Source organism: Cucumis melo, chromosome 1 (assembly GCF_025177605.1).
Source record: "Cucumis melo cultivar AY chromosome 1, USDA_Cmelo_AY_1.0, whole genome shotgun sequence".
In the NCBI taxonomy this organism is placed as follows: Eukaryota; Viridiplantae; Streptophyta; class Magnoliopsida; order Cucurbitales; family Cucurbitaceae; genus Cucumis; species Cucumis melo.
Window position 1 is genome coordinate 12,108,590 of NC_066857.1, and position 72,089 is coordinate 12,180,678.

The 72,089-nt window shown below is 33.4% G+C and overlaps 1 protein-coding gene across 3 annotated transcripts; it reads right to left on the bottom strand.

Moving 5' to 3' along the window:
* Nucleotides 1-18,917: 18,917 nt before the first annotated feature.
* On the bottom strand, nucleotides 18,918-23,495 carry LOC103490111 (uncharacterized). Of its 3 annotated transcripts, XR_001762761.2 has the most exons (7): nucleotides 22,892-23,488; nucleotides 21,547-21,658; nucleotides 21,287-21,458; nucleotides 21,017-21,210; nucleotides 20,571-20,715; nucleotides 20,355-20,425; nucleotides 18,918-19,285 (listed from the first exon to the last, which is right to left on the bottom strand). XR_001762761.2 is itself a non-coding variant. In XM_008449475.3 (6 exons), exons 1-5 carry the CDS (start codon nucleotides 23,317-23,319, stop codon nucleotides 20,590-20,592), a joined length of 1,032 nt encoding a protein of 343 aa, XP_008447697.1. In that variant the 5' UTR covers nucleotides 23,320-23,495; the 3' UTR covers nucleotides 18,918-19,285; nucleotides 20,571-20,589. The 3 variants fall into 3 exon arrangements, 2 of the variants coding, with proteins under 2 accessions (XP_008447697.1, XP_008447700.1); XM_008449475.3 differs by lacking the exon at nucleotides 20,355-20,425 and having other exon boundaries at nucleotides 22,892-23,495; XM_008449478.3 differs by lacking the exon at nucleotides 20,355-20,425 and having other exon boundaries at nucleotides 18,918-19,342.
* Nucleotides 23,496-72,089: the final 48,594 nt, after the last annotated feature.

Below are 72,089 nucleotides of genomic sequence, written 5' to 3' on the forward strand. Positions count from 1 at the left end.
AGGGGATTTACAGGCAACCACAATATTCATGTGATCGATTTCAAGACTACTTATAAAATGTTATTAGGACGTCCATGGATACATGAAAATGGAATAGTAACCTCCACACTCCATCAATGTTTTAAATTTTATAAACAGGAAATTAGAAAGGTTGATGTTGACACTAAGCTATTTACAAAGGCTAAGTCTCACTTTGTTGATGCAAAATTTTACACAAAAAGTGATGCGTGAGTGAAGTCATATCAATTGAAGTTCCAGTGGTTAAAGGCACTTATAAGCACGAGCAAGAAACAATCACAAAAAAGAAATCAAATAGAGGGGATGCACCCAATGATCAACAAAATGATGAACCAACGACCCAAACTAAGCCGGGGGCACTAGAGAGTGAAAAGATAGCAATCCCACAAAAGGAAGTCTCAAATCCCCCTATTTTACGCTATATTCCTCTATCCCGACGTAAGAAGGAAGAATCTATAACGCCTCAAAGTTTCGAGGTACGTTCTCAACATAGTTACTTTATGTTGTTGAGAATTTAATATGTTGGGTGCTAAGTCATTTAAGTTTGATGAGGAAAAGAAAAGAAAAAGGAGAATATAATTTTTATAGTAATATAAAATAATTATATTATTATTATTATTATTATTATTATTATTATTATTATTATTATTATTATTATTATTATTATTATTATTATTATTATTATTATTATTATTATTATTATTATTATTATTATTATTATTATTATTATTATATATTTCTTTATTTTTAAAACCCTTGCATGCAGCACCATCCATCATCTTCTCCTTTTCCTTCACCGACTAGCGCCATCCCCCACCTTCTTCTTCTTTCTGTGTTCCTTCCCCGTTGCACGTCTAGACCCGTCGTCGCTTATAGATCCACCGGTCGTCATGTTAATCCTTTCCCGTGTCCTAAGTCGCGCGTCTATTCTCCCAGTAGTGCGTGAAAGCCGAATTCGCCTCTCCAAGCTTGCCGTCAAATCTGTTTTTTTTTCACGCCGTCATTGGCTCAGTTTGTGAGCAATTGCCTCTGCCTTGCCGTGAACCATCGAGGTTTGTGATAAAGGTGAAACTTGTGGAATGATGGTCGTTTTCATAGCCATTCTTTATGTTATGATGTTGTATTAATTAGTTTAATTATGATTTCATCCTTGAAGGTGTCGTTGGGTTATAGCGCTCGAATTCCTTAAGTTTCTATCAAGTTTTGTTGGAATTCGACTTTCAACTACTTAGGTAAGTTGTGGACGTCCCTTCGGAGTGATTTAGATGAAGGGAATTGTTTGTGAAAGTAATTGATTTATTTTTCTGTTTCATTATGTTTAGATTGTATTGTTTGGATTTTGTGCGAATAAGGATTTTAGCTAAGTTTTAAGTAAGGGAATTTCCTACTATTGGACTCATACATTGACTATACTAGATTGAATGTTATCTGTTAAATAGAAATTACTAGTATACACTTTGACTGATTTCAGACGATCCGACTGTCATGTATAGTTTATATTGTGTTTGAGCTGTTATGTGTAGTCTATGCATATTGATGGGTTGTGCTATTGATGGAGTATGGGTGTCTGGATGTTATGTGTAGTTGGTATGTGCTAATGAACCGTGCTGCAGACTAAATATGGGTACTATGTATTATCTAGATTTACTTGTGGTTGTGCTGTTGGTTGGGTTTAGGTGATGAAATTGTCCGGTGTAATTACATAGCGATGGTTTAATCTGTTGATTGGGCTTAGGTAGCGTGATTGTAATGGGTGTTGTGGATTTAGGCATGGCGACTGATAATACTTTTAACTGAACCTAGACTATTGGACTGATTATACTTAGAGACTGAGCTGTTAATTTGAGTTATGCTTGTACTATGACTGTTGTAGACTGTTTAAATTGGGCCAAGGGGTAATTGTTAGCTTTATCTATGGGGTAGTGTACCTTGCAGGCACGGTGTCCCATGGGATCACCACATGTCGTGTATCCTTCGAGATCACCATACTGATATGTGTATCCTTCGGGATCACTAGACTGATATGTATATCATTCGGGATCATTAGATGAATATGTGTATTCTATCGGATCACTAGACTGATTTGTGTATCCCACAGGATCACTAGACTGATATGTGTATCCGATGGGAGCACTAGACTGATTGAAGTGTGAATCCTATGGGATCACTAGACTGTTATGTTGCAGGGTACCCTTTAATAGGAAACTAACTGTTATTACCTCTAACGGGACCAGTAGTGGGTCTCTTACTGGGTATATTTTATACTCACCTTTTCATGTTTAACTTTTTTAGGTAGAGGTAACGTGCGAGACAGACCGACGAGGGACAAGAAGGATTCGTGAATGCCATATAGGGACATCGTTTTTTTTATTGCTTCCGTTAAACGTTTCCTTTTATTTTAGTTTGTTTTGAGGATTTGAAATGTGTCAAGTTTAAGACCTTTAATTGTTTTGCTTTGTTTTGATGGTTTCCTAGACAAGTACGTGAATGTTTGAAATTTGTTTTAAATAGGGTCCGAAGACAGTTTTCTATCGTTTTTATATTATTACAACTTAAACAGGGTTTATGAACTCATTTTCGTTTTGATGATGTGTCTTGATAGTAAAGTAATGACCTAAGCTTATTCAAAAAGTTGGGTCGTTACAGAATCATTGTTTGCAGAATGTTCGAAAAACCTGACGGTCGGAGGCATCAAGATATTAAAGAAAATTTTTACCACACCACTTACCAAGGTAGATAAAGGAGAAGCAAAAAGACTTGAGAAAAAGGGCTTAGAGGCATGCCTTCCAGAAAAACGAATAGTGACGGGATTCGACCCAAAGGCATAGAAGTTGGTGGCAAAGGCAGGTTATGACTTTACAACTCATACTGACTTAAAAACGTGAAAATATTTAATGAAAGGCTTGGGCTTTCCCTTACACAAAAGAAGCTTCAGAATCAAGGATATGCTATACCTAATTCCAGAGTTGCAGTTGGATATCAGTCTTCCGAACCAGTTCAAATAGCTGGTAAAGGAAAAGTAAAAGTTACTAATACATGCCATATTACAGGGTAAGAAAGCAAAGATTCTGAAGAAGGCAAAAAAGATAGAAGTCAAAGAAGTTCCATTTTTTATCGCATTACTTCTTCTGCTCATGCCCTTTAGTCTTCCAGAGGTTGAGTACATCGACAGCGGATAACAAAAATCAAGGTTTAACTTTCGGCTCTACTCGTCTTTTTGCCTTTCAAAGGCTAAACACAACTGTAAAGAAAGTACAATCTACAAGCCTAACTCCGATCATAAGAGAATCTGCCTTTAAAAAATTAAGCGTGTCAGTAACAAGAGACCAAAAGAAACCTCCCATATCCGTTTCAAGCAAACCTGGCTTAGTGACAGAGGACGAGGAAATTCGAAGTGCAGTCCCGTCAAGAATGAAAAGAAATATGTTCATCTCAGTAAATACAGAGGGTTCATTGAAAGTAAAGCAACATGATGTTATTTTTACTCGACCTAAAAATAATGAACCAGAAGATGAAGTAGATGTGGCAGGTTGGGACCATGTTACAATAGAAGATGCATTCGACCATGAGACATTTGAAGAAGATGTCGAAGTCGCTCTGTTATCACTTGAGGATGGGGGTCAATCAACAGATGAGTTAAAAGAAATCAATCTTGGTACGATAGAAGAGCCTCGTCTCATATTCATAAGTGCCCAATTTTGGGATGATGATGAAAATGAGTATGTGAGCTTACTCAAAGCATATAAAGATGTCTTTGTGTGGTCATATAAGGAAGTGTCTGGACTCAATCCAAAGATGGTCATTCATCGTTTAACAATCAAACTAGAGCATCGACCACTCAAGCAAGACCGACGACGATTTCGATCGAAACTTATTTCTCAAATTGAGGAAGAGGTAAATAAGCTCATTGAGGCTGGATTTGTTCGTGAAGTCAAGTACCCAACATGGATAGCTAATATTGTTCCTGTAAGGAAGAAGAATGGCCAACCACATGTTTGTGTCGATTTTTACGACCTAAATAACGCATGCCAAAAAGATGACTTTCCTTTGCCTATCATGGAAATCATGATAGATGTAACCGCAGGGTATGAAGCTTTATCTTTCATGGATGGGCCATCAGGATATAATCAGATTCGAATGGCTCTAGATGATGAGGAGAAAACAGCATTTCGAACTCCAAAAGGTATATATTGCTATAAAGTAATGCCTTTTGGATTGAAAAATACAGGTGCCACATACCAGCGAGATATGCGAAGGATCTTCGATGATATGTTGATATTCTTGTAGTGAAGTCCAAGAAGAAATGTGATCACCTGAAAGAAAAATCTTCACACTTTCTCTCTTCATTTCAAACCCATCAAATCCCCTTTTTAATTCAAACCTTCCTCTCTCTCCAATCAAATCACCTTTAACTAACCAAATAAAATCTTTATCCTTACAAAGTTATATCATTTTCGTAATATCATTATTTCAACTTCAAAATCAATTAATTATATAATCATATATATAATTAACCAAATTTCTCCCAAATACCAAATCATTTAACACAACCAATTCAATCATAAATTTCAAACATTAAAACAATTAGATATTTTCCAAAATATCTAATAAATTCCAATCTCCATAAATCAAATAATTCAACCATTGAACCAAATAACACCCTAAAATTTCAAAATTTTCAAAATTAAACTTAGAATACTTAAATTTAAAATTACTTACTTTGGGGCGTTACAGATATCTTTTGCTGAAAAATGTATTACTTATTCATCGGATGAAAAGTAATCTTGCATCTATCTCGTATTTAATGGAGCAATATTATAAAGTTACTTTCAATATGAATTGAGTGTTCGTTGGTAAAAAAATGTGTTTAAATTTATTCTGGTAAACAACAAAATAATTTATATATGTTATGACCAACTAAAGCAAATGTTGTTTTGAATGTAGAAATGCTTATAACAACTAAAACTCAAAACAAACAACAACAATTAAATCTCAATAGGATTGAGAGATTAATTAAAAGTGGTTATCTAAACCAGTTGGAAGATAACTCTTTACTGTCGTGTAAGTCATGTCGGGAGGGCAAAGTCATAAAGAGATCTTTTATTGGAAAAGGTAGGGGTGTACATAAGCCGGCTTGGCAAAATTTGAACTCTATCAATTCAATATTCAGGGACAACCCAACTCAATCCAATCCAAAAAATTCGGGTTAGGCCGGGTTGGGTTGGCGGGTTGGCCTTTTTTTTAATTAAATTATTTTTCGAATTTTTATATTGGTTATATAAGTGTAAGAATCCAATTTTTATCATTTTCATATTACCAATTTTTATCATTTTCATATTGTCTTTCAACCCAAAATTTCATATTCTTTTCAAATTCTAAGTCTACAATAATGTCCATAAAAAAATGTTCAAATTCTTACAAAAATTAATAATTACAGAAGGTAGGAATGTCCATTAAAATTTAAAAATACATTCAAAAATTAAAATTCATACAACAAATTAATAATCACACAGTATAGAAATGTCAATTAAAATTAAAAACTACATTCAAAAGTTCAAAGTTAAATAATGTCCATTGAAAATACATTAAAAAGTTCAAAGTTCACTAAAAAAACATTCCAACTTGGCATCCAAAGTGCGCCACGATGATGATGATTTTAGGTCATTGTTCTTCTTGCAATCTTAGCCATACGTTTTAATGCCTAAAAAAAATATAAACATATAAGAATTGCATATAATGTAAGTAATGACATATTATTTTATGCTCGAAAAACTCACACTAATAATAATCAATATGCTCTTCCTCCAAATCTCATTTATTAGTTCAAAACAATAGAAGATTACAGGTTTCCTACAAAACAAATCATACAAAAGTTATAAAAAAATATTTAGCATAATACATGTTAGTCGAGATATGTACAATAAAGAAACCAATCAATTATTTGTCTCAATATTCTTATAAGTCTCTAACTCTTCAAGTTGTGGATGAAGATCTAATAACACCGAGCTGCCTCGAATCCAATTTTGCGTACATATCAAGGTCTCGACTGTTTTAGGAGTCAAAGAACTACGAAAGGAATCATCCTCCCCCTATACTAAATGCAGATTCACAAGCCACCGTAGATATTAGAACTGCCAAAACATCTCAAACAATTGTTGATACAATGGGATATTTGTACTCATTCATTTTTCACCAATACATAATATGAAATTTGTCTTTATCTTCTACATCCTTGTCAGGCAAATAAAAAGTCAAGTCATTCTCCACTTCCATTGGTGCTATGACCATCTTGAGTAGAAGGGTTACATTGTGATTTGTAAAAGTCATATAGACGATGCAAATATATCTTCACGCTCTCAACTATATTCTTAACAACATCATTATCATAAACATTGGAAAGACAATAATTCAAGTACTTTAACTTGTACCGAGGATCAATCATCATAGCCACAAACATCAACTTATTCATCTTCTCTCAAGCGAATCCCAATACTTATCGAACTTCGTTTTCATATTCGTAGCTATCAAACTAAGAACGGAGTTATTGTTGTTGCTCCATTTGTTCAAAACAAAGTGAATTTTATTACTCTCCTTATAACCAACATGAGAAGTCGTATATGAAGATCTACTTATCTTTGTAGTGGTTTCATAGAACTCTTTCAAAAACTTTACAAACACATTTACAGTCAACCAATCGACACACTTGGAGGCCAATATCTTATTTTCACGATCATCTTCTTCAAAATACTCAACAAAATCTGAGTCATCTTTCTCTTCCTTTCAAATTTTGAAAGCTTTTTCAAATTTAACTGCATGTTCAAGCATTAAATATGTAGAATTCCACCTAATAGCTACATCTTAATTTTATTCCAAACGGGATCTCTCTTATTTTTTTCCACATTTTTCAACAAAACAATATGGGAATTTTGATTTCTTTAACGAGTACTAATTGATGGGAGAAAGACATATGTGCCATATGTGAATTGCCACAATTATTGGTAGCATCATATTCAGGATTCGAAGGCGTACTAGGTCTAGTTGATTACGCCTGATTTTTCTAATGAAATAGAGTACTATACGTTTCCAGAAAGCACATACATAAAGGGAATTTGGACGATACAAAATAAAGTTTACATAGTAAACTTTGATTTAATTTTTCGTTTAAAAGCAAAATATATCCGTTCTGGCTCGGATTTTTTGTAACCTCAATTAGTAAATTCAATTACTAATTTGAATTTGAAATAATCTATCTTATTAAAATTTAACACTTAACTTTTGATATATACATCCCACTACTAATTCAAGGAAAGAGGATATTAATACAAACAAGGATCCCATCTATCTCTCTTAGTGAGGTAATTAAGAATTTTTGAAAGTTTAAGTTTCGTACAAACAAAAGCCTTACGCTGGATCTTTTATTGCTTTACACATGCTTTAAATTTTTTCATTCTTTTAGGTGATGATCTTACATATCTCATAGCATTCCAAACACTAGCAATAGAATCATGCATATCTCTTAGCTCATTATTTACATTACGATTAATTATATGAGCACAACACCTCATATGCAATAGCTCTCCATCTAAAGCAATGGATTTCCAACTTTTAAATCTTCTCTTAACATATGAAATAGCCACATCGTTGGAACTTGCATTATCAATAATGATCGAAGATTTTGTCAGTCCCCCACTCCAACAAACAACTTTCAATTGCCCTCTCAATAGTCCCCCCTTTATACTTGACAAAAACTCAAAATCTTCTTATGTAAATCTCATTCAAAGTCAATGAAATGTGTCTTGATGACCATGTAGTTCACATTTTGTAATGAAGTCTAAGTGTCTGTAGTAAGACAAATTCTTTTAGAGCTTTTAAGTAAAATTGATTTTAATTTTTGCTTCTCTTCAAGATATAGTTGATATATATCTCTAGCAATTGTTACTCTCAGTGGAACTCAAAATCTTCTTATGTAAAACCCTCAGTCTCAACAAATCTGAATGACAACTCATTAATAATTATCATCTTAGCACATGCTAGTCTACATGTTAGTTGGCTAAACAATTTAGTCACAAAATTACTAGGCATTGGCTTCCTTCCCATCACTTGTAGGTATAAGAGTTAAGGTGATTTGTCCTTTATCTTTTTCTCTATATAGATACTTTTTACATTGATTTCTTAAATGCTTCCACAAAGTGCTAGTTCCACAACTATTACTATCACATGCATAATCTTTACCACTATAGTTACACTTGCACCTAGCTCCATCATTAGCACTCGCTTCCATTTTTTGTGAAATGGTCCCACACGGAAGAAGTTTGTTTATTAGGTCTCTTTTTTTTGGACTTGGGAGGTAGAGGTGGTACATGTGTGTTGTAGTTTGGCTTGTATTGGAAGGAGGAGGAGGAAGGAGTGGAGGCATTTCATTATTACCAGTAGCACTCGCATTCTCACTACTGCTATCCATCTATAAAATAAAAGAAACTAACATCTAATTAACATCTAATTAAACTTTTAACACCAACATTTAACTAAAGTTTATAAAGCAACATCTAATTAAACTTCTAACACCAACATATATCAATTAAACTTCCAACACCAACATCCACTAATTAAACATATACATATCTACTTCCAACACCAACATACACCAGTTAAACATATACATATCTAATTAAAATTTCACCAACATACACCAATACAACATATACATATCTAATTTCAACACCAACTAAAATTTAGATTTCAAACAATGCATCAAATTATTAAACACAAAAAAAAAAAAAGTTAACCATCAAAATATTTAACTTACCATAAAGTTAAATAATGGTGATTCGACCATATCTGACACTGTGTCCATGGTGACGAGTTTTAAAGAAACCCAAATATTTGAGGCAATGTGGTATTGAATGTGAGATACTGTAAAGTGTTAAGAAATTTAGAATGAGACTTAATTTAATTTATGCTAAATACAAAAGTAAAATAACAAAAGTAAAGTAGGCTTGCTGAAGTACGAACTGCGATTGTGAAGGATATAGAGCGAAGTCTGTGAACTTGCAAATGACTTGCAAAAATGGGTTGAGTATGGAAAATGGATGGGTGGATTTGAAACGTGAAAAATGGGCCAGAATGTGAGGTCTGTGTTGAACTGGGGTGGATTCGGAACGTGAGGTCGTCGGAATGGGTGGGGTCGGATTGCGGTCTGAAGATTGCAAACGTGAAGGGGATGAAAGGATTACGAACGACCAAATACAAATGTGTTGGGATGGGGAAAAACACAAAATGAAAATAGGGGTGTTATTTAGGGTCTTTATATATATATATATATATATATATATATTAAACCAGGTCAGATTGAGTTGATCAGCCCTTAATTCCCCAATCCGGTAACCCAACCCATTTCTTTTTCAATTCTCTAACCCAACCCAACCCTTACAGTTTGGGTTGGTAATCCGGATTGGTCGGGGTACTGAATTTTTTGAACATCCCTAAGAAAAGGTCTTAGAGCCGAAGAGCCTTAAAATTCGTGTATACAGACTTTATGGACCGTTGAATGTCAAAGCATTAGGAAGGGGCGAATACTTTATCGGTTTAATAGACGATTATTCAAGATATGGTTATGTTTACCTAATGCATCACAAGTCTGAAGCCCTTGAAAAGTTCAAGGAGTATAAGGCAAAGGTTAAGAACAAGTTAAGGAAAACTATAATAGCACTTTGATCAGATCAAGGTGGTGAGCGTATGAATTTAAGATTATAATACTATTTGATAGAATATGGAACCAAATCACAACTCACTTCACCAAACATACTTCAGCAAAATAATGTATTAAAAAGGAAAAATTGAACCTTGCTAAACATAGTTAGCTTAATAATGAGCTTTGGCGATTTGCCTAATTATTTTTAGAGATATGGGTTCGAAATTGTTGTCTATACTTTGAACAACGTTCCCTCTAAGAGTGTTTTAGAAACATCCTATGAGTTGTAGAGAAGGTGTAAATGTAGTTTACTTTACTTTAGGATCTGGAGATCCCTCACACATGTGTTGGTGCAAAATCCTAAGAAATTAAAACGTCGTTAAAAAATATGCCTATTCGTAAGCTACCAAAAGAAACTAAAGCTTGTTTATTCTATGATCCTCCGAAGAATAGAGTATTTGTATCGATAAATGTCACATTCTTAGAGGAAGATCATATCAGGAATTATCAACCTCGTAATAAACTAATATTGAATGAGATTTCTGAAGAAACTACAAATAAATCAACAAAAGTTATTGATAAGGTTGTTTCATCTTTTGAAGTAACGTATGAAACTAGCACATTTGATCAGTCACATCCATCTCAAAAGTTGAGAGTGCCTCGATGCAATGGAAGGATTACCCATCAACTTGACCATTACCTAAGTTTAACTCAAACTCAACTTGTCATACTAGATGAAGGGGTGAAGATCCATTGATTTTTAAGCAAGCAATTAATGATGTAGATAAAGATCAGTTGATTAAAACCATGGACCTCAAAATGGAGTAAATGTACTTTAATTTAGTTTAAGAGCTTGTAGGTCAACCATATAAGCTAAAATTTATTGATTGCAAATGGATCTACAAAAGAAAATGAGATGTTGCTAGTAAGGTAGCCTATAAAACAAGACTAGTAGCAAAGGGTTTTACCTAGAGAGGGGAATAGACTATGACAAAACTCTCTCTTGTTATTATGCTTAAGTCTTTCAGAATACTTTTATCCATCACAAGGAATTATGACACTACGAAATATGGTAAATGGATGTTAAGATTGCTTTTAAATGAATATTTTAAAGAAAGTATCTACATGTCTCAACCAAAAAAGTTTATAAAACAAGGTCAAGAGCATAAAGTTTGTAAACCTTGACGATCCATGTATGGATTAAAACAAGTCTTTTAATTTTGGAATATTATATTTGATACTGTGATTTGGTTTTATACAAAATGTTAACGAGCATAGTGTGTACAAAAAGATTGTCAACTCTTTTGTAGCTTTCTTAGTATCATATGTTGATGATATCTTACTCATTGAGAATGATGTAGTAGACTTTATTGACATTAAAAAATGGCTAACGACTAGTTTCATATGAAAGATTTGGGTGAAGCTCAGTATATTCTTGAGATCCAAATTGTTCAGAATTGCAAGAACAAGACACTAGTTATTTTTCAAGCAACTTATATAGACAAGATGTTGTCTAGATATAAGATTTAGAATTCCAAAAGAGGTGCATTATACGTTAGGCAAGGAATTCATTTGTCTCGGGAATAGTGTCCTAAGACACCTAAAAAAGTTGAGGATATGAGACCTATACTCTATGCTATCATCTATTTAAAGCTTGATGCATGTTATGTTATGTACAAGACATGACATATGCTAGGTCGTAGGGATAATGAACATGTATCTGTCCAATCTTAGATATGATCATTGGATTGTAATTAAGAATATTCTTAAGCATCTTCAGAGAACGAGGGACTATATACTTGTGTATAGAGGTGGAAATTTGATCCTTACAGAATATATTGATTTTGATTTTTAGTCTGACAAGGATTCTGTAAAACCAATGGCAAGGTTAGTGTTCGCTCTAAACAAATGAGCTATAGTATGGAGGAGCATCAAACAAAGTTGCATTGTTGACTCCACTATGGAAGCTGAATATGTAGCTACTTGTGAAGTAGTCAAAGAAGCAATATGGCTAAGAAAGTTCTTGACAGATCTAGAAGTTGTTCCAAATATGCATCTACCATTAACACTATATTATGATAACAATGCGCAGTTGCAAATTCCAAAGAACCTTGAAGTCGTATGCGAGGAAAGTATATTGAGTGAAAGTACCATCTCAATAGGTAGAATGTACTTTGAGAAGATGTGATAGTCACACAGATTGCCTCAGCAAACAATATGGTTGATCCATTTACAAGGGCCTCACGACGAAAGTGTTTAAGGGTCACCTAGTTAGTCTAGGATTATGAGTTTTGTAAACTAGGAAAGGTAGGAGAAATATCGGGTATGTACCAGATGTATGCTCTAATTTATTGTACTATACTTTTCTCACTTAAAACTTGACATTTTATATTATCGCTAGGAATTTTAGTCTAGGTGGGAGTATGTTGGATTTTATGTCCTGAAACTTGTGATCTGTGAAAGTTAAACTATTATATTATTCATTGAAGTTGTTGTTGAAGTATTGTTTTGATGGAAAATTAAGACATGCGCAAAGGAAGAACGGATCGAAAAATACTCTAGATGCATCTAAATTAATTTAGAGGTTAATATATTTAATTACTACCATAAATACATTAATTAGGGTTAAGAGAAATACTTACCTTTCAAGCTCCCTAATCTTCGAAATCTCCTTATGATCATGAACCGGGACAATCACTAGAGTTGGTCTGCTATTTTACGGACTTAGAACTGGGTTGTAGGACCCGTTAAGTTTATAGAGAACTAGATGGAATTAGAAGGAATTTTGGTTGAGATTTTTGGGAGAGAAAAAAGTTGGAAATATTTTTTGTAATTCATAAAAACATAAATTTTCCAAAAGTTCTCAAGAAAATGAAAAAATTTCTTTAAATAGACTAATTACATGCAAAATTGTATGTAATTAGTTTATGAAATAACAACACCTAATAATCCACTAACCATTAGCGGAACTTAGTGGGCTAGGTGTCTATATCTCATGTAGCCACTTATCCCACTAAGTATTAGTTGGATTATCCAACAAAATGTTGGATTTTCCTACTAACTTAGTCCAATGGCATTTTGGTCATTTGACAATTAAAGTCAAAGTCAAATTTTGACTTTTTCAAGTCAAAAGTCAACATTTTGAATTTTTGTTTTTGTTTATCTTGACTAATTTCGACCTCTCGAGCATGAATTCGCATTCATTTTTTCAAAATTCAAATCACATTTGAATATAAAGCCGATCAAAGTTTGACTTTTTCAAAGTCAAAAATCAACATTTTGACTTTTCACAACTTTGACCATTTTCATCAGTTCCAATCTTTCGAATATGAATCCGTATTCATATCTTTAATATTTAAATCACATTTAAACTTAAAGCTCTATAACTGACGGCTATATCACACGGACTTTTTACCATTTTGTCTGTCTTGACTATTTTGACGAATATATATGATATACCGTCAGTTTCTCTCTCTCTACCTAATTCGAACAATTCAATTTCATCATATTGTTCTAAGTTAATTTCATATGAGCTAATAGGGAAACCCAATGGACCTATAGATCATGGGCTCCAATGATTTGAGATTAACTGGCTAAACTCTTTTAGACCGAGTTAATCAACATTTGTTAACTAACAGGTCATTCTACTAAAGTCCCGTAGTTGCACTCTCCTCACTATAGATATATCTGTGTACATCTTATATAATCATGATCAGTAAGTTAATCTTTCACAGGTTGTTCCTCAACTGGGTCAAAATATCGTTTTACCCTCGAGATTACATCTTGTTCCTTAAGTCCCATTGATCCACTATTGAACATTTAGTTTAAGGTCTAACCAATAAACCAAATCCCTCTCGGGCCAATGGGAGGGTTGGATCTCTTGTTCAAGACTTGAATTCAATCCTTAAGGGAACAACCTATCTACTAATCCTAAAGCGGGTAGGAGTGAATTCCCTCTTGCACCCTATGTCCCTAACCATCCACCCAATTTTACCCCTGAAATGAGAGGCTTATTGAATCAGCACTGTTGAGCTACCCTCACCTATGCAGATATAAGGATTATACCATTTGAACAAAGTTCATAGTTAGCTCAAGATTAAGATTAAGTTACCTAGGTCATCACAATCGAACTAATCAGTTTGTATAGTCAACGGTATTATAACTTAAAAGTGATTATTTCATGGTTCCAGTCTTACGATAAACTCTTTACATAAGATGCCCCTACTCCCATGTCTCTACATGAACGATTCCGAATCACATCATTTGTACTAACTACAGAGCGGGCCGCATCCATAGTGTTCTCGAAATAAGACGTCCAACCTTATTCATACACTATAGATTATTTCGGCTATAAACTCGAACTTGATCCACATTTATGTCTCTACATAAAGTTCAACTCTACACGAGATAGCCTCAAAACCTTAGGTAATTGGACTCAAGATTATAGTATTCTATTTTCACTAATATGTCATCAATAACCACTTTATTGAATAGAATATAATTTTAACTACAAACTAGGTTTTAGTACATAAATTCCAACATGTTCAATAATTCATTATTGAATAAAGAGATTTGGTTATAATAAAACTCAAACTCCAAAAGGTCTTTTCTACTATAGTACGAGTACTTGAATTTTATGTAGAGACATAAACATGAATCAAGTTCGAGTAATAGTTTAAATGGTCTATAGTACAGAAATAAGGTTGGACGCCTTATTTTTGGGGTATTATGGATGTGACTAACTTTGTATTTAGTAGATACATGTGAGTAGGGGCATCCTATAAAATGAGATTGTGTAAAATCGAAACATGAAATACACTTTTATTTTATACCATCGTGTTTAAAACTGACTATTTCTACTTTCTGATGGTCTAGGTAGCTTAACCTTAACCATAAGCTAACTATGAACTCCTGTCCACACGAGACTATCCTTAGGTTTGCATAAGTGAGGGTAGCTCATCAACCTGGCTCAATAGACCTTCCATTTCAAGGGTAAGATTAGTTGGATAGTTAGGGATGTAAAGGTGTAAGACAGAATAGGCTCTTGTCCGCTTTGAGAGTTAGTAAATAGATTGTTCCCTTAAGTACTGACTCCAAGTTTTGAAAAAAGGTCCCCGTCCTCTCATAGGCCCGAGAAGGATTCAGTTTAATTGTAGGACTATAAACTAATTGTTCATTAACGGATCAACGTAGGCCAAAAAAACAAGATGTAATCTTGGGGGTAAAATGATAAATTGACTCAGTTGAGATTACCAACAACTTGTGAAAGGTTGACTTACTAATCATGTAATATCATGTGGACATAAATATAATCTATAGTGAGGAGAGTACAGTTATGCATTATAGTGGACTGTCTTGATTAGTTAACAAATGTTAATTAACTCGATTAGAAGAGTTAGCCAGATAATTTTGGATTGTTGGAGCTCTTGATTTGTAGGACTTAGGTCACTATACTAGCTCGTTACAGATATAAGCTTAGAATCGTGTCATCAAAAAATTCTAATTGTTCGAATTAGTCGAGCAATATGAGTCATTATTAATATTTGATATAATTAATGATTACAAAAATTAAAGAGATGGTGTTTAAATGAGATTTAAAATATTGAAAATTAGACTAGGGATTCGAATTAAATCAATTGGATTGATCAGGATTCACAGTGGAAAATAATAATATAATATTATTTAACTAGATTAATTAATATAATTATTTAATTATATAAATAAGTAATAGAATTTCAAAATTTGTATTTAGAAATTCATTTTTACGAAGTCAAAACTGTTGACTTTATGGGTTAGTGGATTTTTCCCACCTTTAGTGCAAGGATGAACAAGGTACTTCAACCATGAAGCAGTGTTCTCTAAGTTTGACCACAAATCTCACTTTATTGCATGAGTTAAGAGCCAAATTAAATACTAAATTGTTAGTTTGCTTGTGTTTTGATTATAAAATGCACATCGATGTGAAGATTAAGAAGATGGTGGATATTGAGATTTTGGAAAAATATGTCTAATGGTTCGTAACTCTTGTTTCCCTTGAAAACTCACAAAATCGGTCATAAATTTGATTTCTCAATCAAGTTCTAAGCATTGAGAATAGTATGGAATATCTTTGTGGTTGTCTACAACTTGATTTCATTGAATTTCATCGACTATATAGAAAGAATTTTGAGCTACAAAAGTATGTGTCCTAAATTTTCATTTTCTTCTAATTTCTCGTACATGTATAATCCTAAATTCATGAAATCTAGAATTTATTTGTTTGATCCGTTTCCGTTAGCATGTTAATTTAACTTTCATGCACCTAGTATTTAAAATAAAAAAATAAAAATAAAAATAAAAATAAAAAGAGACAATGCCAAAACTACATAAACCATTCAAATTGAAGTTGTTTAAGAAATTTCCGAAAATAGACCAATTTTGAAGGTAGTTGAGATCTAGGGACAAATTGGGTGTTAAAAGACAATTTTGCCCTCAACGAAAACTTTTCCTCCTTAACTTAAAACATAACGTAAAATTTAAAAAGAAAGAAAACCATTCGATATTCAATTCTTGATCTCCTGCCTGCGAACCCTTGTCAACAATGAGGCAACGACAGCAACAGTGAGACAATTTCTCATTTTACCCATTCTAATTAATTTATCATTTGCTCTTGTTATTGTTTCCCCATCTCCGGTAACCTCCATCTTAAACTTCTAAATACAAAAATCATCTTACACGATTGTTTTAGCTTTCTAATACGATGGCTTAGCTTTAACCTTCAAATGATCGTTTATTTTCCAACTCAATTGCTTAGCTTCTTGACCGATCGCTTAGATAATCACCTAATCACTTACCTCCTAATCGATCACTTACTTTTAACTCGATCGCTTAGTATTCTATTCCTTGACACTTACCCAAACTTCCTCTTTTCCAATAATCATGACATATCTTCAATGACACTTTTGAACCCTTTTTCTATTCTTAACCCTAAACAACACTTAACCTTTCAAGTTCTTCAAAAAGATTAAGTTTCTTTAGAGTTCGGGGTTTACAGTAAATATGATCAAACACAATATTTCTCATTCCAATATATTATGGCATTGCCAATTCAAGTAAATTGTTGCTAGTTTTTAGTACAAGTAGCAAAAGAAAGCTTGATTTTCATCTCATACATATTTTTCTCATCTCAAAAGGCAAAAATATGGCCAACTAGCATATAGAAAATAGAAAAATTGTTATAATCAACAAACAATAATTTAGTAAGTCATCTCAGTCATCACAAACCAGCATTCGTTGACAAGCAAAAGAAGTAAAATCTCACACAAATAAAGAGCGACAGCGCAGCTCTATAACCACATGAATAGCCTGCCAAGACTTCAACGATCACCGAGCCTAAACTACTGAAGCCATAAATGAAAATTTTACACATAACACATGTGCTTCTTTTGAGACTTTTAACAAACACATGGTGTCCACAACAAATTATTCTATAACCAAATAGTACCACCACAACCTATCAACATAACTTCCAAACTTCATAATAAACAGATGAAAATGGTGGAAAAAGGAAATGAAGAGATGAGGAAAAGGGTAGGTGAAAATGGTGGATTTTTGTATCTAGAAGTTTTAAATGGAAGTCACCAGAGAGGGAGAAAAACGACAAGAACAAAGGATAAATTAATTAAAATGCATAAAATGAAAAATTCTCACTATGACTGACATTGCCTCACCATTGACAAGGGTTTGTAGGCGGAAGAGCAAAAATAGAATATCGAATGGTTTTTTTTTTTTTTTTTTTACATTGTATTTTAGGTTAAGGAGAAGGGAAATTTTTCATTAAGGGCAAAATTGAACTTTCACCCCCAATTTGTCCTAAATCTCTAACTTTTTCCAAACTCAATTTTACCCCTCCAAAATTGGCATATTTTTGGCAATTTCCCAAATTCTTTCTCCTTTTTAAACATCCATTTTACTTCGGATATCCATACTTCACGATTCTGAATTTGCACGGAATAAGAATAATTCATTCCAAAGTTCTTAATTAATTGTTTATGGTTGTATATCAAACTTTAGTTTTTCATTTTTGTCTACAGATTCCCTATAGAATCCTTAAATTTAGTAATCTTACGGGGGAAATCTTTTAGTCTTTTGTCAAAAAAATAAATACATAAATATAAAATAAAACAACAAATAGTATACGACATGTTTAGATTGACTTTCTATATGTTTAAATAAGTGTTTATAAATACAAAATAGTGTTTATAAACACCAAAGGCATTTTTACAACCATAAAATAATGAGCTTGTATTGTTGTAAATACAATTCGAAACTCATGTTTTAATTAAGTGTTTTGAGTTCAATTTGTAATACCAAACTCATTTCGTTCCTACAATTTTCAATCACTCTCTTTTTCAATCACTTTTATGTTTCAAAATTACGGTTCCCATTCCAACTTCAATTTTTCACCCATTACAAGACCTTCATATTCTAAAAAACCTTGATTGTATTCTAGCTTCCCAAACGAATCCTTTGGAACAAACTCTTAAAATAGTCATTTCTCTTTTCTTTTCTTTTTTTCCTTATTAGTCTGTTGTGTAAAAGACAGCAAACATTACTAAGATAAATTTAAGTTTAATTTGTTAAAATAGAAAAAGAGGACAAAGTAGAGAGAATTTATCTCCTACTGCCCTTTATAATCAATCAATCAATGGACATTGGCACCATTTCATTTCAATTTTATTCCATAGTGTTACATGTTCAGACATTGTGTAATAATAATAATGAAGAAAGAGCTCCATTTCTAGTGTTTCAAATTTTGCTGAGTTTTTTAAAAAATATTACAACTTACTCCAAAAATAATAAAAGAAACACAACTTTTAATCTAAAAGATGATTGAAAATAGACCAACTTTTTAAAATAAAGAAAATGAAAAACCAAAAACAAAATTCAAATTTTGTTATATTTTGAAATCATTTTGAATAGGCAGATTCTATATATTTACAAACCATCAGATTTAGAAGCCAAATAATACATGAAACCTATTTTACAAACCAGTTAAGAACAATCACATCTTCAAGATATAATTAGATGGAGAGAAAGAAGCAATTTGAAAAGATTCATGAAAAAGCAAAAACAAAACTGAACACAATATCCCAACACTAACACTGAAATGAATCAAATAAACTGTAGCCAAGAATATGAAGAAATGATTTAGCAAAGAAGGCTAAACTTTTTACTAAATAAAAACATCATAAATATATATATATAACAAACTAGTGAGTAGATAACATGATTTTACTTTACCCATCATCATCTGTAGTGTATGATGGATGTTAGAAACTCCCAGGGGTTACTCTAAACCTAAACACCAAGTCAGACAAATGAAAACCCAAGGACTTGGCAGACAATTACAAAATAAACTCTGCCATAAGCCCCCATTCTTACATCCCCAAGTTCACACCTTACCTTAGCATAAGATCCAAAAGTAAAATATTATCATCACTGATTACAACATTAAGAGAAGGGGGAGAAAAAACCATATAGACTTTTCCAAACACTGTCCCGATATGTAAGTCGCTAACACCATTCGATCTGCAACTGCAATCAAGGATCAGCACTCATTAGTTTCGTCCTGGCTAATCCATTCTTTGATGCCTTTGAAAAAGAAAAAGAAGATGAAACAAAATTTTCAACCAAAGGTAAAGTAAGTATGCAGCACAGCTGGCACTGCTGGAAAAAGCAGTCAGAAAGAAGCTATTCCTTCGGTTCTTTTCTTTTCTTTTCTTTTCTTTTCTTTCTTTCTTTTTTTTTTTTTTTTGAAAAGGAAAAAAAGGAAAACAACCGTCAATTGAAATTCAAATAACCAAGGGCCCATTTGATTATGATTTTAGTTTTAGTTTTTGGATTTTGAAAATTGGACTTCTATCTCTCTTAAACAAATAAGCTAAAGACCAAATTCTAAAAACAAAAACAAATTTTGTAAAATTTGGTTTTGATTTGAAAATATTTGAAGAAGTAAATAACAAAATAATGGAACTCATCGGTGGGAATAACATTTAAAAGCTTAATTTATAAACTTAATTTAAAAAAAAAAAAACCAAATTATTATCCAAAGGGGCCTTAAGGGTGAAAAGCTATGATTGCACAAAATAAAGCTTCAAATCATTGTGTCTTCATTTACAGATAATCAAATAAGGCATCTATGAACTCAAAAAGAAAACTTTGTACAAGAATACATTCAGGAGTAGCAGTAGTTACCATATTTCATATATTGAAGATTTTAAATTTGATCTGTGGAGACCAAAATAAATAAGAGACCTCCAAAGCCCTAATTTTTAACTTGATTTTCTATTTCTATATGAATTTCCAAGTCCTATTTTAATACCTTAGGTTTTTTATCCTTTCCACATGGCACAGTAAAAACCTGAATAATCAGTTTCAATTAAACATTTTCCATTCCAGGGCTTGTGTTTTAACTTCAGAGTTATGAGGTAACAATCAATTCGACAGTTTTTCCTTTCATTTTTTCTTCATCCCGCCATCAATCCCAGCAAACGGTACAAGCAGAATCCAATTGAAGGTTCCCACAGACCCGTCATAAAACTAAGACAAAATCCCAAAAACTCTCATATATTTAATCCTAAGAGGATATCATTAATTTTCTTACAGCTGTCCTGCATGCTGCATCATAAATTTCCAACTAGGACAAGTGATAACAGGTATCAGCAGCCTCCAACACTAGAAGAAATTTCAATCAATCAAATAATATGCTTTTGGAAGATGTGCATGATGATGAGGTCAAATTGCAACAATGGGGAAACTCAAACTTACCCATCAACTCTAACATCGGTTTTAATATATAAGAAAGTTAGAATGCACTAACCATCCTAGAAGAATAGCTATCATGATCTCCTAAATATATGGTGGCGGCCTAAAACTTCTGGGATTCCCAGTGCAGAAATGCTTTCACAACCAAACAGTTCTCGAAGTTTTGCGTCGCACAACACTGCCATCGGGTTCAGAGGGTCCTGTTTTTAAGATCCAAAACATGTGAGTACAAGACCATTTCAATGTTAGTGAATGATATGAAGAAAAAAGAGTTATTATGACTTATAAGAACAATGCCCCATGTTTTATGATCCAAAACAGAGGGTCCTGTATGCAGAAATTTTACAAAGAAATGATCTCTCTAGTTTAAAAGATGGTATTACAGTTCAAAAAGTATGATGGAAATCATGAAAAGTATTTTTTATATTACGATGGATAGACTAAATAAATAGTGAATGGCTAGCATGCAGCAAAGTGAGTTTCCAGAGTTTATTTGCCAACCTCAAGATGATTCACTTTTATGTATTCCCAGATGCGTCTCAGAACTTCTGATTGGAGCATCTCCCTACCATCGACGCCAAAAAAATTTGCTAGTGCTTCAGATATAATCACAGAAGGACAAATACTGGGTTCTGCACTTTTAACACTAACTGCAGATTCATTCTCCACTCGTGCCTTCTTAGAACTTGATGGTTCTGACAGGATTAGGAAACAAACTATTGATTTCTTCCAGAACTAGGGGGATGGGGAAGCATCAAACTGAATACTTACTTGTAGGTTCAAGAGGAATGATGTGTTTGGCTAGCAACTTATTCATTTTGAACATGTCAGTGCAGTCTGTTTCAAATACCAACCGCAACTCATCATTGCATATTATTTTCCTCTTGTTACTTGGATCCTGTAGGTTGTTTTTTCTGATGTATGCCCATAGCTGTTTCACTATCTGAAACAAACACAGACGCATCATATGAACCTCATAAAGTGCTAACATTGAGAATCAAACAACTACGAAATAAGAAAGAGAGAGAGACCTCAGTTCGCGGTAATTCTGGTTGGCCAACAATAGCCTGAAGTTCAGGAGAAACACCACAAAGCTTGTTTAGACCCCCGGGGCCTCCTCTTCTCTTAGTTTTGGTTTGGGTACTGAATTCAAGTTTTAAAGGTGAGATTTTATCAGTCGAAACATATATCTTTGGGATCTAAGAACTAGAGAAACGTGTATTATTTTAATCTTTGAATAAAACAGTAAATGATACATTTCACCCTTCCATGGAATGAGAACTAATTGAAAGATTCTACTTCGTAGCTCTATAGTACATGACAAAATGTTCCGTACTTATGGCTACCAGCTGGTAATTGATACTTCGAAAGGTATCACTAGTAAGGCCATTGAAATCGTGTGATTACAAGCTCTAAGCTACATACATTACTAGATTGCAAAATAAAAGTAAGCCCATACTGGGAAGGAGCTAGCTGTTCACTCGCAAAAGTGTGCTGAGAGGTCAAAGCTACAGTGATATTTATAGAAAAATGCATACATACGATAAAGACTCCTCACATGTAGATGTCATACATTAATATCCATTTCCAGCAAACTAGGGTAGCTTCCATCTCTCATCTTATTAACTCCCTACCAATCCACTACCATGCTGATGGACAAATCCAAAGTTACAAATTCCCAAGAATTTTTTTTCCGTATATGGTATATGCCTGTGCTGACCAGACTAGAACCAAGAATGCAAAAATAATACGAATTAAAGGAAACAAACAGAAAATAAATGAAAACTCAGCATGCTCGTAGTAGATACCTATGCACACACATTTGACAAGGCATCATTAAGAGAAAAACAAGGCATCATTAAGAGAAAATTTACTTTTCCAACAGCCATGACAAAAGCAGAAAGTCACATTTCTGACCAGAAATCCTGAATAAACTTCTGAACCCAGAGGAAAACGAAGCAGAAGCTAGCGAACATTCAATGGAAAATTAACAATACTGAACCCTCGAGTAAAACTAATACCAATCCAAATGCCACTAATCAGTGGACTATACACTCCAAAATCCTCCAAACAAAGTCCACAGCAAATGAAGGAACAACTTCACGGCCTTTTCCGCCCTAATTCTAAACTAATGAAGTAACCGTTGCAAAAGGGAAAAGGAATAAACAAAGAAATCAAGAAGCCATTGCACTAATTTAGTAGAATTGAAATCAAAACAGAACGAAATCAACTTCACTCCAGAATTGAAACAGATTTACACAAACACACACACCCAAAACGAACAAGTAAATCAAAGGGGGAAAGTAAAAAAAAAAAAGAAAAAAGAAAAGAAAAGAAACCCAAAACCCCAAAATGAAAAAACTTAAAGAACCCCACCTTTCCTTTGGCGGGTCAGAGCCCGGAACAGTGGGAGCAACGACGGAATCCGCCTTAGCCGTCGGAGGCTGAGCAGTGAAAGTGTGAAATGCAGAGGAAGTGGGGGAAGGCGCAGATTGAAAATTAGGGCTTTGATGAAGGGCAAAGAGGTCTTTCTGCGAAGAGGGTAGTTGTTGTTGCTGCTGCTGCTGCTGATGGTGGTGGTGGTGGTGATGTTGGTGATGATGGGGTTGTTGAGGATGAGAACGAAGGATAAATTGGATCTGGGCATGGATGAAATCGAGTTTATGAGAGAGGTCAAGACCAAGCTTGGTCTGCAACTCCTGAACAACAGCGTTTAAAGAAGAAAAAGGGTTAGGGTTTGTAGGAGAAGCAGAGTCGCGAAGAAGACATTGTATAGCTTGAGAAAGCTCTTGGTCTGTAACCATTTTAGCTTCTTGTAGCTCTCAAAATTGCTTCATATATTAACGGAAATTAACGGTCCTTCTCTCTCTCTCTCTCTCTCAAGAACTCTCTCTGTCTTCTCTTTCTCTCTCCCTTTATGTCTCTCTGCTTCTTCCTTTCTCTCTCTTTCTGTGAGAGTAGAAAGACAAAATGACAAAGCGGTCCATTCATGAAGAAAATGGATTTTGTGAGTAACCGCAAGGGGCTCGGTGGGTGGATGTGGGTGAGGTGACAGACCAATCATATATTGCCACGTTTCTTCTCTCCTCTTTGTTTTTGGGGCTTTCACTCCCATTTTGGTTTCTTTTCCTTTTATTATCGTATTGTGTATTCATTTATCCAATGTGTCTCGTCTTGCCCTATCCTATCCTATGTGTATTCTTATGTTTGAATTTTGTGTTCAGTTTCAAAGGTTTCGGAATTTATTAGCGTTTTCCAAGACTACTCTACTTTCAAATCATGATGGATGTGTGATTGTGAGTTCAAAAATATCTGACAAATGTTATAACTTTTATTTCTGGTATTTAGTTTCAATGGTTGTTTAATTGTTAGATGTATAATGTAAGAAGTTAATAACTTATGGATTTGGTATCTTTTAATCGCGAGCTTCACGATCTACTTGGATTAAACAATGAGTATAAGTTAATTTCATTTTTTCCTAATCTTACTCTTTTGTGCAAAAATGTCATTAAATGATTAAAGCAAAGAGTTCATTGGTCATCCATACCGACACCAGCAGGACTCAAGGTAACCCTTCAACTTTATATTTTTTATACAATATCCATATATAAAAAGACTAATTTATAGAAACTCGTAAATAGTATATTTAATTCATTGATCGTTATTAATAAATTGTTATTATTGTAATTTCATAGAGTATTATTGATTATTTTATTAGTTGTGTCTTAATAACCTAAATCCAATAAATTAACATCCTACGTTGTTTTATTATTCTTGAACTGTACGTAGAGACATATAAGAGATTAAAGTTCAAGATTTAGCTTAGAGAGTCTATAGTATAAATATAAGGTTGGGTATCTTATTTTGGTAATATTATGGATATAACCCACTTTGTATTTGATACAAACTCAATGATCCAACACGTTCATGTAGGTGACATGCGAGTGGGTGTATCCTATACAATGAGTTTGCACACAATTGGATCACAAAACAGTAACCACTAGATGTAACTTCATTCACTACTTAGGTTTCTATTTAATAAGATGACCTAGATTGCCGACTAGATGTAATTAACCACCAGATGTGTAACATCCCGAAAATTAAGATATTTTTTAGGGTTAATTATCTTAATTTTGTTTAATTAATTTTAACTTATTGGGCGTTATTTAATTTTCATTTTTCATTTAATGAAAACTATGTGGTTTTGTGGAAGTCAAAAGTAATTAGATAATTTTTTATGTTTATTTAATTAAATTGGAGTGAAAATTTTTGTAGAGATTTGAAAATTATATGTATATATAATTATTATGAAAAAGGAAAAGATAATTATATTTGTTAAAATATAATTATTTAAGGAAAGAGATTGTTTTTTGGAAAGAGAATAAAGATGAATAAATTGTTGTAGGATAATTTATTTGAAGAAGGATATTTGTGGAGAACGAGAAATTTAAAATAATAATTATATTTTTTTCCTAATATAATTTGGGGTAAGTTATTGGTTAGTTTTGATTGGGTTTTAGTATACCCATCAAACCTTAATTTTTGCTCAAAAAATAAATTAATTTTGGATTAAGTTGGCGTACTTTCCTACATTTTGATTTTTTTTCCCTTCAATGTTCATTTGGCTAATACTTTGCATAAGTAATTTGTGGAAATTTTCCAACAAAGTTGAATTGGTTCCAACATCAACTTTGGGTAAATTGATTTAAAAGAATTTTGGAGTCGGTAGGCAATAAATTTTATGAATTAGATAATTTATTTTTCCCTACTGTTTAAGATTTGTTCGTTGGAAAATCTTTAACTGTCAACTAGCGATTAATTCTTTTGGCTACTCTCGAGGTAAGAGATTCTCCTACGAACTGAAGTTAAAAAGCTTGCATGTAATTGTTCTATTATGAATTGATGTAGCTAAGATGCATTATGTGTTGATGTAAATGACTTATGTTAATGACTGATATTATGTTGATGATGATAATTGATTTACATAATGTGATTAAGGACGTTATGATTAATATTCATGTCATGTTTATGATGTGCTACATGCTATGGATGGGTGTTTTGTTAACTTTATCTATTAGGGTCGTATCCATATGAGTGTTCTTTGGGATCACCACCTTTTTATGACTGTGTGGTTCGACGGGACCACCAGTCTGTCATGATATGTTTATGTATATAAGTGGTTTGACGGGATCATTTATAGCTCGATTGTCTTAAGTATTCCTTCGGGTTCACTGAAGATCAAATTTTTCCTCCTTTGGATTCACCAAAGATCAGATGTATTCATTCCTACGGGATCATTAGATTGCATGTATTTGGGAGCACGCTAGTTTAGGGGTACTTCTTTACAGGACCTTAATAGAAAGTTAACAGATACCTAACAAGACTAGTAGTAGGTCCCTTACTGAGTATATGTTTATACTCACTCTTTTTATATTTAATTTTTCAAACAGAGGTAGAGTTAGAAGGAAGCTGGCGAATGACAAGAAGTGACCACGACTTGTCATAGGAAAACTTTTTGTTGCTTCCGCTTTTACTTTACAGTTTCGATTTTTTTGTATTTTTTTTGTATTATTCCATTTATCAAACTCATTAGTTATTTCTGTGATTATTTTTCTTTAAAAACTAAATAGGATTCGAACTAGGATTTTATTTTTTTAGATTTTATTTGTATGTATTTTTATTTATGATTTATAAATGAGTATTTGAGGTTTTCAATACAAGTTTAGTGTTATCTTTCATTTTGTTAAGAAAGTCTTTATGTATTTTTAATAGTAATGACTTCAGCATAGTATAAAGAGTGGAATCGTTACAAGATGAACTACTATGGCACGAGATTGCTGATTATATTTAACCACTAAATGTAACCGTTAGATCAAAAAATAATAATCATTAAATGTAACTTCGTTAACAGGAAAAGTGGCCAGGGTCCAGAACCAATAAGCCTACCATTTTAGGGACAAAATCGAGTAAGGAGCTAGGAACATAATCACACGAGATGAAATTCATTTTTTTTCTCGACTTTAGGGTAAGTAAATGAGTGTTCCCTTAAATGGTGTCTCCGAGTCTTGAACAAATGGTCCTGCCCTTTCTATGGCATGAGAGGGGTTTGTGTTTATTAGTTAGATCATAAATAGGTTGTTCATTAGAAAAACATTGGTATTTAAGGACTAAGAAGTAACTTAGGGGTAAAATAGTAATTTGACCCATCTGGTGTTACAATCATTTTTTAAGGATTAATTTACTATTATCTATCTATATCTATGGATACAAAAATATATTTACAATGAAAAAGGTTTAGTTGTGAGTTCTTTAATGGAGTTTACACACACTAGAAGAAAATTGGGATTTAATGACACAATGAAATAGGACAAATAGGTTTAGGGTGGAAAAATCTATCATTAATGTCAAAAAGGCACGTTTTTTACAGAAAAGATGGAACTTTCATATTCATGTTTTTCTTGACACATTTTTAATGTCATTAAACCACGACACTTTTTGATGTGGATTCAATCAATAATCTATTGCATGTACCTGAAGGACCAATCACAAAGCGCAAGGCAAAGAAGATACAAGAGGCTTTCACACTGCATGCTCAAAAGCTGGCAAATGCACAACGAGAAACCAAGAATTTTGAACTCAAATTCTTGTATAATGTTAGTTCAGCAAGTCAAGAAGAGCATGGAGTCAAGATGGAATGGAAAAAGTTGTGTAATTTGGAAGATGGCACGGGGAACGAAAAAAGTGTGCAGAATTTGTGAAGAGGTGACTATCCAACTTGCATCTCTTGGAATTTCGTCATGTCAAGGTTGTCAAACATTACCATTATGAGGGGCGAATTACATGGCACATATTTAAGACAATTTAAAAACAATTCTATCTTTTAATTTTGAGAAATGGTTGCTCGTTTGATGTGTAATCAAGTTTTAAGTTCCTAGGTCTTATTTTCTACAATTTGCAATTAAGTGTATTTGAATGACTTTTGAGTTTCTTGGTTTATCCATGACCATTTGGCTTATAAAAAGACTTGTAATGCTTATGAAATGAAACAGAATGAATACTAAAAAAAGCTTTTGCTTATTCAACCCCTTTGGTGTTGTCTTTTTCTATCAAATCTTGTCTTAGGTTTGATGTTCAATCAATTCATTGGATTAGTTTTGATCCATCTAATTCTGGAGCGAGTCGTCTTAGGATCTAGGAGAGACCATCATAGATTCTAAGTTTGATCTAAGAGTGATTCATTCTCTAACTAAACTCTTGGTTGGAATCATTCGGTAAGTTAGACTCATTTGTGTCCGTTTACAAGGATCCTAGAAGGACCTCTAGCTTTATAAACTTAAAGCATATTGGGAGCTTATCATTTGGTATCAGAGCCCTTGGTCAACATCCTTTGACCGACTCTAGAGGTGAAATATCTTTACTTTCCGTCATTTTTTTTTCTTGTTTTTTCAATACGAGTTTATAATCAAGTCTTGCTCTCGGAGTATTAAAAAAACAAAAAAAAAAAAAACAAATTCAGAAGGAAAAGAAATTAAAAGGAAAAAAAATCAGAAAAAAAAAGATTTTTATTCGAAGATCCGAGGAACACATCAAAAGTTAGTGTCATTATATTGGGTGTTTGTTCAAAGTTTACAGTTGCTGGTCTTAAGGTTGAGTTGCTCTAGTTTAGATTGTGAAAAGTTGATCATTTGAATCGGTTATATCAAGCGTATAGCAAGATTGCACCAAAATTAAATCTAACCCTTACATCTTTGACCTAGTACCAAAAGCCTACCCTTGAGTGATAAACACGAGTGTCCTTGAGTGAAATCTTTGTGAGAAGTGTGGAAAGGTCATTGTAATGCAACCTAGAAGGATGGAAAGAGTGCATGAAGATAGAGATGGAGGAGTTAAACTCAAGATTCCACCTTTTAGTGGAACGACAGATTCAGAGACATATTTGCAATGGGAAAGAAAGATAGAACATGTGTTTGATTGCAACACATTTAGTGAGAATAGGAAGATGAAACTTGCCATTGCCAAATTCACCAATTATGCATCTGAATGGTATCATTATCTCAAGTCCGAGAGAAGGAGGAAAGAGGAGGATCCAATAGAAACTTGGGAAGAACTCAAAGAAGCCATGAGGAAAAGGTTTGTCCCAAAACATTATGAAAGAGATTTGAAAACTAAATTACAATCTTTGAGGTAGGGTACAAAAAGTGTTGCTGAATATTATCGAGAGATGGAGAATTTGATTGGAAGAGCAAGAATCCAAGAAGATGAGGAAGACACCATGTCTAGGTTCCTTGGAGGGTTGAATCAAGAAATTGCTCATCTTGTTGATAGAAATCCACCATATAATATGGAAGATATGTATCATTATGCTATCAAAATTGAAGCTCAATTGAAGGAAAAAAAGGAGCGTTCAAAAATGTATGTGTCTAAAACTCACATCTTTTCAAGTTCTAATACATGGAACAAGGATGGTTTTGTGAATAGGAATGAATCAATGCAATCAAGGGGGAAATTTGTGGATGCCCAAAAAGTGGAGACCGAGAGCTCTAATACTAAGAAGGTTGAAGCTTCAAAGGAGGTAAGGGAGAAGACTAGTTCTATTCAATGTTGGAAGTGCAAAGGGTTTGGACACATGAGTAAAGATTGTATCAATAAAAGAGTCATGGTGGTGAGAAATGGCGTGATTGATTCGGAAGATGAATGTGAGGAAAATGATGCACAACTTGAGGAAGATTATGAAACACCCGTTGATGACGAGCATATTGAAGAAGGTAATTCCATATCTCTGATTACAAGGCGGGTACTTAATGTGAAAATCAAGGAAGAGGAAATTGAAGATCAAAGGGAAAACTTGTTTCACACAAGATGTTTGATTAAAGGAAGCCCATGTAGCCTGGTGATTGATAATGGAAGTTGCACAAATGTGGTAAGTAGTTTTCTTGTAAAAAGGCTTCAACTTACTACTCATCCACATCCAAAGCCATATAAACTTCAATGGTTGACTAACAAAGGAGAATTGAAGGTAAATTCTCAAGTTCTTATTTCTTTTACTTTGGGAAGATATAAGGATGAAGTTCTTTGTGATGTTGTACCTATGCATGCGGGAGATATTTTGTTAGGCCGACCTTGGCAATATGATTGAGAAGTTACATATGATGGATTGTTGAACAAGTATACCTTTACTTTGGATGGGAAGAAGTTTACTTTGCTGTCATTATCTCCATATGAAGTACATTGTGATCATTTGAAATTAGAAAAGAAAAGAAAAGAATTTGAAGAAAAGGAGAGGAGAGAAGAAAATAAGTTAAAAGAAATAGAGAATCGTGAAGAAAGAGAGGAAGGTGAGGGGCAAAAGGTGAGTGCAAATCAGGAGAGAAAAAAGTGATTTTGAGAAAAAAAATAAAGAATGTGAGTTTGGTTATGAGAAAAGGGGAAGTGAGAAATATCTTTTCATTCGAAGCACCAACCTTTGTACTTATGTGCAAAGGAAAGTGTTTAGAAAATGAGTCTAACTCTAATGATGGTTTGCCTAGTGCTTTTAAATCTCTTTTGCAGGAATTTAATGACACGTTTCCACATGAAGATGCACCTACGGGTTTACCTCCTCTAAGAGGGATTGAGCATCAAATTGACTTCATTCCGAGTGCAACTCTTCCAAACATGGCTACCTATAGAACCAATCCAACCGAGACTAAGGAGATCCAAAGACAAGTTGAAGAACTCATGGATAAAGGGTATATTAGAGAAAGTATGAGTCGTTGCTCAGTTCCGGTGATTTTGGTACCCAAGAAAGATGGTACATGGAGGATGTGTGTTGATTGCCGAGCTATCAACAAAATAACGGTAAAGTATCGACATCTTATTCCTCAATTAGATGACATGTTAGATGAATTGCATGGTGCTAATCTGTTTTAAAAAATAGACCTTAAAAGCGGTTATCATCAAATTTGTATGCATGTAGGAGATGAATGGAAAATGGCTTTCAAAACAAAGTTTGGGCTTTATGAATGGCTTGTTATGCCGTTTGGCCTTACTAATGCACCAAGTACTTTTATGAGGCTAATGAATCATGTTTTGAAGGAATACATGGAAAATTTGTGGTAGTATACTTTGATGATATCCTTGTTTACTCAAAAGGCTTGAATGATCATATTTTGCATGTTAAGACAATTTTACTCAAACTTAGAGAAGAAAACCTTTATGCCAACTTCAAAAAGTGTAGTTTTTGTCTAGAACAAATACATTTTCTAGGGTTCATTGTTGGAAAGGATGGAGTGAAAGTTGATGAAGAAAAGGTAAAGGCTATCCGAGAATGGCCAACTCCTACCAATGCATCTGAGGTAAGATCCTTCCATGGTTTAGCTAGTTTCTATAGGAGATTTATTAAAGATTTTAGTAGCATAGCCTCACCATTAACTGAACTTGTGAAAAACCATGTGAAATTTGAATTGAAAGAAGAGCAGAAAAATGCATTCAAAAAATGCATTCAATGAGCTTAAAGAAAAATTGATCAAAGCACCTTGTCTTGCTTTACCTAATTTTGATAAATCTTTTGAGATAGAATGTGATGCAAGTGGGATAGGTATAGAGGCTGTTTTGATGCAAGAAAAGCAACCAATCATGTTCTTTAGTGAAAAACTAAATGGAGTTCAACTCAACTACCCGACCTGTGACAAGGAGCTACATGCGCTTGTGAGGGCTTTGAAAGTTTGGCAACATTACTTATGGCCAAAAGAGTTTGTTATCCACACAGACCATGAAAGCTTGAAGTATCTCAAAGGTCAAACTAAACTTAACAAGAGGCATGCGAAATGGGTGGAATTCATTGAGACATTTCCTTATGTCATCCATTACAAAAAGGGTAAGGACAATATGGTGGTCGATGCATTATCAAGAAGGTATGCTTTATTCTCATCCCTTAGTGCAAAAGTTCTTGGTTTTAAACACATGATTGAGTTGTAAAAAGTTGAGAAATCTGAATTTTATGATGTGTATGCACAATGTTTAGAAGGGAAAAATGTTCAAGATTATATTGTGTTTGATGGGATGCTTTTTAGGAAAGGAAAGCTTTGTATTCCTAAGTGTTCCATGAGAGAATTACTTGTGAAGGAAGCTCATGGGGGAGGACTTATGGGACATTTTGGAGAATTTAAAACATATAGCATGTTGTGTGAACACTTTTATTGGCTTAAAATGAGGAAAGATGTGAACAAAGTGTGCAAGCAATGTTTCAAGTGTAAGGAGGCTAAGTCTAAGACACAACCACATGGCCTTTACACACCATTAGATGTTCCTAATGAACCATGGGTAGACATTAGCATGGATTTTGTTCTAGGATTACCAAAGACTAGAAGACATCATGATAGTATTTTTGTGGTGATTGATAGGTTTAGTAAGATGGCTCATTTCATTCCATGTAACAAAACCGATGATGCTACCAACATAGCTAATCTCTTCTTTAGAGAAGTGGTTAGATTGCATGACATTCCCAAAACTATTGTTAGTGATAGGGATGTTAAATTTTTAAGTCATTTTTGGAAAGTTTTGTGGGGAAAATTGGGAACTAAGCTTCTATTTTCTACAACTTGTCACCCACAAACGGATGGGCAAACTGAGGTGGTTAATAGAACTTTGGGGGCCTTGCTTAGATCACTAATTTCTAAAAATCTTAAGTCTTGGGAAGAGACCCTACCTTTTGTGGAGTTTGCATACAATAGGGCAATTCATAGCACAACTCATTGTTCACCTTTTGAGGTTGTGTATGGTATTAACCATTTGACTCCTTTAGATTTATCACCTTTGCCGCCTAATATGTTTACTAGTGATGCAGCTTCTTCTAGGGCTGAATACATCAAAACTTTGCACAAAGAAATCAAAGAAAGGATTGAAAAGAAGAATCAAAAGCTAGTCACTTGCAAGAACCAAGGAAGAAAGGAATTGATTTTTAAACCGAGAGATTGGGTTTGGGTTCATCTAAGAAATGAAAGGTTTCCGGATCAAAGGAAGTCAAAACTTCAACAACGAGGCGATGGCCCTTTTCAAGTGCTTGAACGGATCAATAACAATGCATACAAGTTAGATCTACGAGGTAAGTACAATGTAAGTTCTACTTTTAATGTGGCTGACTTGACTCTTTTTGATGTAGGCAATGAAGACCTTGATTTGAGGACAAATCCTTCTAAAGAAAGGGGGGATGATGTGGATTCAATTAATAATCTATTGCATGTACCTAAAGGACTAATCACAAAGCGCAAGGCAAAGAAGATACAAGAGGCTTTCACACTGCATGTTCAAAAGCTGGCAAATGCACAACGAGAAACCAAGAATTTTGAACTCAAATTCTTGTATAATGTTAGTTCAGCAAGTCAAGAAGAGCATGGAGTCAAGATGGAACGGGAAAAGTTGTGTAATTTGGAAGATGGCACGGGGAACGAAAAAAGTGTGCAGAATTTGTGAAGAGGTGGTTATCCAACTTGCATCTCTTGAAATTTCGTGATGTCAAGGTTGTCAAACATTACCATTATGAGGGACGGATTACATAGCACATATTTAAGACAATTTAAAAACAATTCTATCTTTTAATTTTGAGAAATGGTTGCTCGTTTGATGTGTAATCAAGTTTTAAGTTCCTAGGTCTTATTTTCTACAATTTGCAATTAAGTGTATTTGAATGACTTTTGAGTTCCTTGGTTTATCCATGACCATTTGGCCTATAAAAAATCTTGTAATGCTTATGAAATGAAAAAGAATGAATACTAAAAAAAGCTTTTGCTTATTCAACCCCTTTGGTGTTGTCTTTTTCTATCAAATCTTGTCTTAGGTTTGATGTTCAATCGATTCATTGGATTAGTTTTGATCCATCTAATTCTGGAGTGAGTCGTCTTAGGATCTAGGAGAGACCATCATAGATTCTAAGTTTGATCTAAGAGTGATTCATCCTCTAACTAAACTCTTGGTTGGAATCATTTGGTAAGTTAGACTCATTTGTGTCCGTTTACAAGGATCTTAGAAGGACCTTTAGCTTTGTAAACTTAAAGCATATTGGGAGCTTATCACTTTTTATAAAATCTTACTAATTTATTCTTTCTTTAAATCAAAAAGGGTATTTTATAAAATATCCCAACCCTAGCCCCTCACTTCTTCCTTCTCCTTTCCTTCTTCCTTCTTCCTTCTTCCTTCTTCCCTCTTCCCTCTTCCCTCTTCCCTCTTCCCTCTTATGTCTCTCATTCAATGTTCCCCCTTCCTTTCAATTTCAACTTTGCGACCCATTCCAGCAAGATAGTGAATGACTTATTTTAACTCTTTGTGAAATGTGTGAGTTTATTTTTTTTTATTTTTTATATTTTTAATTGTATGGTCAAGGTTCTTGCTAGAATAGAAACCATTGATGTTAGTTTATGATGTGGTGTCACTACAAGAAAATGGAGCATTCCCGACGCCGAAAAGGACGTCGGCATAAAGAACGTCGGGAATAAGGGCTTTCCCGATGCCGTCAACAACGCATCAGGAGATGCGTCGGGAAAACAATCTTTCCCGACGCACCACGAAGGCGTCGACAAGAATACGTCGGGAAAAGGGTAAATTAATTTTAAAAAACGAACTATTCCCGACGTCGTGAACAGTGCGTCGGGAGCGACGTCGGGAATAGGGGTTTTTCCCGATGCCGCATGAAACGTCGGGAAAAACGTTTAATGAGCGTCGAGAATTCCCCTTTTCCCGACACATTTTGAGGGATTTCCCGATGTCACGTCACTACGTCGGGAAATCCCCTTTAAAATCATTTCAGTTCTGTATTTTACAGAACCGAAACCGAGAGGGGAAAAGAAAGGAGAAGCCGAGATCGTCGTCGCGATTTCCGTCGCCCTTCCGCCGTTGTTCCGCCGCCGTCTGTCGTCACCCTCCCTCACCGTTGTCCCTCGCCGCCGTCTGCCACTTTAGGTAAGCAGAAAATGAAAATTTATTTAGTTTAAATTTATGTTTTAGGGTTTTTTTTATGAAAATTAGTTTAGGATTTTCTTTTGGAATAAATTTTTGTTTGTTAAATGTATTTTTGTATAGAGTGTGTGTAATTTGTGGTTGAATTGAAATTGAAATTTGAAATTTGAATGGTTTAGGATTTTTGTTTTAGAAAATTGAATTGAGGGGGGATTTTATAGTTAAATGAAAATTGAATGGGGGTTGAATTGGGGGAGGCGGTTTATTGTTAAATTGAAAATTGAATTGGGAGGGGGGTTTATATTTGAATTGAAAATTGAAATTGGAGGGGAGGGGGGGGTTAATAGTCAAATTTAAAATTGAATTGGAGGGAGGGTGTTTAAGTTAAATTGAAAATTGAAGTGGGCGACAATACGGGTGAGTCTAAGAATTTTCTTCATTTTTAACTTATAAATATTTCATGTAGGGGTTTCTAACTTTATATGTTATTGTCTATTTATTGAGCAGGGTCTTCTTCTCAACAAACGACTCCGACTCCTAGGAGACGTGCGTAGTCTCGACTCTTGGAGTTAGAGCGCCACGTTGCAATAAATGGGCGCATTCCAATGACGATCGCCCTTGGAGCGGAGAAGCCTATTTCTCCACACGTCGTTTACTTCAGCCAGGCGATAGGCGTGTTCGTGCGAAAGACATTTCCCGTCCGCTGTCTTAAGTGGGCGGACGTTGGGAGAGAATACATTGAGGTCGTCAAGGGCGACCTCCAGGTAATTAAATGCACTACACATTTATATATGATTTCATTTGAAACATATCTAACTTTAACCAATCTAATGTGTTATGTTTGTAATGTGTAGCGAGTGTTTGTGCTTGATTTCAATGATCAAGCAATGAACAGGTTTGTTGAGCATCAGACGATCACGACCTTTAAAGAGTTTCGGGCCGACTGTCATAGACATTTCAAAAAGTACAGCGACCCGGAGGAGGCTCGTGCCAACCCACCAAACGCATTAGTTGGACGTGATGAGGATTTGCACTTCCTCTGCGACTATTATATCAGCCATGCATTCCAGGTATTTTTCATGATTAATTATGATAACAAGTTTTAATATGTATAAGAAATAAACAATATAATTGTTTTAATGCAGGACTAATCACGGACAAACAAGGCTATTAGACAGAAGCAGCCTTACAATCATAGTAGCGGGTCCAAGTCGTTTCTACAACGACAGTATGAGCTCACTGAAAGAAGAGGGCAGCCGGTCGATCGTGTGGAATTGTTTCGGGAAACACACGTTCGAGCTGGGACATTTGTGTCACAGGCCGCCGAGGATGCGCATGTAAATTATACCCTTATTAATTATCCACTTTTATTATATATTTTTGCGCGTTACCTAACATAATTTTTAAATTTGTTGCAGAATCAAATGCTGGAACTTCAATCCCAGCCTACCCCAGGGGTAGTCAGCCACTCTCTGAGAATGAGATATGCGATCAGGTGTTGGGTAGACGACCAGGCTACTCAAAAGGCCTTGGTTGGGGACCCAAGCCGAAGGCCCGCAGAACGGCAAGTGCAAGCAGTTCGTCGACATCTTGTTCGCAGTCCACAGAAAAAGAGATTGAATTACAAGCTAAACTTCATGAAGCTTTGGAACGGATTGAAGTACAAGATAGAAATCACCAAGCATTAGCTTCACAAGTGGAAGCTATGAAAAAGATGATAGAAGAACTAACTTGTGCACAACAGGGACCACCACATGATCCCTAGCTCTGCGGTACGTCGTATATGTCTCTATTATTCTTAAGTTTTTGCAATATATGATTATGTATTAAACTTAGTTATTTTTATACCATTTTTAGGACCGAAGGTGTAGAATTATGCGCATACGCACCTCGTTGGGAGACTTTTCATTATGTTTATGTTTTTTCTATTTTGAAAACTATATTTTGTTGTAGTCAACTTATTCGTATTATTAATTTTAATTCTATTTTTTTAATTTGTGTTTGTATATTTATTAATTTATTTTAATTTAATCCAAAACGTTGCGAATTTTTTTTGAGCAATCCGAACATCATTGTGAATGTTTGAGCAAAATATTATAAGGAAAAAATTAAAAATAAAATATTTAAAAAAGATTTCTCGAGGTTCATTACGTTGGGAAAAAAACGTCGAAAAAGAGGTTTTCCCGACGCCGGGAGATACGTCGGCATAGACGGCATCGGGAATAAGATAATTGTATTTTGGAGAAAGGATATTTGGTAAGGGAGAAAAAGTAAAATAATTATATTTTGGGAAAATATAATTATTTGTAAAAGGATAATTATTTTGGAGAAAGATAAATAATAATTAATTATTGTGGAAGATAATTAATTATTTTGGAGAAAAATAAATAATAATTAATTATTGTGGGAAATAATTAATTATTCTGCAGAAAGATAAATATTAATTATGGAGTGAAGTTGTTATGGTTGGGTTAAGATAATTCATGTTGGAAGTTATAAGTGATTTATTGGAAAAGATTTGATTGATTAAATTGATTGAGGATTTAAGTTAATTTGAGTTTTTGGAGGGAAAAATTAGTTTTGGTGGAATTGGAATTAATTGAGTATATATATATGGATATATATATTTAATTAATAATTTAGAAAAGTGAAGTTAATTATATTATGAAATATAATTATATTTGTTTGGAAAAGAAGATAATCCATGAGAAGAGAGATGATTGATTTGATTGGACGAAAAATATATATATTTATTTATAAGAGAGAATAATGGTTTAAATAAATATATATGTTTGTTGTAGATTTTGGTGAGAGAAAAATAATAATAATAAAGAAGTATTATTATTATTATTATTAATGGTTATAAATGACTAAGATTTTGTGCATTTAAGGCATTTATTTAGGAAAGATAATGGGAATAAAGATATATGTATATTTTTGGTATTATATATATATATCTTAAAAGTAAAAGTAAAAGGAAATAATAATAATAAATGTTATTGTTATTATTTGGGTCTATAAATAGCATTGGAATGCTTAAGTGATAAAGTAAAGAAAAAGAAAAAGGTTCTTCATCTTCTTCTCTAAGAGAACCCTCTGCTGTCGCCGCCTCATCAGTTGAAGTTAAGATTGGTCTCTTTGGAAACTTGAGGATTTAAAGTGATAATTTTTCCATCAAGGATAAGAGACTTTTTCAACCTTCATTTGAGTAACCTTGGTAAGCCAATGGAATTAAATTAATATTTTATTAATTTAATTTTGGATCTATTTTGGGTTTCTTTAAAGGTTCAATTGGCTAATTTTTTTTAAGATCTAAATCTTTGATTTTTCCCAATCAAGGTTGAATTGGTTTCAACCCCAATTTTTTTAGAAAGTTAATTAATTTGGGAGAATTTTTGGATGTTAGCCAATTGCTAATTTCATTAATTAAGATACTGAGTTTTCTTTTTATGATTAGGATCAAGTTAATTGGAGAATTTTTACTGTCAGCTAGGGAGTACCTTGTTTGGCTAAAATCTCCAGGTAAGAGATTCTCCTACTAGACTATCGAACTGAATTTAAGAGACCGCATGTAATTATGATTATGCATTGATGGTAGCTAAAATGCATAACTTGATGCTATTGATAATGACTGTCATTGTATTGATGTTGATGATGATGACTGAGATTATTATGTTGATGATTGATGATGATGAATGATGTTATGTTAATAACTGGTAGATTGATGTTGATGATTGTTGATGCAGGATATATTAATCACATGATTAAGGACGTTAAGATTAATATCCATGCCTTGTTATGATGTTATGTTATGCTACATGCTATGGATAGAGTGTTCTGTTAACTTTGTCTATTAGAGTCGTACCTGCATGGGTGTCCTTTGGGATCACCACCTATTTAGGACTGCGTAGTCCGACGGGACCGCCAGTCTAGCATGGATATAGATATGATTCGAGTGATTCGACAGGATACTCGCAGCCTAATTGTCTTAGTGTTTCATCCGGGTTTGCTACAGACCAGTATGTCCTAGGTGCTCCCTCGGGACGCCGAAGACCAGATTCTGTTCCTACGGGAGCGCATGTTGCACGTGTTCGGAAACGTGTCAGTTATTGGGTACCTTTTCAGGACTCTAATGGGAAGTTAACAGACACCTAGCGGGACTAGTAGTAGGTCCCTTAGTATATGTTTATACTTACTCTTTCTATGTTTAACATTTTAGGCGAAGGTAAAGGTAGAGGAAAGCTGGCGAGCAACAGAGAAGGATCCGTGACATGCCATATGGGGACTCAGTTTTGCTTCCGCGTCTATGTTTCAGTGTTTTAATATTCTGTTTTTAATGAAAATTTAGTCTTCCCTCCTTTAAAGAAAGTGTCTCATGTCATTGTTTCTTTTTAGTAATGACCTGAGCTTAGTATAAAAAGTTGGGTCGTTACAGTTAAGCTTTAAAGAAATGATTTTATAAAAACATATATATTATTATGTTATTATTTTTGTTTGTGTCTAGCGGCTAGTTGTGTTTAAATCTCCATTATTTAATTTTCTTTTACAAGATCCAATTGATCAAATTGATTTTAGATTTCAACATCCCCTCTGTCTATTTAAGGACATTTTCTTCTCCAAATTAAGACACATTCGTTTCAAACAACAATCCTCTCTAAAAATTGAAAGTTTCTCTCTCTAAGCTTTAAATTTTCTTCTCTTCATCTTATTCTTAGAAAGAAATTTTATATTGTGAGGATTAAATTGTTGAGTGCTATAAATTTGTAAATCTACTAATTTGGAAGGTTTCATCATGTTGTACATCATTTCAAATTCATTATAAAGGGTTTCTCTTCATCCTTAAAAAGAGTGGTATTAACTGTTTGATCCTAATCCGAGGAAAGGATCGAGTTTGTGTTTGTACCCAAAAAAAGGAACAATCTCCCAACTACTTTTACTAAAAAATCTTTAAGTTAAAACGATCTCCCAACTTTTATTAAACAATCCTCCAACTTTTATTAAGTGATACCCCAACTTTTATTAAGAGATCACTCAACTTTTATTAAGTGATCCCCCAACTTTTATTACGAGAATAAATGCATATAGCAGAAAAAGAAAATTATTTTCTTAATCGGGTAATACCAAAACTCCTTTCTTGGTAAGAAGTTACCAAAAATCTCCATTGGGTTTTAAACAACGCTTTTATCCCTCAGAAGAAAGAGAAAGAACATTCCCATATAATTGAACATCCTAATGGGAAAGTGGAGAACAAATTCGAGAGCGAATCACCTAAATTCCCTGTTGTCAAAGAAAACATGAGTTCTTGAGAGTTCATGAGTTCAAGGCCAAACACATCCAGTATTCGAAGTTTGGTATTACCTAATCTAAATAGATCAAATTCTGTAAGAATTAAATCTGTCAGATTAGATCAAGAAATACCAAGCATCGTTTAGGAAGAAAATCTCCCAGATTCTCCAACTCAAACTGAAATGGATACAAGTTCTTAATTAAATGTAATTATTTCAAAGTCAAAGTTCAAGATTGACAGAGAATCCCTTCAAAAGGAATTTATGTCTAAAGCAAATGGTATCGAAAGAATTGCCTTTTTCAAGAACTATTGTGAGACGGAAATTAGGAACTGTTCAGAGAAGCGTATTTTAGGATGGTTCAACCGAAGGAAAGATTTTGACCATCTTTGCACAATTAAAGAAAAAAAATCTTGGAAAACTCAAAGAGGAGAAATAAAAGTTGATTATCCTCTAATGGAAGATGTTGAATTCAAAAGCTTCTATAACAAAAACGTTATATCAAAACCCTTTCAAATCATCAAGGAATCTGAAGAGTTCAAGGCTCCCACAAATAAGGAAATAAAAAGCATCCAAGTTCCAAACAATTATTCTAACAAAATGTTTTCTTCAATTGCAAACCAAGTCTTCAAGCTAGACGAAAATATAAATCCTTCTACCCTGGAAGAAACTCCTAACCTTTTCTAACTTCTAGAAAAGGTTAAAATAAAAACTCAAAAACAAAAACTTCTCGAAGAAATTAATAATCTCCTAAGCAACCTAAAGAGTGAGAGTTCAATAAATCTTCCCAATGAAGATGATGCAACTCAATTTAGGGAAGATTTTGAAAGTCTTCCTACTAATGAAGAAGATAAATAAATTAACAAAATAATTTTGGAAGATTTGTTAACAAGAGAGATCAATTCAATTTCCATTTCTCGACCTTCATTTCCAGGAGAAGGTCTAGAGCAAAGGCAAACGTATACAATAAATACAGAATGAAGGGATGAGAGCTCTACGCAGCGGAACATTAATAGAGTCCTTAACTCAATTTAATTTAGGAACCTAAAACATACCATTACATTGGCAAAAACTAATTTATTTATGGCTAAGCATGCTTAAAAATACATTACAGAGAAATATAAGGAACAAGAATACATACCCACGTTGATGATTTTGAATCTGCCAAATGCTAAATTGGAGCACCACTATTCGGAAACTTTTCTATTCTTTGAGTTGAGATTGGTTTGTGGAAACCAAAATTGCAGAAGGGAAATTCTAAGAGAGGAGAATTTTTTCTTGAGAGAATTGCAATACGCATCCTAGAACAGTTCTGTCGATTCTTTTGCGTACCGATATCTCCCTCTTCTTCATCGAAGAAGAGAGAAATTAAGAGAGTAAAACAAAAAAACGTGGGAAAACCACTCATGTTTCCTATTAATTTAACCAATCAAATTAATATTAAAATTAAAATAAATAAATAAATCATATTTAATTAATATTTCATTTAAATCATATTTAAATAAATATCTCTCACATAACCTATAGTTTTAATTAAATTAAATTAAATTAAATTAAACTAATCTATTAACTAATTCTCTAATTAATTAATAGCTTAATTAAATATCTTATATTTATTTTAATCCAAAGTTGAATCATGTTCAAATATAAATTTCTCTCATAACCTATAGTTTTAATATGAATATAATTCACATTAAATTAATATTTGAACTCATTCAAATATTTTATTTTTTCATAAATTAATTTTGAATCATATCCAGAATTAAATTTCTATAATAAGTTTAATTAAAATATAAACTTTATATTATAATGTATCACCATACATTATATTAATTTCCAAAGTAAACTTGAACATTTCAAATTACAATCAATACAATTAAGCTTCATTACCCTTTACGAGCTAGGAAGGGGACCTAATGGACCTACAGATCAGAAGGTACAACGATATGAGATTAATTGACTAAACTCATTAACTACATTAACCAATATTCGTTAATTGTGTGTACACTCCACTAAAGACTCACAGCTAAATTCTTCTCACTATAGATATATTTATGCGTTCACAGATATAGACAAATACCAGTAAGTTAGTCCTTCACAAGTGTTCATAATACCAGCTGTGTCAAATTACCATTTTACCTATAGGTTACTTCTAGTCCTTAAATATCGGTGTTTCTCTAATGAACAACCTGTATATGGTTCAACCACTAAACAGAAACCCCTATCGTGCAATAGAGAGTAGGGGTGTAAGAATAACCCGAGCAACCCGACAACCCAGACTATCCAACCCATATGGTTGGGTTGGGTTAGGTTGAAATTTTTTATTTTTTTTTCGAGTTGGGTTGGGTTGAAGGGTTGAAGGGTTGAAAAATTTGGGTCAACCCAACCCAACCTGAATTAATATAATAAATATATATATTAATAAATAAATATATATATATATATATATATATTATATTTCATTATTATTTATTTGTTTAATAAAAGTTAAACATCTTGAGTTCCAAGAGGTTTTTTTTTTTTTTTTTTTTTGCTTAACTTGATGCAAAACATATTCGATTTACGGTTGATGATTTTCATTTACAAACATTAAAATTTAGAAACGAAAAAAAATAATAATAATACAACCCGACAACTCAACCCTTATTTTATTGGTTGGGTTGGAAACCTAATTCATATTATTCGGGTTGGCAACCCAACCAACCCGAAAATATGGATTGGATTGAGAATGTCTCCCAATCCAACTCATTTACACCCCTAATAGAGAGGGTAGGGTCATTTGTTCAAGTCTCGAAGACAACATTTAAGGAAACACTCATTTACTTACTCTAAAGTCGAGAAGGAGTAAATTCCATCTTGTGTGATTATGTTCCTAACTCCCTACTCGGTCTTGTCCCCAAAATGATAAGCATATTAAGTTAGTAAACTAGTCACTCTCATCCATACAATTCAAAAGACAAACCCTCACAAACAGAAGTTCATAATACACTCTGAATTAAGACTAAGTTACCTAGGTCATCCTAATGAAATAGAAACCTAACTAGTTAACAGTGTTACATCTAGTGGTTACTATTTCACAGTCCAGTCTTATGCAAACTTATTGCATAGGATACCCTCACTCGCATGTCACCTATGCGAACGTGTTGGATCATTGCGTTTGTATCAAATACAAAGTGAGTCGTATCCATAGTGTTACCAAGATAAGGTACCCAACCTTATCCTTATACTATAGACCCTTTAAGTTGATCTCGAACATTGATTCATGTGTGTCTATACATACTGTTCAAGACTCATCAAACAAGTAAGGATATTAGTTTATTGGATTTAGGTTCTTAAGACAAAACTAATAATAAAATCAATAACACTTATTGAAATTATAATAATAACACTTTTTAATAACGGTCAATGAATTATATTTACTATATACGAGTTTTAGGACATAAAACTCTACAAACTCCCACTTGGACTAAAACTCTAGTCTCTATGGGATGTACATAATAAAACAATCCTCAAACATTAGGAACGGTAAAATGTACAAGTATATTACATAAAACGTATATATACAAATACAATAAACTAGGGCATCTTCATACCCATTGTACATCTCCCACTTACTCTAGATTACCTAATGTACATATCTCATAGACCTAGACTTTCTAGATGACCCTCAAACACTTTAGCCATGAGAGTCTTCGTAAATGGATCAACAATATTATGCTCCAAATCGATCTTAGTGACAATCACATCCCCTCATTGTACAATCTCCCGTATCAGGTGATACTTCATCTCTTTGTGTTTCCCTCATTTGTGGCTGCGAGGTTCTTTAAAATTGGCTACGGTCCTACTATTATCACAATATAGAATGATGAACAAGTTCATGTTTAGAGCAACTTCTAAATCATGTAGGAATGTTCTAAGCCAAATTGCTTCTTTTGTTGCTTCGCAATCAGCGACATACTCAACCTCCATAGTAGAGTCTGCAATGCATCGTTGCTTGATGCTACGTCATACCATGGCTCCCTCGTTCAGGGTGAACACTGATATGGACGTGGATTTCCTAGAATCCTTATTAGTTTGGAAATTGAAGTCAATGTATCCTATAAGGATCAAATCCTTAGCTCCATATATAAGCATGTAGTCTCTCATTCTCCTAAGATACTTGAGAATAATTTTAACCGTCGTCTAGTGATCTAACCTTGGGTTGGACTAATACCTACTGACTATTCCTACTACATAACAAATATCTGGCTTAGTGTAGAGCATAACATACATTAAGCTGCCCACATCTGATGCATAGAGAATACATCTCATATCTGAACTTCTTGAGGTGTCTTAGGACACTATTCCTTAGACAAGTGAACCCCGTGCCTGAAAGGTAACAAATCCTTCTTAGAGTTCTGCATCAAATATCAAACCACCATTCTTTTAGTAAGGTTGCCTGAGACAGTACCGACGTTTTGTTCTTATAATCCCTTATGATTTAGATCCCAAGAACATATTGTGCCTCTCCCGAATCTTTCATTTGGAATTTGGCTATAGGCCAAGTTTAAATGTTAGTTAGGTTACCTACATCATTCTTAATGAGAAATATATCATCCACATAAAGTACTAAGAAAGCTACTTTAACTTTGTTGATTTTCTTGTATACATAAGGTTCATCAACGTTTTGGTCAAAACCATAGGATTTGATCGTAGTATCAAACCTAATGTTCCAAGATCTGGATGCTTATTTCAACCCATAAATAGATCGATTCAGCTTACAAACTTTTTGCTCTTGACCTTAGATTATGAACCCCTGAGGCTGAGACATAAAGATACTCTTTTCAAGATTGCCATTTAGAAAAACAGTCTTGACATTCATTTGTCATATTTCATAATTATAAAATGTGGCTATAGACAAGAGAATTCTTATAGAGTTTAACATTGTAACGACCCAACTCCTTATATTGAGCCGAAGTCATTACTAAATGTAATTAACATAATTTAAGTCATAAAGTTTAGTTAAAATGAATAAAACCTCATAATTTTATTTATAAAAATCAAATCAGGGAAATGTGCAAAATATAAACGAATATTAAAATCCTACTCGGGCCCTATCTACTTTTAAATAAACGAAATAGTAAATAAAGAAGAAGATAAAACTCAAGTACTAAATGTTTAAAACGGGGTGTAACCGGAAGCAGAAGTCCCTATGGCTCGCCACGGTCACTTCTGGTCGCTCGCGAGCTTGCCCTTGCCCCTACCTCGGCCTCTACCTGAAATACATGACATGGAAAGAGTGAGTATGAAATACTCAGTAAGGGACCAACTACTAGTCCCACTAGGTGCCTGTTAACTTCCTATTAGAGTCCTAAAAATGGTACCCAATAACTGGCACGTCCCCGAACACGTGCAACATGCGCCCCCGTAGGGACAAGCTGGTCCTTGGTAATTCCCAAGGGAATACCTAAGACGCTCGGGCTGTGAGCGGTCCTGTCGGATCACTCACGTCATGTCTATGTCAATGTCAATGTCAGACAAGTAATCCCGTCAGACTATGCAGTCATAAGTGGGAGCGAGCGCGTCGGCTCTCTCCATCATGTCTGTATCATAAAGGTGGTGATCCCGGATGACACCCATGTGGGTACGACTCTAATAAGAAGCTAACATACACCCTAACCATAGCATACATATACATAACATCAACATGTAATCATATCACATCTCATCACCACAACCAAACATAAAGTCATAATCAGCCGTCAACACATTAACCATGTCATCATAATAAGTCACACCAGTAGTCACATCATGCCCTCGTTATACTATCTTCATGCAGTGTAGTCCTCAAGTGCATAACCAGGAATGCATGCAGTCTCATGATTCTAGTCGTAGGGCTAGTGGTAGAAATCTCTTACCTGGAGATTTGGTCGACGAGTCCTAACAGCAAGAAAAAGATGTGCTTTCCAAGCAGCGGGGCCCTAAATGGTTAGGAACAACAATTAAAACCTAACCTTCATGGAAAAGAGGTCCAAGAGTCGTTCGAAGCAACTTACCCAAGATCAAGGTTGCGCTAATTCCCTTTAAGTCGAGAAATCCCACGCTCCAACTCCAGCTGGTCCAACCGGCCCTTTCAGAAAGATAATTTAATTTAATCCAAAAATTAAATTATTTAAAAAAACAAAAATTACTCTTCGTTGCGTATGCCAAAAACCCAACAAGCTTACCAAAAACTTACCAATGACAGGTGGGGAAAGGACCAAAAACTAGGTGGCTCAAAAGGCTTGACGGCTCGGCTGGAAGAGTAGGGATCGGCTTGGCGGCTCAGCTGGGAAAGCGGGGATCGGCTCGGCTTGAAGAATTTCGGCTCGTGAAAACGGCACAGGCGCGACTTGAGGGGCGAAGCAGGCACGTAGGTGCAGCTGTGAGGCGCGACTCGGCTAGCGACTGGACGTGGGGCGGAGACGCAGCTCGGCTTCGCGACTTCAATCAACGGCGCTCGGCTCGACGGACGGTTGCGACTAGACGACAGCTGGTTTCGTGGCGGAGGAGAACGCAGATTGGATAGGGTGAAGCGGCATGGATCAGATCGGGGCGAAGCGACACGGATTGGATCGGGGCGCTCCGGACGAGTGGCGGTGCGACTTGCGAGTTGGCTACGGAGCGATGCAGACGACGGAAAGGATCGGCTGGCAAAGTGAGGCGGCTGGGGGCGCGAGTCTGATGGCTTGAAGGCGCGAATCAGACGGCTTGGGGCGCGAAGGGTGGTGGGTCAGATTGGTGCTGGTCGGCTCGGCTGCTCTGTGAAGATGTCGACGGCGGCGACGGCGGATTTTAGGGTTATGGTTTTTCTTTCTCCTTAATGAAGGTGATGGTGATGGTGCATTAATTGCACCTCCCAATGCCCCCTTTTAAAATAAAACCCTTTATTTTATTTTATTTGTTTTAATTAAATGCTTTACCCCATTTTCCCCAAAATCTCACTTCCAACCAATCACAAACATCCCTTCTTTTCCTTTTTTTTTTCTTTTACCAAAAAATATCTCACCATTAACTTTAATCAAAACAATTTTCTCTCTTCTCCACTAAACTATCTTTAATCTTCACCAAATAACTTTACTAAAATTATTTTCCAAAATAAAACCATTATTAACCAATTCAAAGTAAATATAACTCTAAACCTTAATTAAACACAAGGTCAAAATAATCAAGTTCCTCAAATAAAATTCAAAATTTCCATATCCACACTTAAGATAATAAAAAGGAAAAATCAATTTGTTGGGACGTTACAAACATAGCTACAGAAGAAAAAGTTTCCTCATAGTCAACTCGTTCCCTTTAAGTATACCTTTTTGCTACAAACCTAGCTTTGAAAGCCTGTACCTTTCCAACTAAATCTCTCTTTCTCTTATAAATCCATTTCCACTCTATAGGTTTCACCCCTTCAGGTAGATCTATAAGCTCTCACACTGAATTGAAGTACTAAGACTGACCTGATGCGGTGGTTTCATCAGCTCTTGATGATGGACCAACTTCATCAACAACCCTTGTAGATTCATCAATAGCTTCATTTAATACTAATTTGCTTAGTGGTTTATAATCTCTCATGTGGTCTTCTTCCAAGAAAGAAGCACTTGTCGATACAAACACTCTATTTTCTTGTGGATTAAAGAATATACCACATCTCGTTTCTTTAGGGTAACCAACAAATTGGCATAACCTTGAACGAGGTTCCGACTTCTTGGGATTTGTCACTAACATGTGTGCTAGACAACCTTAGATTCTAAAGTGACTTAAACTAGGTTTACGTCCTCTTCATAACTCGAAAGGTGTTTCATAAATACTCTTCAAGTGAACATTGTTCAAGATATGAATTTCAGTCTCTACTGCAAACCCCACAAGCTAGGCAATTGAGCATAGCTCATCATTGAACGAACCATGCCTAACAAGGTTCTATTTCTCCTTTCTAATAAATCATTTTGTTGAGGTGTACTAGATGCTGAGAGTTGGGATTGGATTTCATGTTCTATCATACAGTCCTAAAATCTTAAATCCATGTACTCTCCACCTCGATCAGATCAAAGTATTTTAATCATTTTATTTAATAGATTTTTAACTTCAGTCTTATACTCCTTGAACTTTTCAAGAGCTTTAGACTTATGCTTCATTACGTATAAATAACCATACCTTGAATTTATCTATAAAAGAGATGAAGTACTCAAAATCTCCTCTAGCTTTTACATTTATTGGACCACAGAGGTCTGAATGTATAAGTTCTAGGGGCTCTTTGGCTCTATAACCTTTGCCAGTAAAAGGTCTTTTAGTCATTTTTCCTTGAAGACAAGATTCATATGGAGATACAACCAAAATTTTAAGTCAATACAAAATTAAAAAATATTTCTAACATACCGAGTGTATTTGAAATTATGAGAAAAAAAAAGTGATTTACATATGTTCGATGAAAATTTTCAACTGAATAAAGGACAATAAGTTTAAAATTATACTTTTGATTTGTTGTCCTAAATACAATAGTGTATATGGAAGCAAGTTCTTAAAAAAACGATGAGAAAGTATATAATTGGTCAATTAATAAGATTCAACACTTCTTTAACGATTTATGACAATTTCCTTCACCGTTAGCAGGTTTTCCCTTTTACTTACGTAAAAAATGGACCCACACGAAATTGCTGCTGCGCTATCTGCATTCACAATAGCGCAACGACAGATGCTCCTGATATTGGAGGCACTGTTGCATGATAATAAGCGCATAACTCACATCCCGGTCGATGCAGGACATAGGATTAGGCAACTAACGTACTTTTGCATGATACACGCCTCTGACCTAGTGTGTCGAGAAAGTACGTGAATGGATAAATGCTGCTTCACAATTTTGTGCCATTTACTACGAACTAGGGCCAATTTAGAATCTACTGAATACTTGGACATTGAGGAGATGGTCGCCCTCTTCCTTCATGTGCTAGCACACGATGTGAAGAACCGATAGATCCAAAGGGAGTTCATTAGGTCGGGCGAAACAGTCTCCCAACATTTCAACATGGTGTTGATGGTCGTTCTTAGGCTACATGACAAGTTATTGGCCACACCACAACCTATAACGAGCAGATGCACAAACATCAGGTGGCAGTGTTTCGAGGTTAGGCATAAAGAACTTACTGTGTCTTTAACTAACTTTTCAAAGTTGTGCAAAATAAGAAATTGTGTTCCATATTTGTTACAGAATTGCCTTGGGGCACTTGACGGCACGTACATCAAAGTTAACGTGTCAGCAGCGGATATACCAAGGTATCGCACACGGAAGAGTGAAGTGGCAACAAATGTCCTCGACGTATGCGACACGAATGGGGGTTTCGTTTTCATTTTAGCCGGCTGGGAAGGATCGACCGTTGACTCACGTATTTTAAGAGATGCGCTTTCCCGACCTAACGGTCTAAAGGTTTCGAAGGGTGAGATATATTTTCGGACTTTAACTGGGTAAACTTGTATGTCATATGTTCCTTATGTATTCGTTTACCACCCTAACAAAATTGAACAACATACTCATAGGGTATTACTACCTGCGCGACGCGGGTTATCCAAATGCAAAGGGTTTTCTAGCGCCTTACAGGGGCCAACATTATCATCTACAGGAGTGACGAGGTGTCGAAAATGCTCCTGAGACACCGAAAGAGTTCTTCAATATGAAACATTGTAGCGCACGAAATGTCATTGAAAGAGCCTTCGGTCTGTTGAAGGGACGTTGGGCAATACTACGTGGAAAGTCCTACTACCTGGTTCAAGTCCAATGTCGGACTATCATGGCTTGTTATCTCCTTCATAATTTAATAAATCGGGAGATGACTTACATCGAAGAATTGGATGATGAAGACGATGGTGACTCGACACATGCAACTACTAGTGGGGACGACATCACATACATTGAGCCCTCAAATGAATGGACTGAATGGCGTGATGCGCTTGCTTCGTCGATGTTCACGGAATGGCAGTTGTGTAATCAGTAGTACCGTGTCATTTATGTTATTGTCCCCTTCATATACCGTTATGTATTATGCAACTCTTCATTTCAATTTGTCGTCCTCATATTTTATGTACTGATACTTGGTTTTGAAAGATGTATGTCTATATGTTTAATTACCTTACAGCTTAATTGGATAACATGTTTGATGTCTTCTGTTCTTAAAATATATTTACTCATTGAATGTATCGTAGACTACGTGTAATGATACAATTTTTGTATCAGAATGTCAAGTTCTTCTAGAAGCCCAAAGCATTCCTGGACACATGCAAAGGAGGTCTGCCTAGTAAACTGTCTCGTAGACTTAGTTAACGCGTCGGAGGGGACGGTTGAGGTCGGACAACAGGACCTTTCGACCTGGTTATTTAGCACAGCTGGTGAGGATGTTAGGGGAAAGAATGGTCGGTTGCAGTTTGACGACGACCGTCATCAAAAGTCGAATAAAGTTGTTGAAGAAGACGTTTCAGGCCATTGCGGAGATGAGGGGCCCAACAGGTAGTTGCTTCGGCTGGAACGATGACGTCAAGTGCATCATCATCGAGAGGGACGTGTTCGATCATTGGGTCCAGGTAAGAGTATGAACATAATTGTATGACTAACTAGATTTTATGGAATACTAATTGCTTTGTTATTTTATTTTATTTTTTTTTGTGTTTTTTTCTAGATGCATCCTGCAGCAAAAAGACTCCTGAACAAGCCATTTTTGCATTACAATGCACTGTCGTACGTGTTCGAGAAAGATCAAGCCACAGGGGCCCATGCAGAGACCTTTGCAGACATCGATTCGAACATGTCGGCCGACTACGATAGTGTCCCCACAAAGGATGGCATCGACATGGAGTTCCCCGTTATGTGCAGCCCGAGGATGAACATGTCCCCTAAAGACATGATGGGCGGTAGATCAGGTCGGTCGAGCGATGGTAGAACGGGCTCTAGCGAACAGAAAAGGAAGCACTCCATGCAGCAGTTTGAGACGTACGACCTGATTCGCGAATGTATGGAGGCTGCGACTGATCAGCTAAGAACCATTGCAGAATGGCCGAAGAAAGCTATGAGCTGGGAGGACACGATGGCAGCGCAGGTGATTGAGCTTATAAAGGCCATCCCGAACCTTACTATGGCGGAGAAGAGTAAATGCGTCATGCTAGTGAATCAAAAGGTGTCGCTCATGAGAAGCTTCATCAAGATGCCCGATTTGATGAAGGCCGCTTACTGTAGGGTCCTCCTTGGCGGTGACCCGTGACTATGCTGATATCTTTCCCATCGATGACTTATATTTATTGTCTTTGCCATTTTGTTTGTTGTAATTCGCGTTACGAATTTATTTCACTTAATTTAAGGTTATTCAATGGTGTGTAAATGATTAGTTTATGGAATTGTCTCATAACGCATATCAATATACGGTTGAAAATAATGTCCTTAGCGAATTATGGTAATTGCACAAGCATTATGCTACCAATTACATGTTAAAAAAAAATTCACGTCGCATGTTGAACAAACATAAATTCAATTTTTTAAAAAAACAAAAATTAAAAATAGAGGTCTTTTCAAAAACTAAATAAGCAGTAAAAACGGAAAAAGCTTAGAGATCCACCATGTAAAATAAAAAAAATGTCCCGTCAACCACACCATCAATAACGCACACATAATATATTTGCAATCGTTCAGATATGGCTACAATTTATACGCGATCGTTTAGATATGGTTATAATTTATCTTTTCAATTCCATCGTTTTATTTGATTACAATATGAATATTTGTGTATTTGATTTACAATACGAATTTAAAAAAAATATACATTTGTACGAATTAAAAATAATAATAAACTTTTTTAAATCGATTCTTAACGATACACAACTTCCCGATATTGCATTTACTACATCAATTTAAAGAAAATACATGTAATTTCTTTCACATGTAACGCATCAATTAATTTTTTGACACGGAAAACTTACGTACAAAATGTTCAAAATTGACATCGTATTTACGAACGCTAATGAAACATGTTTTGCAGTAAAAAAATTTAAATTTTGGTAAAACAAATACGAATATTTGTATATTGAATTTACAATATGAATTTTTTAAAAAAAAACATTTGTACTAATTTTAAATAAAAAATTGTCATATTCCTTCCCATTTATTCCTTCTCCTAAACAATGATTATAAATAATCTCTCATAATCTCCTACTTATTCCTTCCCCCAAACATAGGTTATAAATAATCTCTCATAATCCTTTCACTTATTCCTTCCCCCCAAACAAGGATTATTATAATCCTTTCCTTTTCATAATCCCCTTCTCCTTATTCCTTTCCCCCCTTATTCTTTTCCTTCCACCAAACGCCCCCTAAATTTCACCAAATTAACTAAAATCATTCGACCCAAAATCAAGTCTTTAATCAACACCAAAAATCCCAATTCTATAATTAATTAAATATTTATCTAAAAATATTTAATAAATTTTAACTTCCACAAACCAACAATTCTCAACAAATATCTCAATTAACACCTAGTAACTCCAACATAATTAAACTAAACCAAAATAATTAAATTTAAAATTACCTTAATTTTAGGGCATTATGTGAGTTGGTCTACAGAACCTAAAAACTTAGGCTCTTTTACCAATTGTAATGACTCGAACTTTTAAGCTAAGCTAAGGCCATTACTCAAAAGCTAAATATCAAAAGACACTTTCTTGGAATAAATGTTTAATATGAAATAAATGTTTGAAAGACATAAATCGACAAAACCAATAACAATAACTTGAACACGTGACCCAGGTTATAACAATTTTAAAGAAAACAAAAAAAAAATACAAATAAATATAAATGAACTATGGTAAATCTAAAATTTGTTTAAGACATGATTTTTTATTTAAAAAAATCAAGGATTGGCATAATACAAATGCATGTTCACCGTCAAGTTTGCAAACTTACCACAATGTATTAGAAAAAATGATAAGGAGAATGTGAATAAAAATTAAATAAACTATGATAAACCTAAAATTCATCTAATAAGTGATTTTTTTATTAGAAAAAATTCAAGGATTGACATATATACTACACATAAATCAACTTAAGATAGAAATGGAAAATTGATTTGCTTACCAAATGCATAACATTATTTGATAGGAAATGCAATGTTATAATAGATACGTTACTTTTTTGGATGTGGTTGATGGAATTTGAAAGAATAATAGATAATATTTATCATAATCTAAATATTTGTAACCATTATCCTAATTTTTTTTAAGACAAAAAGATTTCCAAACTCATTCATTCTCATATTTTGAAAATCTAAATATTTGTAACCATTGTCTCTTAATATGTAACCATAGCTTCCTTTTTTTATTTTGACATTTGGATAAACAACATTAATTAGTGGAGGGTTAAATAAAGATTAATTAAACAATAGGGATCAAAGAATGACATCGCGAGAATTATAAAATTATCGTTGGGACAAAATAGTCCAAAAATGATTCTTCTCATTAGCCACCTTTTAAGGTAATAAGATAAAGATAAAAAAAATTGTAAGATGTCACAGAGATAGCCACTATAAATTATTATAAAGAATCTTTTAAAAAAATATAACAAATTGGTAGAATATTTACACTATATAGAATAATTCTAAAAATAGAACAAGTTCACAAGTTTACAATGGAAAATATAAACAAAGTCTCAGTCAACGTGTGAGATTAATCGCCCACACGCTCACGTGTAATCATTTTTTAAACGATCATGATACGCAATCATATAGATAATGATACAAGGTCGTGTAGGTAGTATCAACACGATCGTGTAATTCTTTTTAACGATGGAAAAAGATCTTCAAAAATCTAGACGATCATGTTGACCATGATGAAAGATCTTGTTGCTATGGTAAGTGATGATTTAGATCATATCCACCTGATCGTGTAGTTCTTTTTAAAATGATGGTAAAAGAGTTTCAAATCTAAATGATCGTGTTGACCATGCTAAATGATCGTGTTGTTATGGTAAGCGATCATTTATATCATATCCACCCGAACGTGTAGTCTTTTTCAAATGATGAAAAAAGAGCTTCAAATGTAAACAATCATGTTGACCAGGCTAAACAATCTTATTGCTATAGTAAACTATCGTTTAGATCATATCCACACGATCGTATAGTTCTTTCAAAGGATGGAAAAAGAGCTTCAAATTTAAACGATCGTGTTAACCATGTTAAATGATCGTGTTGCTATGATAAACGATCGTTTAGATCATATCTATACGATCGTATCATTCTTTTTAAACGATGAAAAAATAGTTTCAAATCTAAAACGATTGTGTTGACCATGGTAAACGATCATGTTGACCATAGTAAACGATCGTGTTGACAATGGTAAACGATCGTTTAGATCATGTCACAGTGATATTTAAACGATCTTTATATTCTTGTATACATGGAAGATGAAATAGCTTCAAAGAATCTTGTCGAAAAATAGTGAAGATAAAATAGGAGATTTAAGAAAAAGAATCAATCGGTTTTAAATAGGAGTTGAAGAAATCTGGAAAGAAGATGAAAAAATGACAAAGAAGAAAAAGAAAGAGAATTGACAAATCAGCCGCAAATTCAAGGGCAAATATGAAAATTATGAAAATATTTACCAACATAATGGACTTTTTACATTTTGATACACAAACCCTAAATATTTTACTGATTTGTTGCATTTATGAAAATTTTCCTTATTATAATCATTATAAATGATTATGGTCTAAAAAATGAAAAAATATTGAAAAAAATAAAATTCAATTTAACAATTTAATATTTAAAATAAAATAAATTCTAAGCAAGTTAGAAAGTTAGAATATTTTGCACAAAAAGAAAATAAAATTAATTGCTTTAAAGGTAATAATGAGTTTTTGTACAAATTATAGATGCACGTGGAACTCTAAAAAAATCTTTTATAAAAATAGTAAAATATTGAAATTATTTATCAAATAGAAAAATCCATCGAATCTCTATACTTTATTTAAGGTTTTTTTTTCTATATTTGATAATAGTTTAATTTTTTTTATCAATCACAATTCCTCCCATAAAAAGGCAAAAGTTAAGATGTATGTTATAGTGCACCATTTATTTATTATTTTTATTTTGATTAAATAGACTATTTGTTTTTCAAGTTAACAATTTAAATAGGGTAATTTTACCCTTTTAAAATAATCAAATAATTAACATACATGTAAAATTAGTTGATTCAAATATTTGGAACAAAAAAGAAAGCAACAACTGTGGGTAATTTGGGTATTTACCTTTGTAAACCGTAATTAGTTTCCTTAAATCTTCTTTTTGTTCCAAGTTTAATTTGTTTATTATTAGCTAGCAAGTTAGATAAATCTTGTGTATGTATATATTGAGTTTTTCCCATTTATTAAAAGATGAATTAATGAATTTCTCCCGCACCTTATAACAAGGACAATAATAAAATTCAAATAATATAAGTATAAAGAAATCCAAATGTTTGTAAGTAAATGATTAAAAATAAGTTGTTTTGAAAAATATTTATATGTTTGGCAACTTCCTAGATTATATTTTGAAAAAAACAAGTTTATAAAATAATGACAGTTTAGGATAACATTTAAAACCAACTTTTAGAAAAATGAATTTTGAGTGTTTAATGGTTAATTTTCCTAATTTGTATGAAACACTCCAACAAGCACATTCAACTATCCACACCAACCAACCTTTGATCACTTTCTTTAATGACTATCGCCCACCAACATTTGACTACCATTTCTAACTATTGTCATCGATAAACCTTTGAAAACTGTATTTTACACGATCATCGACAACCAATTTTTGTCTACTTCTTTCCCTATAAGCACTTCTGACCAACCTCCGATAACTGCTTTTTGAAAATTGTAATCAACCAAACTTCGAACGATCATTTTCTAGCAACAGTCACAGAAAAACTATTAACCACCATTAATTGTCGTCGACGAACCTTTGGTTACTATTTTTCTGATACTGTTATTTGTCTATCGTCGACGATTAATTTCATCTACTATTTTTCTAGCAACCATTGTCGGTCGACCTCCAACAATATTTTTCTTCAACCATCGTTGATTAATCTTCGAAGAACTTTTCTATGGCAACTGTTTTTTTATTACTAGTATTTAACTTTCCTGTACCATTTTTTCCGCAATCATTACTAGCCAACCTCCGACATCATCGACCATTTTTCAGTGATTGTTGCTAGCCAACTTTTGTTAATTGTTGATTGACGATCATCGTCAACCAACTTGTGTCAACCATTTTTTGTGACATTACTAGTTACTTTCATTGACTATTTTTTTGTGGCCGTTGTCAGTCAACTTTTGTTGACCGTTTTCGATGACCGTTGCTGGCCAACTATCAAGGACCATTTTTTTATGACATTGTCAACCAACTTTCGTTGATTGTTTTTCTATGACCATTATTGGCCAACTTTTGTTGACATTTTGATGACTATTGGTAGTCTACTTTGTGATCGTTGTCAGCCAACTTTCATCGACCATTTTTCGATAATAATTGTTGGCTAAAATAATGTTGTACTTTCCACCTATTCCATGCTTTCAAAGGATGTTTAGAAATGTTGAATGTGCTAAACACTTAACTTGGTATGCTAATAAAAGAGATTGACAATAAATTATGGCACCCTGCTAACTCTCCAGCTTGGAAATTAGTTGACGCCATGTATCCAAATTTTAGTTCTGAACCTAGGAATCTTAGTTTAGCAATGTCAGCAGATGGGATAAATCTGCATTGTGATATGAGCTCCAAGTACAGTTGTTGGCCAGTTGTAATGGTGATTTAGAATCTTCCCCATGGTTGTATATGAAACGAAAGTTCATAATGTTATCAATATTGATTTCGAGTCCAAAGCAACCAAGGGATGAAATTTGGATATACTTAGAACCACTGATTGATGATTTAAACCTTTTGCGGAAAAGTGGTGTGCAATATTACGATGCCTATAATGAGGAACTACTCAACCTAAGAATAGTTCTATTATGGATGATTAATGATTTTGCAGCATATGGAAACCTTAGTGGATGTAGTGTGAAAAGGTATAAGGCATGTCCAATTTGTGGAGATAACACATCTTTCAATACGATTGAAATATGGAAAAAGATGGCATACCTTGGGCGTAGGAAATTTCTACCACATAATCATCCCCTTCATCGTCAAAAGAAATTATTTAATGGTCAGCGAGAACTTGGAAGCATTTCCTAACCTTTGTCTGGGGAGGTTGTATTTGAAAAAACTAAAGATCTTGACTTTCAAAGAGGAAAAATAAAGAAGAAAAGAAAACACTCTAAAGGAAGCACCAAGAGTTGTTGGAATAGGAGGTCTTCTTTTTTCGAGCTCGCCTATTGAAAGCATCTTCATGTTAGATATTGTTTAGATGTGATGCATATTGAGAAAAATTTTTGCATGAAAATTTAAGGTACACTTCTCAATATTCCAGGGAAAAACTAAAGACGATTTGAATGTTAGACGTGGTTTAGCTGATTTAAAGATTTGACTTGAGCTTACATCTATTAGTGGGGATAAAAAAAATTCATTCCCCCTACTTGTTATACTCTACTAAGAAAGATAAACATTTTCTTTTGAAGACATTATTGATGGAAAATCGAGACATGCACAGCAGAAGTACGGATCGAAAATTACTCTAGATGCAACTAAACTATTTAGTGATTAACATGCTTAATTCTACCATAACAAAAAGAAATTAGGGTTAAGAGAGATACTTACCTTCAAAGCTTCCCAACCCTCAAAATCTCTTCACGATCACAAACCCACCACTAGTGTTGACCCGCTATTCTTCGGACTTAGAACCGAGTGGTAAGACCTGTTAAGTGAAGGAAATAATGAGAGAGGTAGATGGAATTAAGAAGAAGGAACCAACAATTTGGTTAAGTGCGAGAGGTGAGAAATTTTATAAAAAATGAATAATTTCTCTTAAGATTATTAAAAAAAAAACTTAAAATCAATTTTATAAAGAACTTACATGCAAAATGCTTGAAAAAGATTCGCCAAAAGACAACACCTCATTCTCAACTTAAATTCAATGGGCTATGTGTTAATGAAGGGAAAAAACCCTTTACAGCGGAAGAATTACAGAAACTCAATTTTAATTGGAACCTTAAAAATACCAATACATTGGCAAAAATAGAAAAACAATTTTTATGGTCAAACATGCTTTGAAGAAAAATACAAAGAAGAAAAAACTTACGCTTGTTGACGACTCTGAATCTACCAATCACCAAATTTTGGGGCACCACCACTTAGAAACCTTCCTATTCTTTGATTGAGATGGTTTGTGGGAACCAAAATTGGAATAAGGGAACTTTTATTAGAGAGGATTTGTTCTGAGAGAAAATGGGAGAGCAATCTTATTCGCAGAACTTCTTCGCAAAACTCACCAATTTGATTGTTACGCAAAGTATTCCCACTTTTTCAGACGGAAGAAGTGGGAAGTTGGAGATAATAAATGGGAACGTGGGAAGACCACCCACATTCCCTATTAACTTAATAATAATTATTAAATTAATATATATATATTAAATAATTAATTATTTAATTAAATAATTGATTAATTTAATTAAATAATTAATTAATTTAATAATTAATTAAATCATATTTAATTAATATTTTCATTTAAATCATATCTAAATGAATATCTCTTGCATAACCTATAGTTTTAATTTAATTAATTTAATTAATTTAATTAAATCAAATTTAATTAAATCAAATTAAACTAAACTATTAATTAATTCTTCAATTAATTAATTTCTAAATTAAATATCTTATATTTAATTTAATCCATAATTTAAATCATATTCAAATATAAATTTCTCTCATAACCTATAGTTTTAATATGTATCATATACACATTAAATTTTAACTTATAGTTTTAATATGAATCTAATTCAAATTAAACTAATATTTGAACTTATTCAAATATTTTATTCTCTCTTAATTTAATTTTGAATCATATCCAAAATTTAATTTATATAATAAAGTCTAATAAATTTTATATTATAATGTATCGATATACATTATATTAATTTCCAAAGTAAATTTGAACATTTCAAATTACAACCAATATAAATAAATCTCATTACTCTTTATGAGCTAGGAAGGGGACCTAATGGACCTACAGATCAGAAACTACAACGATATGAGATTAATTAGCTAAACTCATTAACTACATTAATCAATATTCGTTAACTGTGTGTACACTCCACTAAAGACTCATAGCTGAACTCTTCTCACTGTAGATATATTGTTGTGTCCACGGATATAGACCAATACCAGTAAGTTAGTCCTTCACAAGTGTTCGTAACACCAGTTGGGTCAAATTACCGTTTTACCCCTAGGTTACCTCTAGTCCTTAAATACCAGTGCTCCTCTAATGAACAACTTGTTTATGGTCCAACCACTAAACAGAAATCCCTTTCGTGTCATAGAGAGGGTAGGGCCCTTTGTTCAAGACCCGGAGACACCATTTAAGGGAACACTTATCTACTTACCCTAAAGGTGGGAAGGAGTGAATTCCATCTTGTGTGATATGTTCTCAGCTCCCCACTCGGTCTTGTCCCCAAAATGATAAGCATATTGAGTTGGCAATTTGGCCACTCTCACCTGTACAAATCAAAGGACAGTTTCTCGCAAACAGGAGTTCATAATACACTCAGGATTAAGACTAAGTCACCTAGGTCATCCTAATGAAATAGAAATCCAACTAGTTAACGGAGTTACATCTAGTGATTACTATTTCGTGGTCCAGTCTTATGCAAACTCATTGCATAGGATACCCTCACTCACATGTTGCATACATGAACACATTGGATCAATGTGTTTGTATCAAATACAAAGTGAGCCATATCCATAGTGTTAACAGGATAAGATACCCAACATTAACCCTATACTATAGACCCTTTAAACTAATCTTGAACATTGATCCCCGTATGTCTCTACATACTGTTCAAGACTCATCAAACAGCTGAGGATGTTAGTTTATTGGATTTAGATTATTAAGACAAAACTAATAATATAATCAATAACACTTATTGAAATTATAATAATAAAACATTTTATTAATGGCAGTCAATTGATTATATTTACTTCCGAATATGAATCCATATTCATATTTTTAATATTTAAATCACATTTAAATATAAAGCTCCATCTCAAACTAATAATCGATGTCTATATCACATATATTCGTCAGATTCTCTCTTTTTGCCTAATTTGAACAATTCGAATTATTCTATCATACCAATTGCTCAATGCTAACCGCAAAGAGAATTAGGATTGATAGATTACAAGAAGGAAGCAGTCGGAATATTAGAAGCTTAGTGTTTTAGAGCTCGATAATATTTCGCGATGTGCTTTGCATTACAACTTGGAAGTTTATTTATAGACTCCAGATTTCAAACACAATTGAAATTTGAAAAATTAAAAGATAAGATCAAATCAGACAGGATAGGACCCCTTATCTGATAAGATTCTTTTCTTTTTCTAAAATACTTAAAACTAAATTTATTTATACAAAAAGGGAAATGAAAAACGTTGGAAAACTAAAATCTTATCTATACCTTTTTAATATTCATAATGCATATTTATTAAAACCTATTACCTAACTTTAATAATTAAGGATATTTGTACATATTTATACAATCAATTAATTATACATATTAATTATCTACATAATGAGTGAGATAATATATAAACATTTTTGTCGGTCATTGATCGATGGAGAAATTAAAGCATTTTTTCATATTTGTTGTCCTTTCTTGCAAGTAGTAAATCATGTATCCATTAATTGTATTCCCTATGATGGATTACTGACTGACCAACGGGCTCACCGCGCTTCATCATTGCGACTTACGGCTGAGACCATCAAACGTAGTCGAACACTCCATGAAATACATAATTTCATTTTACCGCTTCGGATGAAAGAACAATATTTATAGAGTAAACTAGAATTTTTACAAAAGTTTACTCATCAATTACACTAGAGATGAGAATGTACATTTTTTTTAAATTTTCGTTTTCTTTTAATTTTCGTTTTTTAAATTTTCGTTTATATATATATATATATATATATATATATATATATATATATATATATATATATATAATATGTACATAAAGCAAATATAGTAATTTTGAATAGAAATCTTCTTTCAGAAGATTCTATATTGAACCTATTTTTCTTTTGAAACAGGTTTTTGGATTCGGAGCTCACATAGGTTGTGAGTCAAGAAATGGATCATTTAGATCATATTCTAGATCTACTTGTTCTTGTCTTCCTGTATCGAAGAAGATGCTAACTTTGAAGATGAAGAAGCATTTATTGTCGATAATAATCTCTGGAAATTTGCATTAGTTGTGGCCTGAGCGAGTGCTGTAAGAAGCTTTGATTTGTCATTTAAGAACTCGACATTCTTCCTTTGATCAATGTCTTGTAGATACCCGTTCTGTCGAAACCATTCCTTTATGTGTTTGATGGAGGAATGCTAAAAATTGTATTTTTCCCATCATTTGATTTTAAGATTCTTAACCAACATCTTGTATTGAGAATATGATACTGTTTTGTAGCTCCAATCCATGGAATTTGGAAGTAAAGGCCGAATCTCATTGAATTATCAAAAGAATTCTTTTGAATTCTTCTTGAGAAATAAAAATATGATTCTTGAATTGAAGTTGGTAGAATATCATCTATAAGACCAAAATTATTCCACCATTGAATAAACCATAAGGGAAAATTAATTTTGTAGGCGTTTTGACAAAAAAAAATAAACCATGAGTGGTTTCTATATGAAAACCAAAATACTTTATACCAAGCTTTGATGTAATCTTGGTAGGAGTAGGATTGAGGAACGAAAGGTTTCGAAAGAGATTTTTCTGTAAAAATTTCTTAATTCCAATGAGTTGGATTAATTGCTTTAAAAATTTTAAATTTCGAATAAGCAATTTTTGAAGGATCGTTTTTGTCTGGAACATGAGTTATTTCTATAGACTTTGTGTCTACTAGAATAAACTCATAAATTTTTCTTGTTTTTCTAAGGTCTTGGGGAAGAAAATTAAAGTCCTTCGAAAAGATTTTTGAAACTATTTCTTCTAAAGTGAGACTTTGATATTCAAGTTCTATGATAGGATCATAAACAATGATAGGCTTTTGAAAATAAGATTTGATCTCAGGTCTTGGCACAAACTGTTTATCAGGGGTGACAACCTGAGAATAAGTTGTAGGAGGAGTAGAAGACTTTCTATTGAATAAAGGAGTGGCAGGAGGCCTCATTTGAACGACTCCGCCAGAAGGACGGATAAGATTGGTCAAAGGCCTAAGTGGAGTTGATGACTCTGTAGGAGACCCAATTCATATGACGGATGATCTTGATTTGGATCGGGTTACCGTGGTAAACCCTAAATCCATTGCATATTGATCTGCACTCATAGGTGAAGATGAAGAATTAGAAGAAGAAGATAAGTGATTGCCCTTTGAAGAGGTAGAGTTTGTTCTTCCTCTAGCACTTCTCTTTTCCGAACTCATTTTTCTTTCGAGAGAGAGTATTTAAAAAGGAAAGAAAGTTTTGGAGTTAAAAACTCCCTTAATAGATAATCAGCTAAGAGATTTTGTTCTCTTTTTATAGGCATAACTTCAAAATCAAAGCAAGACAGTATGGCTTGCCATCTGGCAAAAATTTGTCTTAAGACAAGATTTTTACATCTTTTTCCAACACAAATTTTGAGGCTCTCGAATCAGTTTTGATAATGAATTTTTATTAATTAATTCACTTTGGAATTTTTTAACACAAAGAATTATTGCCAATAATTAGTTTTTACTGTTGAGTAATTTTTTTTTGTGTCATTTCAAATTCCTGAATGAAATCAGACTATTGATTCGGTTTTATCTAGACAATGTTTTAGGATTCCTCCATATCCAATATCAAAGGCATCAGTTTCAACGATAAGATTTGCTTTTGAATTAATTAAACTAAGGCAAGGGATTAATTTGACTAAAGACTTAATTTTTTGAACAGTTTGGGTATGTTTGTCAGCCACGGTTTTAGATTTTTCTTTAGCCTTTGGTATAGTGGTTTGCAAATGGGCCTGATGTTTTGATTAAAATCAGATACATAATTTAAACAGCCCAAAAACTTCAGAAGTTGGGTTTTATCTAAGATTTGGTCAGAAAAATTTGAAGCAAACTCAATTGACCTCTGAATGGGCTTAATTTTTCCTAGATCAATTTCAAAACCCAAAAATCTTACTTTTGTTTCAAATAATTTGACTTTTGGTAGAGAGACTACCAAACCATTTCTTTTTATAATATCTATAAAAATATTGATATGCTTAAAATATTTTTCTATACTCGGAGAAAAAACTAAAACATCATCAATATAAACAATTGTAAAATCTTGAAAATTATTTAAAATATCATTCATAATTTTTTGAAATTCTGATGGTGCATTTTTTAGCCCAAAAGGTATTACATTCCATTCGTATTGTCCGAATGGAATATTAAAAGCCGTTTTATATTTAACTTTTTCGGAAATTTGAATTTTTCAAAATCCGAATTTCATATCAAATTTTGAAAATATTTTTGCATTTGCGATTCTTTTGAGTAAATCTTGTTTATTAGGAATTGGATATCTAATCCATTCCAAAACTTTGTTTAAAGGTTTGTAGTTGATTACTAACCTTGGAACTCTACGCTCCTTTTCGACGGCAGCGTTCACATATAAGACGACACATGACCATGGACTTTTTGAAGGTTCTATTAGATTTTTATCTAATAAGTCTTGAATTTCTTTCCTGCAATGTGTTAGTAAGTCTGAATTCATTTGAATCGGTCTAGCCTTTGTTGGGATATCCGATTCTTTGAATTCTTCGGAATATGGAAGATCAGCTATGTGTTTTTTTCTTTCCCAAAATGCATTTGGGAAATTGGAACAAATTTCTTTTTCAATTTTTAATTGAATTTCTCTGGTTCTATTTTGTATTGAAAATTCTTTCAAATTTTCTTCAATTTTTTTTGTAATCAATTTCTTCTTTTTGAAATCTAATTTGTTTTTGTTTTCTTTTTATTTGCTCACTTTTCAAAACATTAATCTCTAAAAGTTTATGAAGTAAAATTCGAGTGGTAGATTCAAAAATCAATTATTCTCCAAATTTCTTTGTTTTTAATCCTTTTTCTGTTATCGTTAAAGGATATAATTGAGTAATAAAAGTTGTTCCAAGAATTAATTCTTGGCGAAGAACTTTAACTAAAAGAAAAGAAGTTTTGAAACAATATTCTTTATTACAAACATGTACTTTTGAAAGTTTAAATTTGATATTTAATCTTTTTCCATTTGCTCCGATAAGAACCTCGTGGTTTTTTCAAAATATTTTGTAGGAATTAAATCTTCTTGAATACAATTTTGATTAGCACCTGAGTCTATTAGTGCCTTTAAAGTAATTTTGAAATCTTCTATTTTTAATGTAATTAGACAATACCATTTTTGAAAACTTATTCTTGAAATTAAATTGATTTCAGAATTTAAATTACTTAAGAAATCTTTTCCTACATTAAAATCTCTTCAATTATCATTTTGTTTCATTTGGGAAATTTCTTTTTTAATTTCTTTCATACTTATGTTGAGAAATTTCTATTTTTAAACAATTGATTTCAAATTTTAAATCATCAATAGGAACTAGTGTTTCTTCTTTTGGAGCTTTTAAAATTTTAGAAAGACTTTTTTCAGTAATTGTTTTCCTTTTTTGAAATGGTTTTGAAGATGACTCATTTATTAAGGAGTCTCAAAGCGTTTTTAAAATATTTCTTTTCAATTCTTCATTTGAAACATAGTTAATAGTTTGAAATAATAAATCCTGTTCGGAAGTTAAAGCATTTATTTCATTTAACAAACATTTGCATGGGTCTTTGATACAACCGCATGCTCTTAGCCCCTCGTCTGAGGAAGATTGGCTTGAAACTTCTGAATCAGTTTCATCTGCAATTTCCTGTAAATTAATGAAGAATTTGAAGAATATTCTTCTTCATTTATCTCATGGATTCCTCTTTGGGGACACTTGTTGGCATAATGTCCTTCTTTTCTGCATTTGTAGCAAAAAAATCTTTTTATTTGATTTGCCTCCTTTTTTAGCTTCCTTTTGCTTTGCTGTTTTTCAGTGGGTTTTTTGTAATTTAAATATTTATGATATCTCTTAGGGGTATAAGGTTTACTGCACCTACGAGATTTTCTATAATATGTGGGTTCATATTATAGTTTTTTGGACGAACTTTTCTTGAAGATGAACCTGGTTTTTCGACTTTCTCAAATCCATATTGAGAACAAAAGGTCTTCATTTCTTTCTTATGAAGATTTGAATGCTTTTGAACTTTGGTTTGAATTTTTATCTCGTTACAGGTATTTAAACCACACTATATAATTTTAGAGGTTAATTGAGCATAAGTAAGGTTCTTCCAAGGTATTTGCTCAGGGTATGCTTTGTTAAGAGAGTTGTAGACACGTTTTTCCATAAAGCTAGGAAGTGCAGCAATGGATATTTCTTTCCAATGTCTAGCATTGCAGTCCTTGAAGATATAAATTCTTATAAGAACATATCCTTATACCATCTAAAATTTCCTGTAGAGGAGTACTTTAGATTTTTTATTATTTTCCTATGATTTTCTACACCAGTATCACTTTCTAGGGCGAAGTGCAGGTTAATTGTGTAGAGAAGAGTTTCTACGGCGTTCTCTACTTCTTCTTCCACCTCTTGAGTTGTTGAAGTTCCTTCTTCAACTTTAATTGTCCTTCTAAGCTTTGTCTTATGTCTTTTTATTGTTTATTTTTGTTCAGTGATTAGGGCATGATCCCACCATAATTTGAGACTTCCACTAAATCCATTAATTAGAAGCATGACAGCTTTTCTATTTGAATAACCATTAGATTTATAGGCTATGACACAAGTCAACATATTATTTAATATGTCATAGATTTGAAATTCTGGAGTTCCATCAAGGTTCCAAACATATATAGATTCTTCATTGAACTTAGTATTTATTGAATATCTTTGTCTTTGCTCTAAACCATCTCCTGGAAATGAAGGTCGAGGATATAAATTAATTTGATCTTTCTTATTGATATACCTTCCAAAGTTTATTTTATTGATTTGTTTTTCTTCTCCATTGATAGAGAGATTTTCAAAATCTTCCATGAATTGGGCAGCATCTTCTTCATTAATGACATTGATCGAACTTTCGCCCTTTAAGCTATCTATGCATTTGTTAATCTCATCTAGAAGTTACTTTAAAGGCACTAATAGACTCAGGTGCTAAGAGTTTCTTCTGGAGAAGGAGGATTGATGATTTCTTCTAATTTAAAAACTTGGCTTGCAATTGAAGAAAGCATTTTATTAAAATAGTTATTTTGAACTTGGATACTATTTTTTTCCTTATTTGTAGGAGCCTTATGCTTTTTTTATTCTTTAATGATTTGAAAGGGTTTTGCAATAACATTCTTGTTATAAAAACTTTTGAACTCAACATCTTCCATTGGTGGAATATCAACTTTGATTTCACCTCTTTGAGTTTTCCATGATTTTTTTTCTTTGATAGTACAAAGATGGTTAAATTCTTTTCTTTGGTTAAACCATCTAAAAAATGCAATATGTTCTTAAATTATTTCAAGGGTTTTAAAATACTCTTCTCTGAACAGCTTTCTTTATGTTTCAGAGTAGTTTTTTAAAAAAGCAATTCTTTCAATACGGCTTTCTTTAGACATAAATTCCTTTTGAAGGGATTCTTTGTCAAGCTTAAACTTTGGTTCTGAAATAATTACATATAATTGAGAACTAGTATCCATTTTTGTTTGGGTTGGAGAGTCTGAAAGGTTTAGGTTTTCTTCATAAATAATATTTGGTATTCCTTGATCTATTCTAACAGATCTAATTTTGAGATTAGTAATCAACCCACTTCTACTAGAGGTACTTGGTCTTGAATTCGTGAATTCTGTAGAACTCATGTTTTCTTTAACAACAGGGAACCTAGGTGATTCATTTTCAAATTTGATTTCTACTTTCCCATCAGGATACTTAATGATATGGAAAATTTCTTTTTCTTTCTTTTGAGGGACAAAAGCGTTGTCTAAAACTCAATAGGGATTTTTTGTAACTTAACCTCAAGAAAGGAGTTTTGGAACACTAACAGATAATTTATTGAGATTTGTTTCTATCAACATAGTTTTTCCCTTAGTTGAAGACTAAAGCTTTTGGATGCATGGTAGTAGTCAAAACTTTATAAGTAACTTTGTAAACAAGGGTTTTTTTTTAACTCCTTCAAAATTTAATCTTTGGCCAGTAATATCTAAGCTCAAGGTTTTGAGAATATATGGACCATCAAGAGACACCATAAAATTTAGAAAACAATTAAAATATACAGAGCCATTGGCCAAATTTGGTTCAATTATTCCTAATAAAGAATTTAAAAAATCTTTCTGACGTTTATCTCGTAAAATTACTAAGATTGGTGTACCCAATCTGGATCTGAACTATGGAATTAAAGCTACTTGGACAGCTCCTATATGAAAAAATAAAAATTCTTTTTGATGCTTTTGAATATCATTTCTTGGAAATAATTGTATGGAATCAATTTTTCCATAAATTGGAATTCTTCTTTCAACAATTTTTACACAAAGATTTTCTTTAAAATTGAAAGTATTTTGAAAATAAATTGTTTTTTATTCAAGTTTGGGAATTTCCCAATTGACAAAAATTATTTTCTATTTTTGCAATACGAATTGATTCATTTGTCACATCGCTTTCACTAGAAGAAGCAGTATGTTGCTCCTCAATTTCCTTTTGAGTAAGATCTTTTGAAGAAGATTTAGAGGATAAAATTTTCTTTAGCAAATTAGACATTTGAAAATTTTAAATTCTCATACTATAAATATTTATTTTCAAAATTTTATTAAATCTAGAAATAAAATTTCTTGGATCAAGAATCTATATCTGTATATGCTAAGACGAATTACTGTTGACCAACGATCTCACTACGCTTCCTTGTGTCTTACTGTCGGAACCACAAACTTAGACACTGACGTACAGACGGACGTAGAATCTAGATCTTCGAAATTGAATCTCTTAAATTCAACAAAATTTAAAGAATAAAATTTATTGAAGAGAACTAAAAATTATCAAACTCTTCTCCCCTAAAAATGAATTTTGAAAACGAATTGAAAGGAACTTGAACTTTTATTGATGGCTCTGATACTAATTGCTCAATGTTAACCGCAAAGAGAATTAAGATCGATAGATTACAAGAAGGAAGCAATCAAAATTATCGAGCTCATCTGATATAACCATGATCAATAAGTTAATCCTTCACAGATTGTTTGTAACCTCGGTTGGGTCAAAATACTGTTTTATGCCCAACACTACATCTTATTCCTTAAGTCCCTTTAATTTACTATTGAATAATTGGTTTAAGATCCAACCTGTAAATTGAATTTCTCTCGGGCCAATGAAAGGGTGGGATCCCTTGTTCGAGACTTGGATTCAGTCCTTAAAGGAACAACCTATCTAACCCTAAAGCTGGTATGAGTGAATTTCATCTTGCCATCTACCATGTCTTACCCCTAAAATGAGAGGCTTATTGGGCCAACGTCGTTGAGCTGCCCTCACCTATACAGATCTAAGTATAATTTCATGTGAGCAGAAGTTCATAAGATTAAGTTGCCTAGGTCATCATAATTGAAATAGTCAGTTTTATATAGTCAACGATGTTATAACTTTAAAAGTGACTATTTTATGGTTTCAGTATTATGTAAACTCTTTACATAGGATGCCCTCACTTCCATGTTTCTACATGAACGGTTCAGGATCACATCATTTGTACTAACTACAAAGTAGGCCGCATCCATACAGTTCCAAAATAAGGCCCCCAACCTTATTCACATACTATAGACCATTAGGGCTATAAACTCAAACTTTGTCCCTATTTATGTCTCTACATAAAGTTCATGTCTATACTAGATAGTCTCGTGACCTTAATTTATTAGATTCAAGATTATAGTATTATATTTTCACTGATAAGTCCTCAATAACCACTTTATTGAATATAATATAATTTTACTACAAACTACGAGTTTTATGACATAAATTCCAACGGTTATCAGAAATGAAAGTTCCTCGCAGTTACTCTTCCAATATTAGAAATCTTGTGTCAATAGAAGATTCAAAACTAAATAGTCTAAAATCTTATGATTGTCATGTCCTCTTACAACAATTGCTCCCCGTTGCCATCAGATCTGTGCTTCCAAAACATGTTCGGTATGCTATAACTTGTTTGTGTCTTTTTTTTCAATTCTATATGTAACAAGGTTATAGATGTTATACAAGTAGAGAAGATGCAAAAAGACATTGTTATTACATTATGTTTACTAAAGAAGTACTTCTCTGCTTCATTCTTCACAATAATTGTGCATCTCACTATACACTTTGTTAAAGAAGTAAAACTTATTGGGCCCATTTATTTGCGATGGATGTATCCATTTGAAGGGTTCATGAAGGTTATAAAAAACGCTGTCAGGAATCGACATCGTCTAGAGGGTTGTATTGCCGAAGGTTATATATTAGAAAGAGCTATTGAATTTTTTTCAGAACTTTTATGTGGAGTAGATCCTATTGAACTTGGTTGTCAAAAATTAAGAGACAATTCTGAAAATCAGAAATTGGTAGACCAATTGTCAAGTGAAGTTACCACATACTTGAACGAGAGCTTTTATATCAAGCTTATTGATATATTTTGAAGATACTGTTGATGTGCAATCATATATAGAGTAATTTCTTCTGTCTATAATCCATTTATTTCATTAAAATTCAAGAAATTTAAAGTAATTACATTTCAACATCTTGTTGTACTTCACAAGGGAACATATGATCACATTGCAACCAACACCTAAGTAGATTAAAAAGCTAGAAATGGATTCAAGATAAACACAATCGAACCTTCATATCTGGGATACGAGAAAAGGTAGAACATGAAATTAGTTATTTAACATAATCCTTGCTCATTTATATTCTAATTGTCCAAGTTGCAAAGAAACTTGCAACGGGAGATGTTGAGGTTTCAGATAACTTGCAATGGATTGCCCATGGCCCTTATCCAGTTGTGACTGCTTACAATAATTACGCTATTAATGGATGTCACTACCACATAAGTCGCATGTATACAAAATAGTGGAGTTAGTTTAGTTGTAAAAACAATGAAAGTATGTAGCTCGAAAGATAAAAATCCTATAATTGGAGAAATGTCCTTTTACGGTGTGATAGAAGATGGAAACTTAATTATAATACATTTAAGATTGCCATTTTTAAATGTGATTGAGTTCAAATTAGTGGTGGTATCAAAACTGATAAGCTTGGTTTGTGTTAGTTGACTTAAATAGAATAGGGCATAAGAACGATTCTTTCATATTCGCAACCTAGGCAAGATAAGTGTTTTTTTGTTGATGATCCAAATAATAGTAGATGGTCTATTATTCTTACTCCAACACAAAAAGATTTCAAGAATCAATACAATGATGATGAACTTGGAGATACAATTCTAAATTGTCAAGGAATGCATAAAGTTACGTTAGATATTGAATCTAGACTTGATTTAGACGAGAACACTCCAACATATGTACGAGTTATTTGTGAAGGCACATGGATTCCTAATGAGTAAATGTTTTAGTGGGTTTTTACTTACTAGTTTTTATGAATATTATGCATCTTAATTACACTTAGCTAACTAAACTTTATTTTTTTTCCTAGGTTGATTCGTATACAATGGAGCTAGCAAGTGATGAGAACTTAGCACTTGGATTGGACGAGGTTAAAGTAGGTTTGGACAATGCAAATACGAATGAATTGGAACAAGTTAAAGCACCAAAAAAGAGAAAAGGAAAACAAGAGGACTAACATTGATGCATGATGTAACAAGAATTAGGAGTACATGGGAGAAACAGAGTAGTTGACTACAATGAGACTGGAGTACCGATGGGCGAGAATGGGCATAAGCTACAACTTTTCATTGATCTTGTGTGCATCATCATATCCCAATTACACATGCATCTTAGAAGCTAGTGTCAATTGAGATGAAAGAAAAAATATATAATATGGTTGAGGTATGTATACATCATTTCTCATTTGGAAATCATGCAAATATTACACACTTATTGTATACTTTGAGTTGTACTATGTTGTGGCTATCCAGCATCTATGATAGCCAATCATGTATGTATTGATACTTAGTGCATATATGTTGGTTTGACACTACTTAGGCACCGTTTGGACACTACTTAGGTTGGTTTGGCACTAGGCTTGTTGCACTTGGACACTTAGTTGTCATTTCGGGTCATTAAGTTCTTTTTTCTCACTTTTTGGTAGCCAATGAGTCGTGAAAGCTCATGTATGAGCATTCTTCGGTTGGCTTTACACCCTAGGAAAGTTTTGGAAACTACTTAGGTTGGTTTGGCATTAAGCTTGTTGCACTTGGACACTTGGTTGCCATTTCAGGTTGTTAAGTTCTTTTTTCTCATTTTTTGGTAATGAGTTGGAAAAACTCATATATAAGCATTCTTTAGTTGTCTTTACAGCCTAGACACCTTTTGGACACTACTTAGGTTGGTTAGGCACTTGGCTTGTTGCACTTTAGCACTTAGTTGCCATTTCAGGTCGTTAAGTTCTTTTTTCTCACTTTTTGGTATCCCATGAATCGAAAAATCTCACATATAAGCATTCTTTGGTTGCCTCTATAGCATAGGCATGTTTTGGACACTACTTAGATTGGTTTGGCACTAGGCTTGTTGTACTTGGGCACTTGGTTGCTATTTCGGATCGTTATGTTCTTTTTTCTCACTTTTTGGTAGCCTATGAGTCAGGAAAGTTCACATATAAGCATTTTTTTTGTCTCTACAGCCTAGGCATGTTTTGGACACTACTTAGGTTGGTTTGACACTAGGCTTGTAGCACTTGGAAACTTGGTCGCCATTTCAGGTCATTAAGTCCTTTTTTCTCACTTTTTGATAGGTTATGAGTTGGAAAAGTTCATGCTTAAGCATTATTTAATTGTCTTTATAGCTTAGGCACCTCTTGAGCACTACATTCTTTGGTTCTACGCTATAGTTGGAAAAGCTCACACTTAAGCATTGTTTGGTTTGTCTAGGGAGCATTCGTAGTTGATGGTCGAAGTAAGAAGGTAATTATGAAAACAACCGAATTTGCATTTCATCGATTGAAGAGTTGGTTGATGACACAATATATTATCCGTTTGTGGATGAACCACAACTCTTGATAGATCCG

Excerpts from the sequence above, each read along its gene's own strand:
- LOC103490111 (XM_008449475.3), bottom strand. The coding sequence starts at position 23,319 with ATGGTTACAGACCAAGAGCTTTCTCAAGCTATACAATGTCTTCTTCGC. Across the intron at positions 21,459-21,546 it reads CAGAATTACCGCGAACTGAG|ATAGTGAAACAGCTATGGGC; the intron begins GTCTCTCTCTCT and ends TGTTTGTTTCAG. Across the intron at positions 21,211-21,286 it reads CATTCCTCTTGAACCTACAA|AACCATCAAGTTCTAAGAAG; the intron begins GTAAGTATTCAG and ends TAATCCTGTCAG.